At 36.5% G+C, this 55,801-nt stretch overlaps 6 protein-coding genes and 1 long non-coding RNA gene across 11 annotated transcripts in view; 3 read left to right on the forward strand and 4 right to left on the reverse strand.

The window, feature by feature from the left end:
* The window catches only part of LOC137743594 (probable LRR receptor-like serine/threonine-protein kinase At3g47570), a 3,288-nt gene extending 2,495 nt beyond the window's left edge, over positions 1-793 (reverse strand). The window contains exon 1 of the mRNA XM_068483518.1: positions 1-793. This exon is cut by the window's left edge and continues 1,981 nt beyond it. Within this exon, the coding sequence (XP_068339619.1) occupies positions 1-735 (735 nt within the window). The 5' untranslated portion in view covers positions 736-793.
* Positions 794-8,815: 8,022 nt separating this feature from the next.
* LOC137742475 (probable LRR receptor-like serine/threonine-protein kinase At3g47570) lies at positions 8,816-12,573 on the reverse strand. Of its 2 annotated transcripts, XM_068482356.1 has the most exons (3): positions 12,363-12,573; positions 9,502-12,173; positions 8,816-9,382 (listed from the first exon to the last, which is right to left on the reverse strand). In XM_068482356.1, exons 2-3 carry the CDS (start codon positions 12,050-12,052, stop codon positions 9,015-9,017), a joined length of 2,919 nt encoding a protein of 972 aa, XP_068338457.1. In that variant the 5' UTR covers positions 12,053-12,173; positions 12,363-12,573; the 3' UTR covers positions 8,816-9,014. The 2 variants fall into 2 exon arrangements, with proteins under 2 accessions (XP_068338457.1, XP_068338456.1); XM_068482355.1 differs by lacking the exon at positions 12,363-12,573 and having other exon boundaries at positions 9,502-12,319.
* Positions 12,574-16,969: 4,396 nt separating this feature from the next.
* Positions 16,970-19,463, forward strand: LOC137741807 (uncharacterized). Of its 2 annotated transcripts, XR_011069337.1 has the most exons (4): positions 16,970-17,359; positions 17,588-17,760; positions 18,111-18,222; positions 18,794-19,463. It is a non-coding gene; the product is annotated as an uncharacterized lncRNA (long non-coding RNA). The 2 variants fall into 2 exon arrangements; XR_011069336.1 differs by lacking the exon at positions 17,588-17,760.
* A 93-nt stretch (positions 19,464-19,556) lies between these two features.
* Positions 19,557-25,117, forward strand: LOC137741809 (uncharacterized). Its single transcript, XM_068481527.1, has 7 exons — positions 19,557-22,257; positions 22,586-22,688; positions 22,789-22,972; positions 23,269-23,351; positions 23,863-23,949; positions 24,070-24,101; positions 24,604-25,117. The coding sequence occupies exons 1-6, from the start codon at positions 22,021-22,023 to the stop codon at positions 24,087-24,089; spliced, it is 714 nt and encodes a 237-aa protein (XP_068337628.1). The 5' UTR covers positions 19,557-22,020; the 3' UTR covers positions 24,090-24,101; positions 24,604-25,117.
* A 2,004-nt stretch (positions 25,118-27,121) lies between these two features.
* On the reverse strand, positions 27,122-30,767 carry LOC137741808 (probable LRR receptor-like serine/threonine-protein kinase At3g47570). The gene is made up of 2 exons (XM_068481526.1): positions 27,949-30,767; positions 27,122-27,833 (listed from the first exon to the last, which is right to left on the reverse strand). The coding sequence occupies exons 1-2, from the start codon at positions 30,665-30,667 to the stop codon at positions 27,466-27,468; spliced, it is 3,087 nt and encodes a 1,028-aa protein (XP_068337627.1). The 5' UTR covers positions 30,668-30,767; the 3' UTR covers positions 27,122-27,465.
* A 4,193-nt stretch (positions 30,768-34,960) lies between these two features.
* Positions 34,961-41,125, forward strand: LOC137741389 (uncharacterized). 3 transcript variants are annotated; one of them, XM_068481108.1, is made up of 7 exons: positions 34,961-35,341; positions 35,484-35,673; positions 36,074-36,129; positions 36,556-38,631; positions 38,967-39,052; positions 39,383-39,617; positions 40,217-41,125. In XM_068481108.1, the coding sequence occupies exons 1-4, from the start codon at positions 35,093-35,095 to the stop codon at positions 36,625-36,627; spliced, it is 567 nt and encodes a 188-aa protein (XP_068337209.1). In that variant the 5' UTR covers positions 34,961-35,092; the 3' UTR covers positions 36,628-38,631; positions 38,967-39,052; positions 39,383-39,617; positions 40,217-41,125. The 3 variants fall into 3 exon arrangements, with proteins under 3 accessions (XP_068337209.1, XP_068337210.1, XP_068337208.1); XM_068481109.1 differs by having other exon boundaries at positions 36,556-36,623; positions 37,296-38,631; positions 38,967-39,617; XM_068481107.1 differs by having other exon boundaries at positions 38,967-39,617.
* Positions 41,126-52,070: 10,945 nt separating this feature from the next.
* LOC137742497 (probable LRR receptor-like serine/threonine-protein kinase At3g47570) lies at positions 52,071-55,462 on the reverse strand. The gene is made up of 2 exons (XM_068482377.1): positions 52,744-55,462; positions 52,071-52,632 (listed from the first exon to the last, which is right to left on the reverse strand). The coding sequence occupies exons 1-2, from the start codon at positions 55,460-55,462 to the stop codon at positions 52,265-52,267; spliced, it is 3,087 nt and encodes a 1,028-aa protein (XP_068338478.1). The 3' UTR covers positions 52,071-52,264.
* Positions 55,463-55,801: the final 339 nt, after the last annotated feature.

The following is a 55,801-nucleotide window of genomic DNA, read 5'->3' on the forward strand; positions in this document are numbered from 1 at the left end:
GTTATAAATGGAGGATGGGATGCTACCAGACAATTGATTTAACCCCAATCCCAAGAAGGTTAATTTTTTCAATTGGCCAAGAGAACTGGGGATGTTTCCCATCAAGTTATTACTATCAAGACTTAGTAGCTGGAGAGATGACAGGTTCCCCAAGGAAGGAGGGACCTGTCCCGTTACATTATTATATTGTAATGAAATTTTTTGCAGTTTCGACAGCAATCCAATTTCTGAAGGAATTTTACCCACCAACTTGTTGCGAGAGAAATTCACATGGATAAGGTTGAAGCAATATGATATATTGTGTGGAATACTGCCACTAAACGAGTTAGCGTCTAATCGCAATACCTGTAATCTACGCAAATTCCCAATTTGTGGAGGAATTTCATGACTGAAGCTGTTCTTTTGCAGCGACAGCTCCCTCAGAATTAGATTTCCAATGTTTGGGGATAGTGTTCCTATCAGATTTTGAGATTGCAGGTCCAGGGTAGTGATCCTTTGGCGATGTCGTCGACTGCACGTCACACCATGCCACATGCAAAAGTGCGTGGATTCGTTCCAGGAGCTCATCACGTTGTAATTATGGAGATCTTGCTTTATTTGAGCTTTGATGGCAAGCAGCGCCAGCCTATCCATCGCATTCCCTCCGAGTTCCGATTGCAGGGAGCTCCTACAGAAAACGAACACTGCACTGAAAAGCAAGTATATTAAGATCAATTTCACAACCAAAACCCCCATTTCTGATCTGGTTAACTATATAACTAGAGAGAAGCAGAAAGAAATAGAGAGATGGGTGTTGAGTTGTGAAAGTGGTGAGTTCCATTTGTTGCATGAGAAGACAATTTATAGAAGAATAGCTTTATAGGAGGAACTTACATCACAGTTTCTGGTTCTTGAGAATTCAAATATGAGAAGTAAATGATAACCACTTTGACTGCTTTTTTAGAAGACTTCACTACTGCTTTATCCCAGAAGCTGAGTGGAAACAATTTGGCAACCCTCAATAATATCCTTATCATGCGCTGTGATTCGGATTAAAATTTGGTGCTCCAACCGAGCACAAGTCGAAAAACAAATATGAGAAGGAACAAGTCCAAGTAAATGCCAACCACTTTGGCTTTTTTTTTTAGACGACTTGACTAGGTTACTTCCACTACTGGGAACTGTTGTTTGGCACTTTCGGTGAATGCCAAGGACCAAGACCATTAAAGCACCTTGAGTCTAGAAGCTGACTGGAAACATTTTGACAACCATACATAATAGCATTGTCATCCATAATTCATTTTGGCAATCATCCAAAATGGAAAAACAAATACATGGAACCCAATATTTTCTCACATCAGACGTCACGTTGGTGTCACCTAATATGAAAGTTACCCTAACAGGGCGACCCTAGCTATGAATGAAAATTTTGAAGTCCGTACGTTTTCTAAAGGGCCGGACTGTAAGATTGCTGATTTTCTCATAGTTCCCATAAAGTATCATTGCATGAAAGCTTGTTGTGGATGCAACTTTTTAAAAAATGGTAACCATTGCTAGTGAGATCAAGTTTTCTTAATTTTTAAACTTCATGGGGGCTCAAGTCTCTAGCAAGAGAATTCCATCACTGTAGACATATCCAGTTATTAACGCCTCACTTTCCAAATATTGTTAGCAAATTGAGAACAAAATAGTTGAATTATGCAAAAGTTTAAAAGAAAAAAAAAAGAGATCGTGGAGAGGATGTGAATATTTACCTAAAACCACATAACCAATCATTCCTGTTATTCCGGCAGAACTTGTTTGCTTTGTTGAAGCTTTTATACTGTTCAGTTGTGAGCGAAACCTTGCTAGTCAAAGTCAGAAACATGTCCAGTACTCGACTTGTTGTACAAAAGAACAGTACTTGGCCTTGTACGTGTCCAGTACTCAAATTAGCCTCAGATAACCCATTAGTAGCTCTTAGACCAACTCCAATGGTGGGCTAAAAGCCAAATTACCCCCCAAAATTTCCCCCCAAACGCACTCCAACCCAAGGGGAAATTTTGAGCTAAATGCTAAATGCTAAACCAATGCCAAATTCCCCCCAAAATTTAGCCCAAAAATCGGGGTAGACTCTACCCAATATTTATCGGAATTTAAATTTTTTTAGATTAAAATGTTCATAAAATTAATTTACGATAGTCTACATATTTATTTTTTTTACACTTTAATTTAAAAAAAAAAAAAGCCTAAATTCATTCTTTAATAATCCCGAGCTAAAATTTTATGGTAGAACAGTTGGAGTAGAAAAGTTGTTTTTGGGCTAAAAGCTAAATTTTTCGGGCTAAAAAATTTGACTTTTAGCCCAACCATTGGAGATGGTCTTAGCAGAGTAGCATATGAAACTTGCAAATAAAAGTTTGTTATTGTACATGACGAAATTTCTTTCCTTTCCTTTCTTGACGAACAAAGAAAGAAATATGACAAAACACTAAAGGGGATTATTTAATGTCAAGTTGCGAAATGATCCTCCCTTATTGGACTTGCACTTGCATTTGGAGATTGGCACTACCTCCGTAAAATTGTCTATTTCTGTGCCACCCTTTAAAGGCCAACTTCACCAAAAACCAAAGTAATTCATACTTGTTTTTTCATCTAATTGTTATCCAATAAATAAATAAACTATGTTTTTCAGTTAATTACTGAAATTTTGACAATGTTAATTAAGTGGTTGAATCCCTTCACAAGGTAACATAGTTTGTTTACATTGCCTGTTTTGTGAGGGAATTCCCAATCAATGGAAATACTAATTTCTAGCCCGTAAGATTCAGTTGTAGTGATCATTTTAGTTCTCACCTTACTTGAAAATATCATGGTCTGTACTATTTGTTCATTAGTAAGACTCGACACCGAAAGATATAAGTTTTCTATGAGGTGAGCTTTTGATAATTCTTTGTTTGTGCCAAAATTATAGGTTGTGGATCTCTATGTTTGGTTGAGTTTCTAATTGGAGGAAGCATTCCCAAATCGCGAGCTTGCATCTACACAGAAGTCCATCTGCCGCACAGTTGGTAGTGGGAAATGAAAATTGTACTGTTATTTTGTTGCAGCTATGACCTCCGAAAGACGACATTCATGTATGAGCAAGAGGGGGTTACTGACGAATTATTTGATCTGGGTAACTTCCGGAAGGTAACTTCTGGAGTTGTTAATTTTTGTGAAATATTTGATCTGGGTTTTGTTGTTTTCTAATTTCGCTCTGCATCCTTTATGTGTCCATCAGTTGGCACTCCATGGTATAACTATAAATTAACTATACATCTTTGTTGCCAACTGTTTTGTTTTTTGAACTACAGAAAATTTACTAGGTTTAATTGTTTTTAATTTTGTAGTTTAATTGTTTTCCCCTATTAGACCAACTCCAATGATGGATTAAAAACCAAATTACCCCCTAAAATTCCTCCCTAAACCCACTCCAACCCAAGGGGGAAATTTTGGGCTAAATGCTAAATGCTAAACCAATGCCAAATTCCCTCCAAAATTTAGCCAAAAATCGGAGTGGACTCCACCCAATATTTATTAGAATTTAAATTTTTTTAGATTAAAATGTTCATAAAATTAATTTATGATGGTCTACATATTTTGTGATATCCCGTCCCCAAAATTATTATTTTATTTTATTCTTGACGTATTTCGAAGATTTGATTGGAACTAGTTCTTTATTTCTCCAAATTTGAGAAAAATGAAGTGAGGGGTACTTTAGCCATTTCTATTTTTCTTGACCTTTTCGGTCAACTCTTGAATTGGTTAGGTAGAGTTCAATTCCATGAGTGCGTAGGCGTAAACGGATCTTATTTTCGAGTCAAAACAAAGAAGTTAGAGCCGTTTGAAGTTGGTGGCATTTTGGTAATTATACCAAAATGCTATAATTGGAGTGAAACCTCTAGAAAAAGAGGGTGGTTTCTGAAAAATAGGAGGAAAAGCTGCTGTTAACCCGTTTTAGGGGAGAATTGGACCCATAAACCCACAAAACTTGACCCCCTTGTATCTTCTTCATCCGAGCTCCGTTTTGAGTGATCTTGGTGTCCATGGAAAGCTCTTGACGAACCCTACATCTCTGTGATGTTAGATTTCCCAATTTCTTTTCCATCTTTGCAGTTCGAGGTCGCAAAGTCCACGAGTTTTCCGGCGGTTTCATTTTTCCAATAATTCCGGCAACCCTTTCTTTCAAGTGAGGTATGAAACTTCATCTACTCTTCATAATCTTCAAGTTGGTATGCTTAGTTTGTGCTTTCGTATTCATTTTAGAGTTGGGTGTTTAGAACCCTAGAAATCCAGTTTTCTCCGGTGAATTTGGATAGTTTCCGGTTAGAATTTATTGTCGGCCTAGTTGTGAAAAGTGTTTCCCTTGTTGAGCTATAGCTACCACATAAATTTGAGCTCATCTAGTTAATGTTGAAAATTCGGAGTTTCTAAATCCTCCATCTTGACTACCACCGCGTGTGGCGGCGCGTGGGATCGTTCACAAGTGTTGTCTAGGTTTCAAATACCTTCTAGTGACCCTGTGAACCTATGTCTAGCTCGGTTTCCAAAGATTCAATTGTTTGGTGTGGTGATCAATTTGGACTACCACTTCTTTGTGTGATTGACGACAATCCGACCGTTGGATCATAAGGAAATTTTAGAATGTTATTCTAGATGCATAATGTGGACTTTGGGAAGTTATGGATCAAAAATCCGATGTGTGGATTTTCAAGATCGAATTACGTAGAGTGGTGGACCCTATCGTTGACCGAGACTTGAATGGTGGTCAACATGTCTCGATACATTCTAAATAATAAAATTAGTACTATGGGAGACTTAAGTGAAGTCTAGTGGGCCTACATTGGTTAGAGAGTGACTTGAACATATGTGATATGTTTATTACCTTGATTTCTTATATTGGTATCATCTGTGAATTTGACTTGGTTTTATAATGTGATTCTATTGAAATGTGATTATATATATATATATATATATATATATATATATAGTCATAGACCTATGTTTATTAAACATGATTTGGCTTGTGTACTGATGATAATCGTGATATGTGATTTGACATGCATATTTGAAAGGTGGTTGATTTGCATAGATGGTATGATATGATGACATATGAGTGATTTTAATATATGTGAATATGAAATGGTTTTATAATTATGTTTCCTATAAATTGTTAATTTTTATATTTAGCCATTGTGGTAGTTTATGAAGTGGGATTTGACGTACATATTGGAAATATGGTTTGTTTTGTATGATTGGCTTGATTTGATGAAAGGTGAGGGCTAGTAGTGGACTAGGACCCTGCTTGGTTAATCTGCATTGGGGGGTCACTAGTGGTTCTGCTTGGTTAATCCACATTGGGGGACCATACTATATGCATGGATCGTGCTCGGTTAATCCGCGTTGGGATATCCGGATTTAACCGAAAGCATCCCTTTCTTTTCAAAAGGCCACACTAGCATATCCCTTAAAGTCGGTTCTCCGATGTGAGTCTCCAAGATTGCATCAAACTCCTCCTCCACCATAAATGGTTTCAAAAAATCAATATCCCATTCCCCGTTCACCAGGCAAATTAACGAGCTAACCATTAGGTTCTTTGAAACCTGCACCGTGCCCAAGGGGGAGGGTTTGCCCAAGGGAATAGTCGGGAGCCATCTGTCAATCCAGACCCTCACATTATTACCATTCATAATCTGCCAGTGTGCACCCCCACTTAGAATATCTCTTCCAACTAGAAGGCATGACCAAGCCCAAGAAACTCTCCCACCCCTCTTTGCACCGAAGAAATAGCAATTAGGAAAGTACCAGGCCTTAAGCACCAACGCCCACAAGGAATTCGGCTCCATTATCAGATGCCAACACTGCTTTGCCAGAAGGGCATCGTTGAACATCTCAAAGCTCCTTAATCCTTAGCCTCCCTCCTTCTTTGACCGACCCAATTTCTCTCGTGATACCCAATGAATTTGGTGCTCCCCATCCTTCTGTCCCCACAAGAATTTCGAAATCATGGCATCCAATTCATTGCATAGCGACGTGGGAAACTTAAAAAGGTTCATTGGGTATGCGGGAATTGCTTGCACCACTGCCTTTATGAGGACCTCATGCCCCGCTTATGAAAGAGTTGATTTCTTCCAACCCTGAAGCTTTCCCAATAACATTCCTTTAACATAGGCAAGCCCACATTTCTTCGATCGGCCCCAAATAGCAGGTACTCCCAAGTATAAGCCCGGATCCCTGGCTCCTACCATACCGAGAATATCTGCCAACTATTGAGATAATGTCTCAGGCACATTGGCACTGAAGAAGACACTTGACTTCGACTTATTGACTTGTTGCCTCGAAGCCAAACAATAGTCATCAATCACCTTAATTAAGTGCCGGCAATTCTCCTTCTCTGCCTTTAGGAAGACAAGTGTATCATCTACAAAAAGTATGTGGGATATAGTTGGGCCCGAGGGGCTCATTTGTACTCCCTTGATCCAGTTCCACTCACATTCCTTCTGAATAAGAAGTGATAGAACTTCACTAACCAAAAGGAAAAGATAAGGGGATAAAGGGTCTCCCTACCTAAGCCCACGTGAAGGAGCAAATTTGGGTCTGGGTTGTCCATTTAGGAGGATAGCAAAATTCACCGAAGATATGCAACCAAAGATCAAGCTTCTCCACCTACTATCGAACCCCATTTTCTCCGTCACAGCCAATACGAAATCCCACTCAACCCTATCATCAACCTTGTGCATATCCAATTTGAGAAGTCATTAGGGGGCATATTTTGGAATTTGCTGATTAACTCATTATCCATGGAAAAATTGTCCTCCTGTGTGAACTAAAAATTAAGTATTCAATTCAGTTCCCATTCTCAATCTTTACTGCGTGCATGTCACCTGCCAATCTGGCTGGTTTGCACAGATAAGTGTGGAACCTTCCTATATTATTCTCCCATTTCCTAATTGGTGGGAGCTTTAGTATTACACTCAATTCTTTCTATATTGACGAACAAAAATTAAAAAAGTGCGTGAAAAATAAAAATGAATGTAAAAAGCATTAATTTATAATTTAAATTTTCTCTTTTGTTTTTCCGAAATTTTTTTTTAGGGTTGTTCGATTTTTCTTCTTCCACACCTAAAACTCATTTTGCTTTGGCACATTCTCACCATGCACATGATCCCAGTTTGATGAGAAAATACTCATATAAACACAAAAGGAAGTAAATATACCACCAAATAGAAAATACTCATATAAACACGGTTTGATTCTTTCTTTGAAAGCTGTCATTTTTTTATTTTTTCAGATCCCAGTTTGATGAGAAAGTTTTGCGTATACGACTCTACTAGGAACGCTGCTGCTTGACGTTTACTAGGGCAGCAACAGACTCCTTGTTAAAAACTTGATCTCATATCAGGAGGAGTCAAACCTACGACCTTTGGGAACACAAGCACAAGTTCGCCATAGCCACTAGGCTACCCAATGGTGGGTGATTATCATCTTTGAATCATCTAATGTAACAGAGACTTAAGAGTCACTTAGTGCTACAATATAATGATATTTCTCTTCGTTGAGATGTCTGAGGTTCAATTATCACCAAAGACAAGTTTGTATCAAATTATTGCTAGTCCATTGTGAGGCTAAGCCTACCTCCTCCCCTTAGCGTAGATGACATTGTTTGTTAAAAAAAAAAATTGGTGTGGTAACTGGTAAGCAAGTATACCTCATTTGTGAGGTAATGTGAGATCACAAATGAAGACGTAGGGATAATTGGGCCAAAGGGCAATTTGGGGAAAATAGAACCTTTGAATCCTTAATTGGGTTCACAAGAAAAGTAAAGGGGGTTTGTTTAGATCTGGACTCGATGGATGAGCTACTTTGAGTCATTATGAAGTTGAGGCGTGATCAGCGGCTGTGATTCGAGGACATTCTTTAAGGGGACCAGACAAAAGATTTCATGGGGTTATGCAAATACAATCCAAGCCCCACTAGCTGCATATTGCATTGCATATGAATGCGCCCAATCCTTAAGTTTTTCAAAATCCCGACTTTACTTACATTTTGTGTCATTTTCGTACCTAACTTTAATTTTTCTCTTACTTTCATACTTCTGTTAATTTTTCTATCAAAAGTTAAATTAAGTGACGATGTAGTGTTGCTCCACAAAATTTGCCACATTAATTAAGAAATTAATTAAATAATAAATTAAGGATTTTTGTTGTGGTTTGAACAAAATTAAAACTAATGAAAAAAAAGCTCTCTCCCTTTAATTGTCAACCCTATCTAACCTCATATGATCTACCGAAACCCTTATCCCCATTCATAGCATCGACGATTCCTTCTCGGAGTCCATGACAGCTTTTCTACCCGGGTTCGTGCCCGAGAAGACCAAATCTAAGAAACGACATGACCCCAAAACCCATATTTTGGAAAGCCTGTTTCAAGATTCTAGTGCAAGCCAAGGCCAGAAGCAAGTTGACCCAAAGAGGCAATTGGGTCTCGTCACTCGGGTCGTCTTTGCTGACGGAGAGTTTGCGATCGTCATCCTCCTCTAAGAACTATTTGTTTGGGTTAATATTTGAACATTGAGCTACAAGTGTGAAGAAAGCCCAAAGATGCCAACTAAGGGAGGACTCGCCTGAAGCCCAGCACCAGGTCCAAAGACAAGTTTACGTCTCCCCATTAAATGCATAGGCCATGTCTAATAGGAAACTCAACTCACCATCTTTACATCTTCCAAGATGATTTTGTTGAATGTTGAAGGTCTTGAGGTTATGAATCTTTTAAAAATTTGGAATCTATCAATGTGAATATTCAACAATTTCGTGGCACGAACTAGATTTTAATCGATGAGAATATTACACAAAAATACCAAGTACAAGAAGTAGTAATACAATCTTCACACAATGAACCTCATTGGTGATTATTTACATTGCAAACTTCCACATCTACTGTGGTAACATAAAAGCTAGACTTCATAGACAGTACACGAAATTATCTCTATCACAAAAGCACATAAAAAAGAGTTTCTATCCAAGAAAAGTATTCCTAATGGAATGAAGTTCAGATGCAGCATCATTGATATTCTTTAGTCGATCTGTTGCGGATTCAGCAGAACAAGCAATTCCAATTCTAAATATTGAACTCAAGCACACCTCAACTTTATGAATTCTCGCACTGCATTGATTGGGATTCTCGTTCGTGTCTCCTTGAAGAAGTGGTGCGTCTGCAATCTCAGTAACTCGCTCGGGGAGAGCCATCTTGACAAAATTATGAAGGTTCAAGCTATCACCAAACATGTTGTCAGTGGGTCTCTTCCCTGTAAACATCTCCAACAAGAGAATGCCAAAGCTGTAGACATCACCATTCGTTGACACCTCACCCCCCATGCCGTACTCTACAATTCGAACATCACATTTGTGTATAAATAGTTCAGTTTGAATTTTGTAAATTAAATACTCCAAAATAAAAAAGGAAATGTAATGAAGTATATATCTAACATATATACATATATACCTGGAGCTGCATAACCAACTGTTCCTCTTATTCCAACGGAACTTGTCTGACTTTGAATTGTTGAAACATTACTCGTTACTTGTGAGAGAAACCTTGCTAATCCAAAGTCAGAAACATGGCCAGTCAATTCGTTGTCCAAGAGAACGTTGCTTGGCTTGAGATCACAATGAACTATTGGCGTTTCACAATGATTATGAAGATAATCCAGTGCACAAGAAAAACCAATGGCAATTTCTAGCCTCTGAAGAAGACTTAAATTCTTGGGTACATGATCTCTTAACTCTTCAGATCCAGTAGGTGGATGCAGCCACTCCTCTAAGCTCCCGTTGTCCATGAACTCATAAACTAGAGCCTTGAAATCATTACCATGAAAATCAACACTTGAACACACAGTTATAATCTTGACGAGATTTCGATGCCTCATATTTCTCAAAGCTTCACATTCGGCTATGAAACTCCTCGAAGCTCCAAGGCGTAACAAGTTAAACACCTTCACGGCAACAAGTTGAGCTTTATCAGCATCATCAAGAACTCCCTTGTACACAGACCCAAAACTACCAGCACCAATTAAATTAGCCTCAGAGAACCCGTCAGTAGCGTTGAGTAGAGTAGCATATGACACTTGCAAAATAGTGTTCCCCAAAGTGCTCAATGAAATTTCTTTCCTTTTCTTCCTTGACAAACAAAGAAAGAAATAGGAGAACACCATGGCTATTCCTAGAAGAGTAAGTCCAAATACTAAAGGGAGTATTTGTTTCAAGCTACGAGACAATCTTCGTTTCTTGGTCTCTTTAGACTTGCACTTGGGAAGCTTTAAATTAGCAACAGGGCTGCACAGATTAGTGTTGCCAACAACTGAGATAGCACTCGCATTTTTGAAAACACCTCCAGTTGGTACCACTCCCCAAAATTGATTGAATGATAAGTTCAGATTGTTCAGGATTCTAAAGCCTTCTAAAAATTTTGGAATTTCACCTGATAAATTATTGCGAGAAAGGTCTAGATCTTGAATCCCTCTCACTGAACTCATAGACAAAGGAATGGACCCGTTGAAGAAGTTTCCTTGCAAATGCAGGACTTCTAAACTCTCACAACCACCAAGGCTACTGGGGAGTTCTCCAGATAACATGTTATCAGAAATGTCCAGTTCACTTAGACTGAAAAAATTCCCAACCTCCGAGGGAAGGGAACCTGTGAAGAGGTTATTAGACAAGTCCAAATAAATCGATAAGGAGGGGAGTCTAAAAACTTGTTTGGGTATTGTGCCATTAAGAAGGTTATAAGAAAGATACAACGATTGCAACCCATGGCATTCCCCCAGACCTGAAGGAATGCTGCCCTCAAGATAATTTCCATCCAACCCAAGAAGGAATAACTTGGTTAAATTTCTTAAGGAAAACGGGATATTTCCTGATAATTTGTTATCGGAAATATATAATATTCCAAGGTTTGAAAGCTTACCCATGTCAGAGGGGATGTTACCTGTGAAGCTATTATTCTCCAAATACAAAATTTTCAAGCTCACCAGATTCCCTATCCCAGATGGGATGCTTCCATGTATTTGGTTACTGCCAACCCAAAACCAGTCAAGTTTGGCAGAGAGATTGGATATTGACATGGGCAATGTCCCTCCAAAATTGTTGTTGCTAATAACCAACCATAGTAACTGGGTGGCATTGGTCAAGTTCGAGAGAAAACTTAAGTCACCATCTTTACCGCTTCCAATATTATTATATTGAACGTTGAACCACCGGAGGTTGTGAAGCTTTTGGAGATTCGGTACCTGTCCGATTAGGTTGTTAATCCCAACTTCAAAATCCCAAACACTTGTGATATTGGATATTGAGGGAGGTATGCACCCAGTAAGTTGGTTTTCGTGGACGTTGAAGACTTTGAGATTGGGAAGACTTTTGCCAATATCTGATGGAATACTCCCTTGAATTTGGTTTATTGGCATGTAAAATGTAACAAGAGAAGAGAGGTTATAGATGGAGGAAGGGATGCTACCAGACAACTGATTTTCCCCCAATTGCAAGGCGGTTAATTTTTTCAATTGGCCAAGAGAACTGGGGATGTTTCCCATCAAGTTATTACCACGAAGACTCAATTCCTGGAGAGACGAAAGGTTCCCCAAGGAAGGAGGGATCCGTCCCGTTACATTATTATCTTCTAATGAAAAATTTTGCAGCTTCGAGAGCAATCCTATTTCTAAAGGAATGTTACCCACCAACTTGTTGTGAGAGAAATTCACATGAATAAGGTTGAAGCAATATGATATATTGTGTGGAATATTGCCACTAAACGAGTTAGCGTCTAATTGTAATACCTGCAATCTACGCAAATTCCCAATTTGTGAAGGAATTTCATGACTGAAGCTGTTGTTTTGCAGCCACAGCTCCCTTAGAAAACTTAGATTTCCTATATTTGGGGATAGTTTCCCTACCAGATTTTGAGATTGCAGGTCCAGGATAGTGACCCTTTGGCGATGCCGTCGACTGCACGTCACGCCATGCCACATGCAAAAGTGCGTGGATTCGTTCCAGGAGCTCATCACGTTGTAATTATGGAGATCTCGCTTTATTTGAGCTTTGATGGCAAGCAACGCTAGCCTATCCGTCGCATTCCCTCCGAGTCCCGATTGCAAGGAGCTCCAACAGCAAACGAACACTGCACTGAAAAGCAAGTATATAAAGATCAATTTCAAAACCAAAACCCCCATTCCTGATCTGGTTAACTATATAAGTAGAGAGAGAGAAGCAGAAAGAAATAGAGAGATGGGTGTTGAATTGTGAATTTGGTGAGTTCCATTTGTTGCTTGACAAGGAAATTTATAGGAGGATAGGATCATAGGAGGAACTTACACCACAGTTTCTGGTTCTTGAAATTCAAATATGAAAAGGAATAAGTCCAAGTAAATGATAACAACTTTGGCTTGTTTTTTTAGACGACTTCACTACGTTACTTCCACTACTGGGACCTATTGTGGCACTTTCAGTACGCCAAGGACCAAGACCATTAAAGTACCTTGACTCCAGAAGCTGACTGGAAACATTTGGCAACCATCCAAAATGAAAAAAACAAATACATGGAAATAACGCAATTTTTGTGAAATATTTGATCTGGGGAAATAACGCAATTTTTGTGAAATATTTGATCTGGGGTTTTTTTTTTTTTGGGGGGGGGGGGGGGGGGGGGGGTTGATACTTAGTTTTTGAAATAATGCAATACAATATGATTGAAGAAAGAAGATTCTTATATGATCCACTTTTGCTCCTTCTTTTTTTTTTTTTTTTGAATATTTTGTTGTCTTCTAATTTCGCTTTGCATCCTGTTTATGTCCATCAGTTGGCACTCCATGGTATAAATTAACTCTAAATCTTTGTTGCCAACTGTTTTATGTGTTTTTTGAATTACATAAAATTTGCTAGGTTTAATTGTTTTTAATTTTACGGTTGAATTGTTTTCCCCTATTATGATCGAATGGTAAATTAGTTGAATTCCACATAGAATGAATAATTAAATGCATTTTCTTAAATATCTTGCAGTGGCACACTCTGGGGATTTGTTGTTTTCATGCTGTTTAATGTGAAATGTATGCATAGAACTTGAGAGGATTTATCTGTAGTCACCTTCAATAATATTAGTAGCTTGCGTATTTCATTACTCGGATACTCTTCTATGTGACTATTTTCTGTGAACTATGACAGGGTCTAATCTTTATTTTTGGATTGCAATCATTCCAATTGTGGTAAGTACAGATTATACTCATCTCTTTTTCAGTTTCGGTTTGTCACATGTTCATAAAAACTAACTAAACTAATTGCAGCTGCAACATAATTATAATTAACGAATCCACCATAATCAAAAGTCTAAGCAAAGGATTATTCAACTATTTTGCTTAAGAATTTTCAGTTCACTGTCCAAATAAATGAATATTAAACTGGCTTTAATTTGAAAAATAAAAATAAAAATCCATTGCAAGAGTATAGTAAAGCAAAGAACCACAATCTTTTTTACTTACTTTTTCTGCTTTAGAGTAATGGGTCCCTTTCCTTCTCTAAATTCTAATTTTTAACTTCAGTTCAAAGGCCATTACATTGCAAATGCCTCTTATTTTTTTCATTGAAGTATACATCTTAAGTTGGAACAGGGGAAATCCATTCTGACTCCAACTCCTTTCAAAATCTTAATCACATTTTGCAAAAGTTCATTACTTTCTTCTCGAACGATTGGATTGCCGACCACTAAATCTTATCTCATTTTCGAGAAGGTACCTTTTTCTAGAAGTAATTTGAGTACTTCTTGAGAAAAGTTAATTGTTCCGATTAACATTGTCTAATTGGATTCGTATTGTTCCAACATTAGATTTCAAACATTTATGTGGAAAAAGAAACTTATCTTCTGGGGATATTGTTTTGGGTATGCAAGGTTTGCAATAATTTGGGTTTTATTTGTTGGAAGGTGAATCACCGAAGGCTGAAGCTGATTTTACTAGAACAAATTGAGAATTAAGAAAGTTTTGAAGGAACAAGAAGAAGAAGACTGACGCATAATAGAATCTGAATCAGGAGGAGGAAGAAAGCCAGTAGCTCAACGTAAAAGCTAAAATCAATCCCTCCTCAACAATGGCAACGAAGACAACGATGACCACCAGATTCACTTTTTAAATTTAATTTAAATTTTTGCTTTTTTTGGATTTAAGAAAATGAAACAAATTCTCATTTTAAAAAGGTGAACATTTGTTGATTGGATTTTGCTAAAAGGGTTTTACTTTGATTTTTTTTTTTTTTTGGTAGCATAAGCCTTTACACTTTAGAGCAAACACTTCAACTCGAAACCTTATTAGATAAAACCCAATTTAATTGGAAATGGGAGAGTATGAATTAATTAGAGCATGACAAGTAGAAAGATATGAGGCTTTTTTTTTTTTTTTTCTCAATTGAGCTCTTGAAGAGTTTTTGTATAGAAGTTTAGTTGTGAGGATGTGTTTTCTAATTCTCCATTTTTTGTGGGGTCTTGGGTGGTTGCAGTATGATGAATCAGAAAATGTTGATGAACCCATGGAGGACCTGAGCTGAAAACGAAAGCCGGTGTAGCTTCAACCAACAATCAAAAATCAAAGAAGAAGAAACAAAAGAAAAGCAACGAGTCTTCTTCATCTTCTTCAGATGCTTCGAACGTTGAAAAGCCCTTTTGAGATTTTGTGGTGGAGGATATATTGCAATGCAGGGCATGCAGGGCTGGTTTGGTATTGCTGTACTTTGAAAAAAAAACTGTTTCTGCTATGCTGTGAGAATAAGCAGCTGTGAAATAAAGCAGCAGAGCGTTTGATAAACTTTTTTGTAAAAGTGATTTTGAAAAAAAAAAAAAAAGTAGTATTATAGTGTTTGGTAAACTTTTATGTAAAACAGATGTGAAAAAAAGTCGGTTTTTCAAAGATGGGTTTTGCAGCTTCTTGTTTTTGGCTTTTTTTCATCCAAAACTGTGAAAAAAAACTGAAGCTGAATGTTTACCAAACACAAAAACAGCTCCCAGTTTTTTTCAAAATCACCTCAGTACCAAACCAGGCCTTAATTGCGCCGCACCACCAGTAACTAAGCAATTTATCTTACTCTAGATTTAAAAATTGAAAAAGAAAAGGGTATGTGTATTAAGGGCTTTGTTGGGGCCGTATTTATGATTTTAGGGTGTGTTTGTTTGCCCTCTCTAGCTTTCACTAGACAAGACTAGATTAAGTTTTTGTGTAAGCCTGTGTTTGGTTTCAGCAGGGACTAACTTTAATGGGACAAAATGGGACTCGCATGGACTAACGGGTTCGCTAAAGGGTCTTAGCGAGACCCCCCAGTTTTGAGCGAACTGCTAAGACTAATGAGCTTCGCTTCGTCTTTCACCGCTTCGCCCGTTCCGTCTTCTTCTTCCTCACTTGCTCAACCATTTTCAAAACCAGATAGTGCAGTCTGAAACCCAGAATTTGACCCAAAATTCGAAACAGCCCAGAATTTGAAACCTATTTTCAAAAATCCAACCAAGAATTCGAAACGAAAAACAATAACAAATTTACAGAATCGTTGTGCATCTATCGTTCCACCAGCTGCACATTAGTTGTTCTAGTACCACCAAAATCCAAATTGCGCCATGGGATCTCTTGATTTTTTTATTTGTTCGTTTTGCTTAGCTGTGAGAAGGGGAGTTTTTGTCAAGGATGAGTGGGATGAGCACCGATACCTCTGCACTAAAAGGGAGAAAGAGGAAGTGAAGATGTGAGAGAAAGTGAAGAGGGAGAGATGTGTCGTCTGCAAAGTTGTGAGAAAGAGGAAAGGGGGAAGTGGTTGTGAGACAGAAAGGGGAAGCTCCTTCCAAAAAAGAGTAGGGGAAGCTGCAGAATATTAAAAAAAAAAAAAAAATTCTAATGCTGAAGATAATTTTATAATTTAAAAATGAATTAAAAATAATAAAAAAATCAAGAGTTTTAAAATTTGTTATTTTAGTCTGACACTACACCAAACGTTTCGCTAAGTTAGTCTAGTTTAGTCTAGTCTAAGCCAGTCTAGTTTAATCTCTGAAGCTAGTCCGGTGCAACAAACGCACCCTTAGGGTTTTAAATTTGGCATTATGGGTTTTGTTTGGATGTTCATAAAGTATGAGAGCAGCATGTATACTGAATTTGGTGTTCTGGGTTTGTTGTGTTTGTTAGTGAAATCAGAGTTTCCATAACTTTTGAAGTGTTTAAAGCTTTTGACTGCGGAACGCTTAATATTTGAACTATTAGTAATTATTCTTAGGACATAAATTGAATAATGAAAACAAGTGAATTGAAGTGTTTCTAATTTGTACTAGTTGAAGCTTTGAAAATTAGTGTTTGATTCACTTAGAAATCCGTCCTTTTAGGTTGTAAAAGTCTCATTTTTTGTTTGGTGGAGTGTTTTCTTTTCTTTTCTGTTTTTGTTGTTGATTTTATTATAAATATAGCGGAGATATGTGGAATGAGAGCTTCCAAGTAACGAATCATCAATATCATCAAGACTCTAGAGGTTGGAAAAATCAATAACCCAAAGTATAATCAAACAAAGAAACACTGTACAAAACCCATTTGAAATTCAAGTGTCCAGTGTCCAAATTTCAAAGAGAAAAAAGCTTGTAAACAATAGGTATCATCTTCAACGGTTTCAAGACCCGCAGCAGAGTGCGAACATTTTTGCTAGTTATTTATTCCAAAGTTGAGGACTGTAGCTTAGCTACAGTCGAATCTTTGTTACTCGATTTTGCTTTATTTACACCACTGCCATCAAATCTGAGACTGGGTTGGAGGGTAAATGTTAAAAGTTTGGAGGGTAATTTTGTCTCTTAACAGATTTACGGTTTTGCCAGTCTATTCATGTTTGTTTTGAAATGGGCCCCAGATTTTGTATTATTTACAAAAAGCATGGGCTGCAGAGACAAAAGAGAGGGAGATAGGCGGGTGACGGCAGGGAGGGGAAGGAAGAGGGAGGAGGGAGGTTGCCATAAAAGGGGGTTAGGGTTGATTTTTTTATCCTCAAATCAAGGGTTGGTGTCGGGATTGAGGGATGGGTCGAAATTGCCACTAGAAGCCTAAATTAATGGGTAGCTGTCGGTGATTGAGAGATTGAGAGGGAGAAAATTGAGGGAGGTTGTCACAGACCCGATTGAGTGAGGGATTTTTTGAGGATTCCACTGACTTATTGACTAGCAACACAAGACAAGACATGCTTCTGGTAAACCGCCTCCTTCGTTTTCCTCCTCTCGCCTCCGTCTACCTCCTCTCCCCTTCGTCGTCTCCCTCCTCCTCTCTCTCTCTGGAATCGATCGATCTTCGAAGAGGATAAAAAGATCTGAAATGGTGTGCTTCTTCTACTGTGGTTCTGTGTTTTTAATTTTTCTGGGTTTGGCTTCTTCTGTTATTCCACTGTCTATTTATTTACGAAAATAATGATTTTTGTACATTTTGTTTTTATTTTACTTTTTGTTATATTTCATTGGAATATCAAATAAAGTTGGTATTTTAAAATCTCACTGCAATTTTTTTTTTGTTGTATTGTTGGTGGGTACCTTTAATTATGCCCTGAAGGAGGAAGGCAAAGAGAGGACAGACCTGGGTTTGGGGCATAAAAGGGATCTTCAGATTTCTGTAAAAGTACTTTGTGCCTTTTTGCTATTGGTGATGAGTGTTCGTGAATATTTATGCTTTAATATAGCTATTACAGGAGCAAGTTGTTTAGTTAAAATCCTAAGAAGATTAGGGTAAAACATTCCGGCTGTCTCATTATTCATAGTCTGAATTTATAGTGATATACGTCATGGTTCAAGAAAAACTTTGATGCACTGCACGATAGGAGTATCTGGGTTAAAGAATTTTTTCTGATCTAAGCATTTAGCTCCTGGATTGCATTAAATCAGTATTTAAAGAATTTTTTTTTGTATGAGAATGCATTGATAGAAATTTTTTTGCCCAAAAATTAACTCAGGGAGCTTCCTGTGAGTTAGTCTTAGCTTTTGATTTAAATTTTTTCAGAATTATTATCATTTTTTTTATCTCTCCTGCTGTTTTGGATTTTTTATTTATGATTTTTATGCGATGTTCATCTGTGTAGGCACTCAAATTAGTGTTTTGGAGTGCATCTTGATCAGAGCACCACAAAAAAGAAAACGGAAACCAAAATCGGAGCCATCAAAATAAACAAATGCTGGTATGTCCTAAAAAAGGTTGGTTTGTGTACTTTCGAAGAATAAATGGAAGAAGAGAATATTGATCATGGTGTAGAATGTGATGGTAATGTGGTTAAAAAGATAAAATGTTGCATGAAAAGACCTCTGAACTCATTGACGAAAATATGCAGCACCGGGCTGAGTTGATAAGGAGAAACAAGGAGAATAGTGAAACAACTGAGCGGCTTTTGTCCCAAGTGCATAAGCTAATGGATGAGAACAAAATTTTGAGGATTAATATGGGAATCCGTAAGGATACTACTGATCATACAATTGCAATCTATAAGGATGCTACTGATCATACAATTACAAGGCAAAACAAGCCTCAGTTTTCAAGGTCTATGTCCATGGGGCCATCTTTCCCTGGAAGGCTCACTGGATGCACTGGAACTTGATCTTAATTAGCTACTTTTCAACTTTATTAGGGAGCGTTATAAGTTTTCAAATGTATCTGTTTATATGCTTTCATAATACATACGAAGATTCCGAGTAAATTATAACATATTTCAATTTTTAATTTTATGATCATAGAAATGGAACTGAATGCTTCGTTATTTTGATCTTGCAGCTGAAGCCAAGTCTGGATAAAGAGAAAGATCTCACGGCAGAAATCATGAACTTGATGAAGGTGAGGTTAACAAAGTGTGCTTTAGCACCAAGATTGGAATCTGGGTGTTCTGAGTTTTGTTTTGTTGTGATTTTTCTATAATCTAGATGCTGAAATACTTGGAGTTGGAATTAATAAGAATCGATTGAACATGGATTTTTTATTAGATTGGTATGGCTGACATAGTTAAGAAGTAGTTTAAGGTGCAGTGATTAGGGAATTTCTGTAACTGAACATATTTGTTTTCATGAGGTAGATAGAATCCTCTGTAATTTAATTAATTAGATTGAAATTTGGGGTCTGGATTCTTAAACTATGGTGGTTAAAGTGGTTTTTTGGTGAATTTTTCAAGTGCGGAAAAAGGGGTGGATGTGGGATTTATATTGTTATTCTCAGTTGGCATATAAATATGTGAGTGTGCAAGAAATGGATACCATACAAGAAATGCAAGAATTGAAATTAGAAGGGATGAGGGCAGTTTGCAGAGGGTAGGTTCGGGGATGGTAAAAGTTGCGTAGGTGGCGAGATTAATGGTGGTGGTTTTGTGGTGGCATAGTTCTCCGTGAAAAATGGCGACGGTGGTTGCCTTGCTATTTCTGTGCAGCGAGCACAGTATCGAGAGAGAGAGGTGAGGGAAATATGAAGATTGGTAGAGAGGGAGTGAGACATGAGGGTGGTGGCAAGGTGGTGGCAAGGTGGTGCCTTGAGGGAGTGGCGAGTGAGGTTGTGATGGTTTCTTGAACAGGAGATTGATGGTGCACTAGAGAACTTGACTCCTCTCTCAGTCTGGTCCCTGGAGAAGAAAACCAAACAGAGCCATGCATTAGCAAAGTTTGAAATGAGGGTTTTTTTTAATCTTGGCATGCTATTGTCTTTATTTGATCATTCTTTGAATAAAATTCTGATGGACAAGTGAAATAAACTGAATGAAAACTTGGAGAAGAAGTTCTGATTTTTAATATCTTCAGTCGGGGATTATTGTGATGCCTTTTGACAATTGAAATGTGAATGCATTATGTTGCTTAGAACACAAGTCAATATTTTTTAAACTGGAGCAAAAGTCCATTATCTAGACTCAGTTTTGCTAAAATTGTTTTATAAATTTCATTATAGTTAACAAAAAAATAAACTTATGAAATCTCAATTATGATTATTCATGTGTGCCCCTACTGAGAAATGTGTTAGGTATGATGGATGCTATAGATAGAAAAATGTTGGCTTAAGGTTGGATTCCAGGTAAATATGTGCTATCCCGGATGATGGAATTGCATAGCATCATAAGTTTCTATATTTTCCTGAACAGATTTACTGAAAATGTTTTTCGAGGATATTCAACAAGAACTTTGATCTTTAAACTTTCTCATTGTTGCAGTCTCTAATGGTTTAGTTAATCCTATTAGCCTATTGTTAGGTTAATTAAAAGAGTGTTTTAGCCTTCTGTTAGTGTTTTGTCTTATATACTTTCTCATTGTTAGATCAGTTGTGATTCTGTGTAGTTCATGTTTCCAGGTGTAAAATTGTTCATACAATCTCACTTTTGCATCTAATTAGTGAGCCAAAAAGAAAATTTTTAACATTTGAAATCCTAATTATCTCTATTTCAGCCAATGCATATTTTCTCCACCTAAAAATCTTTGATGCATGTCTTTTTTTTTAAGTATTGAAACATACATTGTTCGAAATTTGTTGAGCACTTGAAACTTTACAAGTTAAGAAGAGGAATTTTATGATATATGATAACTGTTTTCTATGTTTGTTGTTGATTAAGCATGTGGGATACAACTCGGTCTTAGACACTTAATAAAGATTTATTGTTTGAAATTGATGGGGCACAGGTTATTCTCGTGATATTGGCTGCAAATGCTGCAGTAAGAGTGATTACAAAAACCAACGTTGAAAAAGCTCGAGGTAACTTTTACATTTATATCATTTCAGAATTCGCATAAATACCAGAAAACATATTGAAAGACTACCATTTCAAGCGGATCTTTTCTTTCATGCGGAACCAAGCTTCCTTTTTCTTAACTCATTCTACTAAAACTTCAAATTATGTTCAATTTGTTGATTGGCTGTTAGCACTTAAGTTGATCTATTTATTTCCAATGTACCCTTTTTTTGTGCATGAATGCTTTTCTGTTGCATGTTTAGAAGATGAATGCATGAATTCTTAGGTAATCTTCTTTTTGTTATGTGATGTAGGACAGAGTAGGAGAGCTGAAATTAGATTGTATAGCGGAAGTGAAAAGACATAAAACTTAAATTTAAACAAAGTTTGGGAACCATCCTTTCCATTTATGCTTCTGTTTTATAGGACTGGGGGATAAAAACAGTATAGTTCGTCGTTGCATGTTTCATTAATTCAAACTTTCAAATATACGCTCTCTTCATTATGCACAATATGTTGATGCGAAGTGAACTAAATCTAAATAATTTGTGTCTTTATGTCGAAAATATTCATAGTATGTCCTGTATTACGGTTTCAAAACCGACAGCAGCGCGTGGGCAATTTTTCTAGTTCAAACTAAACAAAGAACCAAGTTAAAAACCATTCAATCTGATAGTGAAACGCCATTCCATCAAATAAGAAAGCAAACAAACATAGAAAATGGGACTAGCTACAACTAGAAGAATCAAATTTCTCATTGTCATAGACAGCCATAATAAATAATTTCATCCAACTTTACCATAGATTGGAGGGCTCCCAGTGACTATATTCTTGAGCCGTCTTCAATTCGAAACACACACAAGCGTCATTGTTCTCCTTTTTGAATGAAAACTCTCAGATCACGTATCGTATATTAGTCCCTTTTTGTGGCTTTAGAAACCTTATAATTATTTTGATCGAATGCAACTTAATAGAAGGAAGTGGGGTGTTAAAATGACAGAAATAACCCTATAAACAAGTCATGTGCCTCGCACATGACTTACCTTGGCTGAAAAACTTAACGAAGTTAAGATGAGATGACAAATTAATGATTTCGAAAAGTTAGTATAGCAAATTGTTTAAAATTTTAGTTTATATGACAAAATGAAAAATATGTACAAATTTATTCGACATTTCAAAAATTTTTCCTTTTCTTAAATATTTACATCTACTAAAACTCAGTGGATGGGTACTGTTCATTAACAGTGCCCATCCGGTTTTGCCCCTTATTCTCTTCATGTGTTTTAGGCTTTAGTGGGTTTGTATGATGAATTGGCCACTTTGCCGCTCTCTCATTTTTGTTCCCGTGCGTGCGTTTTGTGTGGGAAGATGCTTCCAGCATCTTTCATTTTTCACCTTCCTCTTTCTTTTCTTCTCTCTGTCTTTCCGTTTCTCTCTATTTCTCCGTTTGTCTTTCGGTTTTGATTCCGATCGGATCGTGTGGAAGGGTGTTTGGCATGTTTTTCTCGCTGTTTTCCACAAACGAATCGCTCTGTTTCAGGTGTGTTTGTTTATGCGTTGCTTTATTTTCTGTTTGGTTAGGAAGAAATTTTTTTAATTGATTGTTGTAAAGTTCGGCTCTTCACCTTTTTTTCTCAGCGTTTTTTTCTATTTCTTCGTGTTTTACATCTGGTTCTTTCGTTTGATTTCGTTTTTTGGTTGCAGGAAACATTCATTTGATTTCGTTTATAAGAAAGATTTGCATGCCGTAGGGAAACAATTGGCTGAAATTTATTACACCAATCATTGCTCATATAAAGTTTAAGAACTTAATTACTTTTCAGATACATATATAAGTTTAAGAACTTAATTACTTTTCATTTCTATAGGTCCTTTATAGATTTTTGGATTACTTAAGCAAATTTGACTGGGAGAACTATTGTATAAGTTTAAACGGACCAGTATGCAAATCATCCTTGCCTGATATAGTGGGTAAGAGATATTATTGTGTGCTTTTGATGTTGGATGGCTTTTTTGTGTTTTCTTGCCTCTCTCTCTCCCTCTCTCTCTCTCTCTCTCACTTAAACTGCAGCTGAGGCACCTGAAAACGAGAGAGATGATCTACTGCTGAGTGAAGAATTTATTAGAAATTGTGTGGAAATGTTCTCTGTTCCAGCAAAGGGGAATGAGACAAACTTGCGAGCTTTTTCCCTGAAGCATCTTAATTTAATAGCCACTAAAGCAGGACAACAACCTTGGGCGAAGTGTCAGCAGAAGTATGCATTCTCTCTCTCGCTCTCATGCTGTTGTGGAGTTTTATCATGGTATGATTGATGGGTTTTCCACAGGTAACTTCTATCGAATATGCAGTGCTTTTAAATATGGAGCTCGCAAGCTTGGTTAGATTCTTTCATTCAGAAGAAAATTGTGGGTGATGTTGATCTTTGCAGTTTGCACTCAGTGTCCATAGCACAAGCAAAAAGTGACAGTTGGAAACATAATTATTCAGTCATATAACCATTATCCAAGCCTCCTTAATGCTATTCTCAATGCTATTGTCTTCTTATTGCAGAGAAAATTGCTGCGGTGCTAAGCTAGCATACAACATCTTTATTGTCGTAGATGAACGCCAAACCAATTCTCTTAGCTATGCAGGTATATAAATAATACTCTTGACAACACTAATATAAATCATTGTACATTTATGATTTGATTAAATTGTATTTTTTTCCATAAGAAAGATTTGCATGCTGTAGGGAAACAATCGGCTGAAATTTATTAAACCAATCATTGCTCAAATTCGAAGTTGGCAACAAAATAATTTTTCATTACATGCACAATAAATAGTGCTAAAGTGCAAGAAAAAATAGGGTTCAATTCCTATTAATTCTCAATTCTTTTTATCCAAGCCGCTATTAATCTTAGTTTTTCATTTGTTTGGGCTTTATAGTACCCATACCAAGAAGATTAGGCTCACTCATACTAATATGCTTTCTCTTTTGTGTTTGCTGAAGCCTATTTAAATGTTTTGCTCAATTTTATGTCTATTCCCAACTTAATCCATCCTATACTTATATTTTTATGCAATCTCACAACTTATTTCAAAATTAGTTTTCCTGAATTTTTTTTTTATAATCTTCATTACTTCTTTGTTTTGCAATTTTAGGAAATGAAACAAAAATAGCTAATTCAGCACCAAAGTTGCACCTTCAACAAATACGTTTTAAAGAAATGAAGGTACAAACATTGAAAGGTATGTAAAATTAATTAACGCTTTATTAACTTTATTTTACTCATGTTTTACATTTAATTACAATTTTTACTACTATATATCCAAACTATCTTCTTTTCACATGATCTAAATACATGACAGATTATTTGCTTGCACACTGAAAGGTTAGATCGAACATCCAAGAGTATAATACTAGACGTTTCCACTAGAGATATACCCGCTCCACATATTTTAATCTAATATATTTTTTCACAGATTTAGAAAATACGGAGAGTATATCTTTAGTGAAAGCATGCCTATTTATACTTTCGAATATTTGTCTTCAACGTATCAATGAACAAACAGATACTTGGCCATGCATTCAGAATATATTAGAAGAAGAAAGTGTGTAAATTGGTAACAACTAATTCATCCGAAGAGAAGACGGAAATGATGATTTTTTCTCCGATAATGAAAATTGAGATTACCAATCTTGATAAATCTGATCCGTCTTAAAATTATATTGTTAGCAAATTCGCTGCTATTTCACGATAATATGATTTGCATAACTTTTCTCACTCTTATATAACGCTATCACTAAATACATTTTATTCGATGAGACACCAATTTCCATCTTTGTTGTATTCAATTACAACAAACTTAGCTTTTCTGGTATTAATCAAACTAAGACGATCAAAATACATTATCCAAATTCTGAACCCCAGGTATGTCTCCAATTTCACTTGCTCTTTATTTCTCAATACATTTGTTTGTGTTACTCAATGTTACGTTGCTCCAAAGTTTTATATGTATAAATTATGCTCAATCTATTTTAATAATTTTTTAGTTGTTATTATCTATGTACCTTCACATCCTGCAGCAATGCGATGGCATCACTTCCTAGAGAAACCAATTTTGCACAACCACTAACAAATTGTTTGCACCTTTACGCAATCTCCATTAGAAAAGCCACAAGTTTCTCAACCAAGCAAATTGGCATCATAATATCCAAGGGGTGCAAATTAGCCTTCTCTTTTTTTTTTTCCTTCTAAGATACACCAAGAAGCAGGTGCAGCTAGCACCATCACTCTGTCTGTCCGAACATCAAATGCCTCTTTCTTTTTTCTTCTGCAAAACGGCCAAAGTACCCAGATTCTTCTTTTCTATAAAAAGCTTGCTAAAGACCAACCACCACACCAAATTAACCACCTCTTATATTATTGGGATGATTTTTATTCACCGTCCTCAAGTGGTGGTAATGCATTTTTTTTTTTTTTTGGGTGAACAAGTGGTGTTAAATTTTGAGATTTGAGATTTGTATTTAATCACCTTATTTATTACCGTTGGGTGAGTTTAAATTTTGAGATTTGTATTTATCTAAAATATTAAACTCATATAATGGTGATAAATGAAGTAATGAACATCACCATCACTTGAGTGTGGAGAACAAGAATATTCCTATGATATTGTACGCAACAGGGGAAAATTTCCTAATTGCAAAAGCAAAATAGAGAGGTAATAATTAAAGAGTTTTTACGCTCTTAATTAATGGTAATTAATTTGCTTGGTAACGAGAATTATTTGGTAGTCAGTCACCTTTATCATGCATGCAAATTGGAGGAGACAATTCATGGACCAAATTACACCACCGTATCCTTTGGAACTTCACTTATAGCCCCATGTTCACTTGGAAGACATGAAAATTATGAACAAAATTGTTTTTTCTCCTAACCATACCAACTGGGTCATGACAAATTTATAACTCAATCAAGTTTATTTGCTTTGATAATTAATATTTTGGGTAACAATTTTTGATGAGATTCATTAAATACTAACAATTAGTGGACGATATTAATTGGAGTGCGTAAAAGATAGGGCAATAAGTTAAAAGGTGAGTGACACAACTATAAGTCACATTATCGTGACATATCTTTGTACTAAAAACAAATTTGTTTGTATCCTATTGATTGTCGGAAAAAAAAAAATCTCTATCAATTGTAATAAATATAAATTCAAATCCATTAATGAATGCCTGAGAATATTCATTTTTCTAGGTTTAAAAGAAAATTTTTCATGTCACTTAGTACTACGTTTTAATTGTATTCTCTGCACTTGTAAGTGAGAGGTATTGGATTTGATTTTCGTCAAAGACGAATTTGAACCATATTATTGTTAGCCCATTATGAAGATAAGCCTATCATCTTTCTCTTAGTGTAGATAATATCATTTGTTCGAAAAAAAAAAAAAAAAAAAAAAAAAAAAAACTCTTTCATTGTCAAGATTAGTAGAACGACTGCTAAAACCATTAGATTAGAATTCAGAATCCCAGTATGCACATGAGAGAATATTGATAGCAACAATACTAGAAAACCTTGATTTGTCATAGCCCATGGGCTTTAAAGTTGGTTTTAAAATTCTACGAAAAATGACCATTTGCAAACCCTATCAACCATACCAACCAACTTGAACCCAATTCCCTTCACTTAGGTGGAGGAGTTCATATAAGTAACAATATGAGATTAGTCTACTTTCAACAAACATGTCCAGTCAACTAGGTGTTTAGAAGAACATTGCTTGGCTTTAGATCACAATGAACTATCGGTGTTTCGTTATGGTTATGAAAATAATCCAGTGCATAATAGCAACACCAATAACAATATCTAGCCATTGAAGAAGATTTTAAATTGTTGGATGTATTGATCTCTTACCTCTTCAATTACAGGAGGGGGATGCAACCACTCCTCTAAGCTCCTTTGGTGCATCAACTCATAAACTAGAGCCTTGAAATTATCATCGAGAAAACATGCAGATATGACCTTGACGAGATTTTGATGCCTAATATTTCTCAAAGCCTCATATTCGGCTATGAAACTCTTTGATGCTTTGTGACGTAACATGTTAAAAACCTTCATAGCTACAAGTACAAGTCGAGCTCTATTGTCAGTATAAAGAACCCCTTTGTCTACAAACTCGAAACTGCCAACACCAGTCAAATTAGCTGAAGAAAACCGATCAGTGGCTTTTGAGAAAGTAGCATATGACACTTGCAAGTAGAGCAAGTCCGAATACTAAAGGGATACTTAATATCAAGCTATGAGCTAATCTTATTTTCTTGGAGCTCCTTACACTTGCAATTGGGCAGCTTGAGATTAGGAATTCCCTTGCAGAATCTAGTGTTGTCAACAATTGAAATAGCACTTTGATTTTCGTAAACACCTTACACTGATGGTGGTCAAGTCTGATAGGAAACTCAACTCACCACCTTTACAGCTTCCAAGATGATTTTATTGAATGTTGAGGATCTTGAGGTTATGAATCTTTCAAAAATTTGGAATCTGTCAATGTGAACAATTTCATGGCACAAACTAGACTTTAATTGATGTGAATATTACACAAAAATACCAAGTACAAGAAGTAGTAATACACTCTTCACACAATGAACCTCATTGGTGATTATTTACATTGCAAACTTCCACATCTACTGTAGTAACAAAAAAACTAGACTTCATAGGCAGTGCGCGAAATTTCTCTATCACAAAAGCACATAAAAAAGAGTTTTTATCCAAGAAAAGTATTCCTAATGGAATGAAGTTCAGATGCAACATCATTGATATTCTTCAGTCGATCTGTTGCGGATTCAGTAGAACAAGCAATTCCAATTCTAAATATTGAACTCAAGCACACCTCAACTTTATGAATTCTCGCACTACATTGATTTGGATTCTCGTTCGTGCCTCCTTGAAGAAGTGGTGCGTCTGCAATCTCGGTAACTCGCCCGGGGAGAGCCATCTTGACAAAATTATGAAGGTTCAAGCTATCACCAAACATGTTGTTAGTGGGTCTCTTCCTTGTAAACATCTCCAACAAGAGAATGCCAAAGCTGTAGACATCACCATTCGTTGACACCTCACTCCCCATGCCATACTCTACAATTCAAACATCACATTTGTGTATAAATAGTTCAGTTTTAATTTTGTAAATTAAATACTCCAAAATAAAAAAGGAAATATAATGAAGTATAATGAAGTATATATAACATACCTGGAGCTGCATAACCAACCGTTCCTTTTATTCCCACGGAACTTGTCTGACTCTGAATTGCTGAAACATTACTCGTTAATTGTGAGAGAAACCTTGCTAATCCAAAGTCAGAAACATGGCCAGTCAATTCATTGTCCAAGAGAACATTGCTTGGTTTGAGATCACAATGAACTATTGGCGTTTCACAATGATTATGAAGATAATCCAGTGCATAAGCAACACCAGTGGCAATTTCTAGCCTCTGAAGAAGACTTAAATTCTTGGGTACATGATCTCTTAACTCTTCAGTTCCGGTAGGTGGATGCAGCCACTCCTCTAAGCTCCCGTTGTCCATGAACTCATAAACTAGAGCCTTGAAATCATTACCATGAAAATCAACACTTGAACATACGGTTATAATCTTGACAAGATTTCGGTGCCTAATATTTCTCAAAGCTTCACATTCGGCTATGAAACTCCTTGAAGCTCCATGGCGTAACAAGTTAAACACCTTCACGGCAACAAGTTGCACTTTATCATCCACATCAAGAAATCCTTTGTACACAGACCCAAAACTACCAGCACCAATTAAATTAGCCTCTGAGAACGCGTCAGTAGCTTTGAGTAGAGTAGCATATGACACTTGCAAAATAGTGTTCCCCAAAGTGCTCAATGAAATTTCTTTCCTTTTCTTCCCTGACGAACAAAGAAAGAAATAGGAGAACACCATGGCTATTCCTAGAAGAGTAAGTCCAAACACTAAAGGGAGTATTAGTTTCAAGTGACGAGACAATCTTTGTTTCTTGGTCTCTTTAGACTTGCACTTGGGAAGCTTTAAATTAGCAACAGGGCTGCACAGATTAGTGTTGCCAACAACTGAAATAGCACTCGCATTTTTGAAAACACCTCCAGTTGGTACCACTCCCCAAAATTGATTGAACGATAAGTTCAGATTATTCAGGATTCTAAAGCCTTCTAAAAAATGTGGAATTTCACCAGAAAAATTATTGCGAGAAAGGTCTAGATCTTGAATCCCTCTCACTGAACTCATAGACAAAGGAATGGACCCATTGAAGAAGTTCCCTTGCAAATGCAGGACTTCTAAACTCTCACAACCACCAAGGCTACTCGGGAGTTCTCCAGATAACATGTTATCAGAAAGATCCAGTTGACTTAGACTATGGAAATTCCCAACCTCCGGGGGAAGGGAACCTGTGAAGTGGTTATGAGACAAGGCCAAAGAAATCGATAAGGAGGAGAGTCTAAAAACTTGTTTGGGTATTGTGCCATTAAGAAGGTTATAAGAAAGATACAACGATTGCAACCCATGGCATTCCCCTAGGCTTGAAGGAATGTTGCCCTCAAGATGATTTATATCCAACCCAAGATGGAATAACTTGGTTAAATTTCTTAGGGAAGACGGAATATTTCCTGATAATTTGTTATTAGAAATATCTAATATTCCAAGGTTTGAAAGCTTACCGATGTCAGAGGGGATGTTACCTGTGAATCTATTATTCCCCCAAGGCAACGATTCCAAGCCCACCAGATTCCCTATCCCAGATGGGATGCTTCCATATATTTGGTTACTGTCAACCCAAAACATTTCAAGTTTGGTTGAGAGATTGGATATTGACATGGGCAATGTCCCTCCAAAATTGTTGTCGTCAATAAGCAGCCATTGTAACTGGGTGGCATTGGTCAAGTCCGAGAGAAAACTTAAGTCACCATCTTTACGGCTTCCAATATTATTATATTGAATGTTGAAACGCAGGAGGTTGTGAAGCTTTTGGAGATTCGGTACCTGTCCGATTAGGTTGTTACCCCCAACGTCAAAGAGCCAAACACTTGTGAAATTGAATATTGAGGGAGGTATGGACCCAGTAAGTTGGTTGGAGGCGAAGTTGAAGATTTCGAGATTAGGAAATCTTTTGCCAATATCGGATGGAATACTCCCTTGAATTTGGTTACCTTCTATGGAAAATGTAACAAGAGTAGAGAGGTTATAAATGGAGGAAGGGATGCTACCAGACAACTGATTTCCGCCCAATCCCAAGGAGGTTAATTTTTTCAATTGGCCAAGAGAACTGGGGATGTTTCCCATCAAGTTATTACTAATAAGACCTAGTGTCTGGAGAGACGAAAGGTTCCCTAAGGAAGGAGGGACCTGTCCCGTTACATTATTAAATTCTAATGTAAAATTTTGCAACTTCGACATCAATCCAATTTCTGAAGGAATTTTACCCACCAACTTGTTGTACGTGAAATTCACAAAGATAAGGTTGAAGCAATATGATATATTGAGTGGAATACTGCCATTAAACGAGTTACCGCCTAATTGCAATACCTGCAATCTACGCAAATTCCCAATTTGTGGAGGAATCTCATGACTGAAACTGTTGTTTCGCAGCCACAGCTCCCTTAGAAAACTTAAATTTCCTATGTTTGGGGATAGTTTTCCTACCAGATTTTGAGATCGCAGATCCAGGGTAGTGACCCTTTGGCGATGTCGTCGACTGCAGGTCACACCATGCCACATGCAAAAGTGCGTGGATTCGTTCCAGGAGCTCATCACGTTGTAATTATGGAGATCTTGCTTTATTTGAGCTTTGACGGCAAGCAGCGCCAGCCTATCCGTTGCATTCCCTCCGAGTCCCGATTGCAAGGAGCTCCAACAGCAAACGAACACTGCACTGAGAAGCAAGTATATTAAGATCAATTTCAAAACCAAAACCCCCATTCCTGATCTGGTTAACTATATAACTAGAGAGAGAAGCAGAAAGAAATAGAGAGATGGGTACTGAGTTGCGAATTTGGTGAGTTCCATTTGTTGCATGACAAGGAAATTTATAGAAGGATAGGATCATACGGGGAACTTACACCACAGTTTCTGGTTCTTGAAAATTCAAATATGAGAAGGAATAAGTCCAAGTAAATGATAACCACTTTGACAGCTTTTTTAGAAGACTTCCACTACCGGGAACTATTATTGGGCACTTCCAGTACTTCCACTACTGGGAACTATTAAAGCACCTTTATCCCAAAAGCTGAGTGGAAACAATTTGGCAACCATCCATAATATCCTTATCATGCGCTGTTGCTTGACAAGGAAATTTATAGAAGGATAGGATCATAGGAGGAACTTACACCACAGTTTCTAGTTCTTGAAATTCAAATATGAGAAGGAATAACTCCAAGTAAATGATAACCACTTTGGCTTTTTTTTTTAGACGACTTCACTAGGTTACTTCCGCTACCGGGAACTATTGTTTGGCACTTTCGGTGAACGCCAAGGACCAAGACCATTAAAGCACCTTGAGTCCAGAAGCTGACTGGAAACATTTTGGCAACCATACATAATAGCATTATCATCCATAATTCATTTTGGCAATCATCCAAAATGGAAAAACAAACACATGGAACCGAATATTTTCTGAAAGTTACCCTAGCAGGGCGACCCTAGCTATGAAAGGAAATTTTGAAGTCTGTACGTTTTCTGAGGGGCCGGACTGTGAGATTGCTGATTTTCTCATAGTTCCCCTGAAGTATCATTGCAAGAAAGCTTGTTGTGGATGCAACCCTTTTAAAAATGGTAACAATTACTAGTGAGATCAAATTTTCTTAATTTTTAAACTCCATGGGGGCTCAAGTCTCTAGCAAGAGAATTCCAAAACTGTAGTCGTATCCAGTTATTAACGCCTCACTTCCCAAATATTATTAGCAAATTGAGAACAAAATAGTTGAATTATGCAAAAGTTTAAAAGAAAAAAAAAAGATATTGTGGAGAGGATGTGAATATTTACCTAAAACCACATAACCAATTGTTCCTGTTATTCCGGCAGAACTTCTCTAATTTGTTGAAGCTTTTATATTGTTCAGTTGTGAGAGAAACCTTGCTAATCAAAGTCAAAAACATGTCCAGTACTCGACTTGTTGTACAAAAGAACAGTACTTGGCTTCATATCACAATAAACTATCGGTGTTTCACAGTGATTATGAAGATAATCGACTAATCAAGAGCACAAGTTGTTAGGATTTTGGCTCATCAAATATGTCCTAGTTGGTTTAGGATTGTTTTAGGAAACCTAGAGTTATACCGATTCTTGTCCTAGAGGGATTAGGAAATAATTTCAGTTTCCTTATTCAATTTAGGTTTGGATTTCTAGAAGTATATTTGGTTTGGATAAGTTTAATTTCCTAATCCACTTAGAAATAGGAATTCAATCAGCCTTGAGACATGTAAGCCTACCCTATGCCTATAAATAGGGTTTGGCAAGGCTGATTTTTATAGAGAGAAAGAAAACAGCCAGATAGCCAAGAGTTTTGAGATTAGTTCTAGGGTTTGCAAAAGTTCTGTAATCTTTATTATTAATCAAAGGAGCGGTGATTTCTTTACCTAGAGAAATCATAACTGGAAGTAGGCAAAAGTTTTGCCGAACCAGTATAATTCTTGTGTGTGTTTCTAAGTTTTCTAATATTTGCTAGTTTAGTCTATTGTCCTGGTTACATTAAAGAACAAGGTCTAGTGTGCGGGTTTTTTCAACAATTGGTATCAAGAGCTAGGATCAAGGTGTTCTACGATGTCAAAAGGGAAGATGAATGCGTATCAAGGACCTACATTAAAGCCCTTTGACGGCAAGGATGACTTCACGGACTGGCAAAGGATGATGAAGAACGTATTGATATAGCAAGATTTGGATGATGCACTTGATGGTAAGAAGCAAGAAAGCATGACAGAAGCAGCATGGAATAAGGTTCTCAATAAGGCCAAGAGTTCCATCGAGACTCATCTCACAAGATCAGTTCGGTCACACATCACTGAAAAGATGTCTGCCCAGGAAGCATGGGAAAAGTTGGAGAATGTTTGTATGGGAAAAACCATGTCCAATAAACTTTTTCTAAAGGATGAACTATTCGGGCTTCGACTAGAAGAATGAAGTGATATTGAAGATCATGTATGCAGGTTCCAGAATTGCATAACTAATCTTCAAAAGGTCGAACAAACTTACAAAGATGATGATATGGCTATCATCTTGTTGAGGTCTCTATCTTCGTCTTTCAAGCACTTTCAAACAACTCTAATGTTTGGAAAAGAGTCCCTGAAGCTTGAAGATGTAATTCAAGCTCTTCAATCATATGCTAAACTAGATGATATAACTGAAAGCTCTCAAGGCCTTTATACCAAAGGCAAGGAGTTGGGGCGGGAAAAGACAAAGGAATAGAAAACAGGCAACAGAGGTAGGTCAAAATCCAAGAAGAAAAAAGAAAAGAAGGAAGGTTGCTTCGAATGTGGTTCAGCCGATCATTGGAAAAGGAACTGCAAGATTTGGAAAGAGAAGAAAGCCAAGATGGAAGGAAACTCAGGTTCAGCTAGTGCAGTCACCGAGCATGAGAGTGACGAGGAGCTTCTTTCAATAACATCAGGCTCCAAGGCTTTCACAAATTGAATTTTGGATACCGGATGCACTTTTCATATGTGTGCAGTAAGAGAATGGTTCGATACTTACAAAAAAGTCAGCAGCGGGGAAGTTTTAATGGGGGACGATTCTGCATGTCCTGTAAAAAGAATCGGCACTGTTCGAATCAGAATGTTTGATGGGATGATACGAGCTTTGGGGAACGTTAGGTATGTCCCTAGACTAAGAAAAAATTTGTTTTCCTTGGGTACTTTAGATGAGGCTGGTTATGGGTACAAGTCTAAAAAAGGAAGACTCAGGGTAACCAAAAGATCGCTAGTGTGAAATCCCATTCCCAGATTACACTGTTATAATCTACGTATTTGTATTATTGAGATTTTATATTATTTCATAACCTTGCATATTGTTTCACATAAGCCCCTTCACTTTTCTCAGCTGCCAATGACCATGCTTTATAAAGTTGAGCCGGTGTTACGTGCAAATTGTAATGTTTATGAACACTTCGTTGAAATTTTGACACTTCCCATTCAAGATTGTCAAGCAAATCCTCAGCATACCTATGTGATAACCAAGATGAGGTGCATAGTCTGAGCTTTTCCTCTCTCGGACATGTATGGACATCATTGAGTGTCTTCACTATAAGTACAGAGCTCCCATCTATTTTGCTTGCATAAATCACCCATGGACATCCCTCCTTTGTACACTTATCCTGAACTTTATAATGCTCTCTTATTGAGAATCTTATTTTGTCTTCCATTCACACAACCATAATATGTCACTGCTTGTCTGAACTCCTTTCTATTGGCAAATATCATTCCAATTCTAAATTGTGGGTTCTTCATATCCAAATCACTTCTAAAAGGAATGAGTTTGGGCATTTTCTTCTTACTTTTCCGCTTCACTGGTTGTTCACCTTCAGATGCTGAGCTAGAACCACTTCTAAAGCCATCAGAATATTCGTAGTCTATTTCAACATCTCCAAATGCTAAATCAAGGAAGGGTTCATTATTACGTGATGCTTTCCTATTTCCATGCATTTTCCACTAGTATTTTTCCCTTTAGTTTTCTCTACATTGTCGTCAAATAAGTTGTCATCGACATTAGTTTGTTCATAGTTTGAGTCTCGATAATCTGAATCTTCCGAATTGCCATCCCCATCTTTCTCTTCATTTTCCATTTTATGTATACCTACCTCAACAAGATTGTCTTGTTCCCGATCTCCTTCATAAGCTTGCTCCAAAAATCCCTCAAATATGCCAAAAGGATCAGACATGTGAGGAATGTCAAAAGAGTGTGTTGAAGCTTGAATTTCAATGTTTGGGGCTAACATGTGAAGAATGTCAAAAGAGTTTGCTGAAGCTTGAGTTTTAATGTTTGGGGCTGAATTGATCAGTTGGACATCATCAACAAGGACAAGGATTGTCTTCCCTCCACTTCCGATGCTCTTCTCATGCTGTTCTGTTTTGTGTGGTCACGGTTAAACCACGTTAACATTTTATATTATTTTTTTTAAAAAATAATAAGACAAAAATAAATAATAATATAAAATATTAATGTAGCTTAACCTTCACGCATAAACCGCGGCACGGAGGGCACCGGAAGTGGAGGGTTCCTTCTCGTTCACTCTCTTTCAGACTCTGCATCTCTCTCAACCCTCACCGTCTTCACCTTCTCCGTAAAGCCCAGAGGCCGAGAGGCCTGAGTCCACATCACAACTCGCCACTCCGGCGGCCTCAATATCAGCAAGGATGAAGGGACCGTCGGCGCCGCGGCCTGAGTTCGAGCCGAGTTCGGTCTGCTTGGCGAAGATGGTTCAGAATTTCATCGATGAAAGCAACGAGAAGCAGCCTCCGCCGAAATGTGGACGGAGCCGCTGCAATTGCTTTCACGGCAACAGCAATGACAGCTCCGACGACGAGCTCGATATATTCGGTGGAGATTTCGGTGATTCAATCTCCTCCGGTTCGTTCGGTGGCGACGCCTCCGATATTCTTAAGGTACAAAATTATAAATAATCGTTGCTTTGATTACAATTTTTTATTAGTAAATTGTTTTTGCATTTTCTCGCGGTTTCTTGGCAACCAAACACAGAATATGATTATGGATGATTGATTGTTTGCTTAATTATTGTTTAATCAGAGTCTGATTCCATGCGTGACCGTCTCGGAGAGAAACCTCCGGGCCGATACGGCAAGGATCGTCGAAGCAAACAAGAATCTCAAACAAAAAGACGATTTGAGGAAGATGGTCACCGACGGACTGGAATCCCTGGGCTATGATTCCTTCACCTGCAAATCCAAATGGGAGAAATCGTCATCTTTCCCTTTCGGTAATTAATAATCCCATCCCACACGTTCTCAGCATCCAAACAGATTCAAGAAAAAAAATTCAAAGTAAAAACAAAATTAAATTTGGTTGTGGCTTTTGGATTTACGTGTTGGTGATGTCATCCGTTTTGGCCTGTGAGTATCTTCTTGTCTTAACTCTCACTCTGCAGTCGAATTAGAGTAATGGCATTGTTAGTGGTTTATCGGGCACATTCGGTGTTTGTAGAGTATGGGAAAACGTTGTTTCATCGAGTTGTTTTGATATTGAAAAAGTAAACACAAACCTACGAGATTAACTGCATGAAAGTACATTATTTGACTAACCATTGTAGTTTTTTTAGCCTATTGAGGTTGAGATTCTTTATGGGAAATTACTTGTCACATTGACATATTTTGCCTCAGAAAAGAAGACAAAGGATAAGCAGAAAAGTAAACATCACAAAGGCGATCGCCTCTCAGTAAGCTTTCTTATCTCCAATCATGAATAAATATTTGGTGTTTGAAGTACTCTCATCTGTGAACTATATATAATATGGGTTTTATATGTACCTATAAATCCTTACTGAAATAAAAAGACAAAAGGTCAAACTTCTTGCAACAATTCTTTACAAAATAAAATAAAATATCAACCTGTCATTGCATTTAATGTTATAAGTGCTTGAAATATGTTAGCAGAAGTCCTCCATACTTTGAGTAATTCACCTCCTCTGAGTTACTGAAGAAGTGAGGCAATCACATAATGTTAGGCTAAAGTTTGCAGAGATTCTCTAAAGTCAGCAAAAAATTGATTTCTATTATTTAGACCTCTTTGTTATTATTGGTAATCTGTTTTAGCTTCAGATGAAAGAGCATCAAAAGTTTATATTGTTTAATGGAATATACAGAAAATATGGGAACTGAGAGAGCGGCAACGGATAGTTTCCATGGATACCTACCAGAACTTGAATCAATGGTAACATATAAATTGTATGGATTTCGCGCCTATTTTAATCTTCGTTAACGAATTTAGCGTTTAAGTTGAATAATTCGTACTCTTTTTATATTGGAAATTAGGCTCTGATTTCTCAGTCCTATGCTTCTTGACCATCTATGATTTAATTATGATAGGCATGAAACTAAAATGGGGTTCAAGCGTGCATTATTTATGATGATGATGTACAATCACAGTGAGCCCACAACGGATTTAATTAAAATAGATATCTCTCATGCTTTATTATGGTGCTTTACTAATCATGTTTAATTGCCTTTGGACCTGAGCAAGTTACCTATAAAGAAAAGAAAAACAAAGAACAAAGGCAGGAACCAGAGGCACCAAAAGAATTCACTTTTCTCTCTCTCTCTCTCTCTCTTGCCATCTTCTCTGTATTTTGGCTACTTCTCTCTCCCGCACTCCCTTTTTAACTCTTGGTTATGTGGTTTTGGGAAATGATTGATGGGTTTGCAGTTCATTTTACGATTTCTAGAGTATTTGCAGTTTATTTTGGGGGTTCAAACTAGAATTGAGGAAGCACGTATAGTATTTGCAGTTTAGTTTTTTTTATTTATTTTTATATATTTTTTATTTTAGAGGTTTTTCACTGTTTAGTTTGTGGGTTTTGTCTAATTTTTGTGGTCTGCTTTATAGATTGTTCTCTTTGGAAGCTTCTTTCCAGCCTTGACCTTCTTTTTGCCTGGTGCCTTCTCATTGAGTATTGGAGGAGCATTAAAACACAGGTGTGTGTGTGTGTGTGTTTTGTCGACGTAAGAAATGAACAACATAAAAACATCCGTCTTTGTATTTTTTTTGTGGTTTTTCTAACCCATCAATTTCTTTTGAGTCAACCAAATAGTCCTAAATTGCAACTTATGTTCTGAGGGATTATTGTCTAAAATTAACTATGCATGTATATTTTATTTTGTGTGCGTGCACACCTCCGCGTGGTGTTAATATCTGTGGGTCATCTATGTATATGTAGACATATCTATGTGTGTATGTGTGGAATGCAACATATCGCATTTAGGTTCTACTGTGCATAGTTTTATTGTCTGTTATTATCTGCGCTATCACTATGCCATTTCTATGCAGGCTCTGAAAGTTATTCATGAGCTTTATAAGCACTTTCCATAATTTAAGCCGTTTGTTTTGGGTTCTTTTTCATTAGGTCATTACCTACTGATTAATGTAGAAACGAGGACCATGACACTGATTTGCGTTCTTTTTCTAATTTTCTGATTTTGGGGTTTTGAATGGAGTACTGATGTACTGATTTTCTCGGATTTTTTGTCCTTGCAGGATTTTTGGTCTTTGAAATGGGTACGTGTTGTTTTTAATGTTTCAGTTCTAGCATGTTCCGTTCTTTGTTGCTTCATTATTCTCATTTTTCAGTGTTGAGTGATGGAAATTTGTTAAAGTAGTTGTAGTTTTTTGAGAAAGTTGGCATTTTTAGTTATAGTTTCTGTGTTAATTCCAAATGTAAGACTGGAAAATAATTGAAATGATGGTATTTTTAAAACTCCTCATAATTTTTTTTCTAGGATTTAAAAGCATCTTTTCCGGATTGGTTACAAGGTTTATGTTCTCTTCAATTGGTTCACCTAATTTTTATTAGTTTTAAGTTTTGTCCTTTAAGTTTTGTCTTTTAAGTTATGTATTACATCCTGTAATTGAGAGATTTCTGTTGGCCCTTCGGATTTTGGCATGGGAAAGTTCACTTATTTGTCTAATTAGATTGCATATGCCTTCGATTCTTTATTTAATTCTTCTGTATGCGTTCGGGTGTGATGATCTAAATTTCATATGTTTGGAATTATTCACTTAACACCTATTTGTTACATTCAAGTCTCCACCCCACATTTCGCAAGTTCAAATTCCATGGAAGTCGGTTCTGCAGATTGCGTCTGCAATTAGATCAGAGATCAACCGCTCTTTTGTTATCCTGCGGAAGATTGCTTTTGGGAAGGATCTGAAGCAGTTCCTCTATGTATGTTTACTCTCTATATGTTTATTGCATGTAGCTCTGTCTCTTCTAATTAATGGTGTTGATATTACACTGTAATTCATGATGATGATTTAATTGTTTCTTGATTGTAATTGTTTGTAAATAATGTGGCATATATGAATTGCAATCTGTGTTTGTATGAAAGGGATGGCGTATCATGTTGCTGACTTAATTGTTTATGTTTTTCATATTTGCGAATGGTGTTATGATCGATTAGGTGATTGCTGACCTGTGACTTTGTTTGGAGCTCAAATTTTGTGAGCATTAAATTGCATTGTATTGCACTTGGTTTGATGTTTTTTTGGTTGACAATGCAGGGATAAGAGAAACAAAGAGAATGACACTTATAACTGCCCCTCCCCATTGGCCGTCTTCAAATTTGGATCACAAGAAGGGAGCATAGGTGTTGTCCTTCTTCATTTATATATAGTTAGTGTAAATAATTGGACAAAAGAGCCAAACAAACCCTTTTCTCTGAAATGGAGGCGATGATGTGGTCAACGGCCACCAGCCCCAACTCAAGAGTTTTGCCTTCATATAATTGGATTATAGTATAATTTTATTTTGGTTCATTTCTTTTTTCTTTATATAAGTGCAGTATGAAAGGGATGGCATATCATGTTGCTGACTTAATTGTTTATGTTTGTCATATTTGTGAATGGTGTTATGATCGATTAGGTGATTGCAAAACTAGAACTTGAAAAACTAACATATGCATATAATTTTTGTGAAGGAACTGTGATCCAGTGGCTGGATAGAAGAAAAGGACAACGCATGCTCTCTCTCTCTCTCTCTCTCTCTCTCTCTCTCTCTCTCACAGTGGCTCTGTGTTCCTCTCCCCCCAAACCTAATGGCTTCAGCTTTGATCTGATCAAACGTACCTCCAAAACCCTTCCTTAATCACCAGCTTCAGCAACTCAATTCGGAGCCTGCTCGGATCGGGACCTCTTGGAGATTTGGAGCTCCAGGTGAGATAATTTTCCCCAAATTGTATTCAATTTATGTTGCTCCGTTTCATTTTCATTTTAATTTGGAATTGGTTGATATTTTAGGAGAGTGTCGTATGTATAACCAGAACAATTTTTGTGTTGGATTGGGGACAAATTGTCCAGCATTATTAGCTATTTGGTCCCTGTGTATTTGTAATCTGAATAATATGAATTAGGGTTTTTCTGTTAAGTGTCCGATTAGTGAAGAAAGATAAGCCTCTTTGCCTTTTTTTTTCCTTCTGGTTTTCAAATTTGGGATTTTACTGGGATTTATCATCTCGGTATCCTTTAAATTTGTTGGGTTTTTGAGAAAATTAGTGGGTTTTGTTGATTAAGTGGTTTACTTGGTTATAGTTCTAAATTGGTTCGAATTAGGGTTTTCGAAGTTTGTTGCTTGCTTGCTTGGTTGTTTGGAAAATGGAGACACTGACCTTTATTTTATTGCATTTATGGAATACAAGGAAAATTTCTGGGTTATGTTCATCAAGGGTCATTTGAATTTTTTCTTCTCAAAAAAAAGGGTCATTTGAATTTTATACTTCCCATTTTTTTTTCTTTTTTTGTTTTCCTTTTTTTAGGCAAGCAGAATGATGTAAATCCATGGCGATTTACAGTGGCTTTGAAGGGGTGGACTTGCTCTTATAAAGTTCTGGAAGCCAAACTGCTTTGGAGCCAGCAGCCCTCAGCAGCCAGAGCAGCGGTGTCTCTCTTCCTCATCGCAAAATGGGTGTTTTCAGGGTGAGCCGCGATGCTCTTAATTTCAAGTAATGGGTTTGTGTTACTGTGCAGATCTGGCTAACTTCGCATTTAGTTTCTTGGAATTTTTTTTTTTCTTTATAGCAATTATATATTTTTAATGCTTCTATGTTTGTCGTTCCGTGCTGGAAATTGGAAAGCTCTGGAAATAATATAGTTCTTGAGCTAATGTGAAGATTTTGTGTTGAATATTTTGATTCCTTCTTTCTATTTGCACTTAGAAATACAGAGGATTGTGGTTAATTACCGTGCCATGAAGCTTCTTTTTTTTCTTTTTATGCCCAAGATTGAATTTGTTCTCTCCGCTGTTGGAAAGTAGAACTCTCTCTATCTCTAAAAATATGATCCAGTGTGAAGTTTGGTTGTCTCTCTCTCCAGAAACTTATATTCCATATTGCATCCATCAACTCTGATCATTCCTTGATCCAGTGTAATTTTTACCATGTGTTTAACCTTAGACTTCTTTTCATGCTTGTCCTCCCTCTAAGTCCAGCTCAAGATATAGATAAAACAATTCCAACTCTTAAAAAGGTGTAATTTGTTAATCCTCCTTCCTTGGAGTTAATTTTTAGTGATGTGTTTTTAATAGAATTACAGATTTGAGTAGTGAGTTTTTTCAATGGTGTTATTTTTTTTTTAACAATTTATAATACTATTTGTAAAATTTAGTCAGAATATTTTTGAACAACTATAATATTGTTTGATTTCAATTTGTAATTACTTTTTTTTTTTTTTTTAAACGGTGTTCGTCTCTTGCCCGTAAAAGAACTGGGAATGTGATTTTCTCTGTTATTCTGTATTAGTTTTACATTCTAGGTTGACTCAACTAATATGGTTTCTTCTGAGTTAAACAGTTTGTGTCTTCTGGCCTGCAAAAGAGAACTAAGAATGTGTTTTTCCCTGTTATTCTGTATTAATTTTACATTCTAGGTTATTTAACTAATATCGTTTCTTATGAATTAAATTTGGTTTATTATATTAACACTCATAAATTGATGAATAAATTTCTCATACTTAATATATCCCATGTACTTTCCTATAAAACCCTCACACCTCATATTCTTAATATACACCTTACATTTTTTTTTTATATACACCCCATATTTTCTATACACCCCACATTTCTCAAATCTTGTAAGGCTTTTAATTTGGACAAATAATGCCGACTAAAATTTTCACAAAACATACCGTCTGAGATTTAAAGCATATGTGGGTTGTTTTCAATTCCGCCATTAAAACCAATGTCATTTGTTTTTAATATTTGGTGGTAATTTTTGGTGTTTAATTCTTCATGTGATCCCTAAAAGATGAATACGAACATAGAAGTTTGAATAACGTATCAAAAGCAAGATTAAGTAATTATCAATGTCGTCAAAATCACTAAAACAATCAATAATACGAAGTCTTACCTCATGTGAAGCTTTCGAAACATCAATTTCGTGTTTCAGTCGTCAAAAATATTTTTTTTCAATCAACATGTTTTTAGTTTCATTGGTTAAGGTTTTATTCAACAATGGAGTGTTGGAGGGGTTTTGTTAGTTGAAAAAGATAAATAATATGTTAAAAGTGATTTGGGGTGTATATAGAATTTTTTTAATTTTATTTTTAACTTCATAAAGTCAAAATTATCATTGCATAGTATGATAAATAAGTTATTTAATATTAAATTTTAATTCCGGGTGTATTCAATATTTTGTGAAATGTTAATATAAAAAGCCTTAAAAATTTAAACTGTTAACTTAAATTTGTACATTGTTTTTTTTTTCATATTTTTTTTCTCTCCTATTGTTTTGGGTGGTTTTTTTTAAAGAAAAACTAACGAAAAATTCAAAAAAACTTCCCTTTTAATGAAAAGTCTTTTTTAAAGGTATACTGAATAGTACCAGAAAAAGATATAAATGTAGTTTTTCGTTAAAAATAAATAGTATCAGAAGTGTTTTGTTAAACCTTTCTTTTTTTGAATGATCTTTATGCGATATTTTGTGCGTGGGTAATTAAATTATTGTTTTGTGTTTTTATTTTGATCCCAGTTGCTAAAAACTTAATCTTTTGTTTTTGTAAATGTATATGTAAAATATCACTGTTTGGAGTGACTTGAATTAATTTTAAATTTTATTAAATTCATTGATTATCAGATGACATGGTTTAGGATATGATGTATATGATTTGAGTGATTTTATTAATAATAATTTTTCATGATCACAGTAAGGACTTGTGATACACCTTGATCCGGAATGTTCACCTGAACTCCAAATCGGATATGCTGGCCAACACCTGAAAAGTGACGAAACTATAAAATGTAGTAGTGTATTGGAAAATATGAATAAATTTAAACCTAAAAGTGTATAAATACAAGAGTGCATTGGTGAGCTGGAATGAACACATATCACATGTGATGTCAGAGCATAAGTAAAGTGTAGTAGAGTAGATTGAGAATTATACCATCGGAAGTAGTCTCCGATATCTGTGTTTGCCAGAAATCCTTGTCGACACGAACACTGTCTCTAAAACCTGGAATGGCGAAAAACAAGGATTAGTGGGCCTAAAAATAAAGTTTTATGAAAACCTTTTCGAAAACATAATTACCCCTCGCCGTAAAACAAGTATAGTTTCCAAAACATCCATACTACGTATAGCATAAAAATGCTTACCATAGTCAGCTATATTTCAAGGATGCCATACGTCACAACTTTCATAACCAAATACAAGGCGTCTGTAATCACGTATTTTTGCATAGATACACATATAATATCAAGTGTTCATCGACACATGCTGACATACGAGTTCATGCAGAGATATTTTGACATGAACATGACTAAGTATAACAATAATATACGCTCTAGTACTACAATCACATGAAGACTGTTTCTATGCGCAACACTTACGAGTTGGAGTTGCTTGTTGCAACGTGTACGACATGATTGACACCTACAATGGATTCAAAGTAAGTGTACGGCGCGATGTGAATATACAAGTAAAAGATTGGCCTTGGTTCGGGCGAGTACTAACATCGATGCAGTAAACAATGAGCAGATAACATAAATTTAATCATGCCACATCCATTCAACAATTCTAATCAATATCATACTATTCATGACCATAAATATAATTAAGGCATCCCCTGATAATAAGCTTACATGTGCATCAGGTAGGATTATTTCATCATTTCCCAATAATAAGGCATTTCTTATAAACGTAAGTTTAATCATGGCAATCATGTAGAAAAATTATTAATAATTGTATATATGAAAACTAACCAATATATATAAATCAAAGAAAAGACTCACTCACAAATCATGTTGTCGGGTCAAACCCGTCTCGTAGCGTTGAGAGTCCTTGCAATGCGTTTCGCCTAGAAACGAAACCATTTATGTAAATACATAACGTACTAACGTAAAAATGCATTTTTGTACAAAGTACGGCTATTAAAGGAACTATTTTAAAACTATCGAATTTCAAAAAATGAATAGCGGATTCGGAATCAAAGTATTGAAATACGCGATGGAGGGTTCTCATCATGTTTTACAAAAAGTCAACGGTTAACCCTAAAAGTCAACCGAGACGTCTCAATGGTCAACCATGTTAAAACTTTGGAATTTCATTAAATGGATGTCAAAAACGGACTCGTGACATCTAAATTAGCCTAGGAGGGTTTCCGGGAATTTTCCGGAAAATCAACACAAAGAATATTCTAGAATATTCCAGGCCCATTTTGGAATTGGGCTAGGCTGGAACATCAGCCCAAATGTTTGGGCTGGTTGGGCTACAAATTTGGGCCAAAGAATTGGACCGGGTTTTGGACCAAGTTTGGCCACACCAAAAACTTAACTAAACCTAACCTTTCAATATGTCAAATCGAAGCTCGGGATAAGGAATCGGAATATACCTTTGATTTCCTCGTCCATGGTAGGAGTTGGCCGGAAAATCTGGGAAGTTTCTCCCCGAGGTATCTCTGACTCCAAACATCACTAAAATCCTTAAGGGACACTATAAACATAGGGTCAACATGATCCATTGAAGATCTGGGTGGATTTTAAAATTTACCTTCATCGGAAAATATAAAATCGCATCGGGAAAATGGAGGTCGAGGTCCGTATGAGATTTCACGGCCATGGGATGAGATGGCTTCGGGTTCCAGACGACGGTGCAGGTCTGGGTTGAGTGGTGCGACCGGAGACGACGAGGCAAAGTGGTGTCGTCGGCAATGCCTTACCGAGCGGGGAAAGAGAGATATAGTTTGAGATGAGAAAGTGAGGGGTTTCGATCCCTTTGTTTCTAAGTTTTGGGACGAATGACAGGGTAGTAGGTATTTAGGTGGCGGTTCAGTGAAGCTCGCCGGATGAATGGTGGTGATGGCGGCCGGTCTCTGTGTTTATAGAGAAACAGTGAAGAGAGAGGGTGAAGAGAGTTCAAAGACACATGAGTCGGGAAAAGAGAGCTGAGAGGGTTAGAGGGAAAAGATGAGGAGGTGACAGTGTATGAGTGGAAGAGTGAGGTGAGAGAGATTTGAAATGAAAGAGAGAGAAGGAGAGATTTCGGGAGAGTGGGAGGCACGGGGACAAGGGGAATAGGTGACCCACGTGGGTGGATCCCAAGCACAAAGATATCCCATAAGAAAATAATAAAATAATAAAGTTGAATATCCGGAATAGCAAATTTACTAAAATACCCTTTTACTTTGTTGTTCCGTAAAATCTTCATCATAGTTCCAAATTCGATTCCGTTTGCGTCCACATATCCATAGCAATGAGTTCTACAAGGATATTATAAAAGAATGTTTCATACATCTCCCAATATGCTGATCAACGAAAGTCAACATTCTCACCTCTAGAGACATTTCGTCAATTCACAATTTGGATCACTCTGGTCGTCTCAAATCATTGCAGTGTCCTTAGAGCGCACGAGGTCGGTCTCCCCCTCGGTTATTTTAGTTTGTTTGATTTGGATTTTGAGCGTTAGGGTGTAAATTTAAAGTATGGATTAGGGGTTTACATTTTTAAGGTCTTTAACTATGGATAAAAAAGGGTTGATCACGTTAGAGGGGAATTTCAAGTTCAATTACTATTATGACAAAATGATTAATAAGCTTGCTTACCTTGGAGTGAGTAGAATCCATTTATGTTAAATTTATTGATTATCAAATGGTGTACTTTGTGACATGCTGTGATATGATTTGAGCTATTTTATTAATTTTAATTTTTCATTATCATAGTGGGAACTTGGATCAGTCTGGTTGTGTCTAATCGTTGTACTGTTCTCCGAAAACACAATGTTGGTCTTCCTCTTTGTTGCAAGAAATTGGGGGATGAATTTGGTTTCAGGGAAATGTTATCCTTTTTTATTCTTATACTGCACAGGAAAAAAAAAAACAAACAATGCATTGGGTGCAAGTATGTGTTTTTTTATTATTTATTTATGTAGTGTGAAAGTTAATTGTGTCTTTATTGTTGCAGTCGGATTGTACTTACTCTTGGTCGGGAGACTGATTTACTCTTTAAAAATTGGTTACATTATCTTATAAGTTATAGCTGCCCTTTTTTTATGGTTCTGGAAAAACAAAGTGACATGTGGATTTTTGTTTTTCTATATCATGCTTATGTTGAAATGTTATACCTGCCAAAACCATATGTTGTTGGATTGGTAAACGTTTTTTATTCTGTTTTTAGGACTTCATTAATCATTTAGAAGCGGAGCCGACGATGCGAGAGCAGAAGGGGAGCAAGCATGTGAGGTAATTTTTTATGTTGAATTAAGTGGTTCTGAATTCAGTCAAACATTTGTGCGCAAGTTTGGTTTCTATATCTATCACGATTCATGTTTGCAGTGATATTATTGTAACATCAATCCTAAAATGTATTGTGTCAAGAACCAATAAAAGGAATGTAATGTGTAAGTGCGTTTGATTATTCAAATGCAAAATTTAATTAAATTTTTAGAATGAGAGTTGCAATTAAAATTAACAAACTACTGAGCAGAAGTTAATTAATTCAGTTTTGATAAATGATTGAAGGTTTCTCTATGATTCTATCGCTGTTTTGATAATTATAAGTTTAGATAACAAAAGAAATAGAACGATTTTTTTTGCATAGGAACTTTTTATTTTTTGCATAGATGGGTTAGGTTGGACATCTAGAAGAATTTGTTTGCATAGGAACTTTTTTTTTTTTCTTTTCCCTGTAATATGTTTTGTTAAAAGTGATGATAAAGATTTATCAATATTGTTTGGTCGGAGTTAGGTGGAAATTGTACGGGAGTAAATTGTGTTCGTCTGTGCAGCATTTAATAAAATTGGGAAATAAAATTGGGGAAATAATGTTAATTGTTTGTAGATGCTTAGACCATCTCCAACCCTTGGCCTAAAACCTAAAATTTTTAACTCAGAAAATTTAGGTTTTAACCCAGAAACAATTTTTCTACTCTAACCCTTCTAGTCTAAAATTTTAGCCCCAAATTATTGAAGAATGAATTTAGATTTTTTTTTTCCTGATAGTAACTTTTTTAAAAGAAAAAAATTATGTAGACTATCCTAATTTAATTTTATGAACATTTTTACCTAAAAATATTTAGATTCTAACAAATACTGAAAAATCACTAACCGACACCATGTAACTCGTTAAACACTATGAAAAATATGAAACACATAAAAGATTTTTTTTTTAATTACTTTAGCCGTTAGATTTAAATTTGGACCATTAAATTTTTGTTTTTACCGTTGAATTTCATCAAATTAGATCTTAACCGTTGGATTTAATTAATTTATAAATATAAAACTAAATTATATATATATATATATATATGGTGAGCCATCTCCAATAATCTTAGGCCAAATCTGGCTTTAATTTAGGTTATAGGTTTTAGGTCCAATTTTAAGCTTGGGTTATATTGGATTTGGGGGGAAAATAGAAGGGAAAAAATAGGTTACAGCCCAAGGTTAGAGATGGTCTTAAGAGATTGTTTGGGGTTGCTTAAATTTTATATATAAGTTGCATAGAGTCGACATGATATGCACAACGATGGTCAGATTGCCACCCTTAGTTGGTGGTATTATCTTTACAACACAGTCAAATTGAGGATTTAGAAAATCTAATAATAAAATTGAAATATATGTTCCATGCTTTTTGTTTTCATTGTCGGTTAAAGGTTGGAGCTTTGGATTGAGATTTACCTTTATTAACCTATAATTTTGTGCTCAGGACACCATCTTGGGAGTCTTAACATGATTGTTCTTCTATTTAATAGATTCGGAATGTGTTTAGGATCTTATTTAATTGGTGTACCTTTGCTCATTTAACTCAAATTTAATATAATTTGGTCCTCCAATTTCTCTGAATTGCTAACAGATTTACTTTCTTTTGACATTTGAGGAACTCTGGTTGTGGGAAGAAAAAAGCCGGTTCCTTGCTATTTTTAAGTATACGATTACGTGCCATGATTGCATGTTCAAAGTCTAATTAATTATAAAAAAAATTTATTTATCTTTGCAAAGCTTTCGTGCTTGGATTTTAAATGTGTGATTGGTTTGTGAAAAATAAACGAGAAGACTAATCATGAGGACATTCTTATTCAACTTAAATGTATTTTATTCATCCGATTATGCCTGAAACAACTGGTTCCCACAGCAACGCGTGTCACATCCCGGCCCGGGGGGGGGGGACCACTTCCTGGGCGCGCTCCATCACCATAGCACGATATTGTCCACTTTGGTCCCCGACCACGCCCTCACGGTTTTGTTTATGGGAACTCATATGAGAACTTCCTAGTGGGTCACCCATCATATAAGTGCTTTAGCGTGCTACTCGTTTAACTTCGGAGTTCCTGTGGAATCTGAAGCCAGTGAGCTCCTAAAATGCCTCGTGCTAGGTATGGATATGAATATACATATAAGGATCACTTCTCTGGGCGACGTGGGATGTTACAACGCGCGGGTGTATATTATAGTCCATTGAAAAGTTGAGGAGCAATTGATTGTAGCTTTAGCTGCCACTCAATTTCACGCTATTTACAATAATGTCAGCCATATGGGGCTGGGTTGGGAGGGTAATTCTCAAAAGTTGAGAGGGTAATTTTGTTCGTATGGTTTGCGTTGGACGCGTGCGCTCTCTTCTCATCTCTCACTCTTCAGTCTCTTCCTATTTCTGTCCTTCACTACTGGAAAACCCACAATCTTTCATCTTCCTTTGCTTTTCCTCTCTCTCCACTCCCCCTATCTCTCGACACGAACCACACAAACCAAGTAGTGACGGTCGAAAGCCTCAAACATGGCGGAGGCGAAATGGAGGTACGGTGACGGTCGACAACCACCTCCAGTATCGATGAATTTGGCTGTCGGAAAGCATCCTAGCTCCGATTATGGTATGTTTAATTTCTCCATTTTCCCTTTATTTGAGTCTCCTCTCTCCTTTTGCGTTTGTTTAGGGTTTATAATTTAGGGTTCTTAGGGATTTTAGGGTTTTCTCGCTTTTTTTTTTTTCTTCTCCCGAAATTGCAGTGTATTTGTCAGATCGGAGCTTTTGTTATTTTGAAAAAATTGGACTAATGTTGATTTTAGCTTTTGTCTATCTGGTAATTACTCTGAACCCCCACAAGATTTGAAATTTTTGGTAATTGTTCTCATTGTTTTTGACAATTTGTTGTTAGAATTTGTATAAATTGCTGCCATTGTGTTGTGAAGTGTAATGATTATTTCAAAGAACACCGATTCTATCAATTGCAATTCTGCAGATGGCTAATGATATAATGGCCTACGAAAGGAAGGGAAAAAAAAAGCCTAGAAAACACCATCAGATGATGTTTTAATCAATTGAGAAAAGTGTAATTACTCACATTTTAACAAATTAAGGTTTCTTATTTCACTTCTCTGCAGGAAGCTATTAATTCTGCATCATCGGTGACTCAAACCTTAAGCGGAGAAGTGGCTGACGGTCAACGTAAGCTCATAGCTCTTGTAGCTGCACAAGGAAACTCAAGTGCAATAAATCCTCTGGTCACACAACTCACTAATGAGAACGTTTGTTCGATCTTAGATATGTGGAATATGTGGATATGTAATTCCAAATGTTCAATTTTATCAAAGGAGTGTTGGTTGGTTCAATTTTAATCATGAAAAGCAATTTATTTTAGTTGAGCAAACATTATGCATGGACTTGGAACTTCTTCCTTCGAATTGTAGTTGGAAGGGTGTATGATAAATTTAGTGGGATTTGAGCATAAGCCGGTTGCAAGATTAATTTATACAATTCTACTGCATTTTTTTTTTTCGAATTTAAATTTTGGAATTTTGGTTTTGATTATGTAGTTCGTGGATTCCGTGCTGCTGTGGTATATTTAAATGTTGCCGTCCTCCACTGTTTGAGCCTGGGCCTCCTCCACCACCATAGTGGTATATTTTCTTTGGAGCCTACTTTGCATTATTTTGTGTAATTGGTTGACTTAAATCCTTATTTGATCTAACTATTCCAATTTGGCTAATTTGTTTTTTAATTTTTATTATCTTAGAGTTGAATTTGGTATTTTGGGTATGCTATCTTTGGATGCTTAGAAAGATAGTAATTTACTTTTGTCTTTGATGGGGTTTAGTAATTTTCAGTATTCTTCAATTATCTTTGGATGTTGTGATGGGGTTTAGTAATTTTCAGTATTCTTCAATTATTTTGAATTTGCAAAATCAAATAACTCATGGAAATAAATTAATATTTCATTAATCTGTATGTAAGAGGACTCTACAATATGTCATCAAGTTTAGACGGACAACAATGAATGGCAAACTTAGGATTAATGCCTCTATTAATTTGATGTTTTCTCATGGTGGAGAAATATATACAGCTGTCTTATTTATTGGACAACATCATTCATCCTCTATATTTAATATTAATTGCTTTTCTTAATCTATTTTTCCGTCAATCTTTTCTGCTACATAATCTCATTTGGTTTTCAATTTTGTGAAATGTTTTGGAAGCGGGAGTGTGTGAAATGTGTTGATGCTGATGATAGTGCCGAATTTGGTGACACTCCTCAACTAGCAGAGCAGGTAACAGAGCTTCTTCCAACTCAAATTTATTGATTCAAGCTGCCTAAGATTTGCATAACATTCCCAAGTTGTAGTCGATGTGCCTGAGTGGTTGTGTGCTTGACTAATGAATGTAACCACTCAGATTCGGATTGTTTTTGGGGGGTAAGAAATAACATTGCTAATTTCGGATTTATGGGTTTGAATTTTTGTCAAGTATGTGATTATGTTTTGTGTGTATTGATTGACTGATGAAAAAAATGTAGCCATAAAATATAGATTTTGACAATTTTGATTATGAGATTGCCTCTTTATATAATGTACAATTTTTGTAGTTGCCTTCAATGTTATTGTCATTGGCTCTGGTGCTCAAAAGATCTATAGAATGTCGTTTTGCCAATAGTGTGGGTATTGGGTTGAATATCATAAAAGTGAACATCTACAACTATAGATCTGTTGATGTTTGGTAGATAGTGCAATTTGGGAATTTGGTACCAAAATATTGATGGATAACATGTATATCATTTTGTTTACGTGAATGTTGAATGTTGAATGCCTTATCATTTTGGTTTTTAACATGCCATTGTTTATCTATATCCAAAATAAGTCCGAATCTTTTCAAATTAATGTTTAAACCAAATGCCATTGTTGATGCTTAAAAATATTCTTCGTTTTGTCTTTTTGAACCTGAACGGATAATCAAGTTGGAATAGATTCAATTTTTTGAACCAAATGCAAATTCCAATCTTGCATTGTTAAGCCCTGAAATTAGAACGAAAAAAGTTGCATGAAATTGAAGTTCTCTCTGATCGAGAACTCATTTTTCTTCTACTTGAAGTTTTCTCTGATTGATTTCTGAATAATTTAGAAATGGGTATGTTAAACTGTGGTTTATGATTTCAAAAATCGCGGTGGAGCGCATACATTTTTTATAGTATGAAACCTATTTTGCACAACCATTAACAAATTGTTTGTACCTTTACGCAATATCCATTAGAAAAGCCACAAGTTTCTCAACCAAGCAAATTGGCATCATAATATCCAATGGGTGCAAATTAGCCATTTCTCATAAACTAGAGCCTTGAAATCATCATCGAGAAAACGTGCAGATATGACCTTGACGAGATTTTGATGCTTGATATTTCTCAAAGCCTCGTATTCGGCTATGAAACTCTTTGATGCTCCGTGACGTAACGTGTTCAACACCTTCATAGCTACAAGTACAAGCTGACCTTTATTGTCAGCATAAGGAACCCTTTTGTATACTAACTAGAAACTGCCAACACCAGCCAAATTAGCTGAAGAAAACTGATCAGTGGCTTTTGAGAAAGTAGCATATGACACTTGCAAGTAGAGCAAGTCCGAATACTAAAGGGATACTTAAGATCAAGCTATGAGCTAATCTTCTTTTCTTGGAGCTCTTTAGATTGCAATTGGGCAGCTTGAGATTAGGAATTCCCTTGCAGAATCTAGTGTTGTCAACAATTGAAATAGCACTTTGATTTTCGAAAACACCTTACACTGATCGTGGTCAAGTCTGATAGGAAACTCAACTCACCATCTTTACAGCTTCCAAGATGATTTTATTGAATGTTGAGGGTCTTGAGGTTATGAATCTTTCAAAAATTTGGAATCTGTCGATGTGAATGTTCAACAATTTCGTGGCATGAATTAGACTTTAATCGTTGTGAATATTACACAAAAATACCAAGTACAAGTAGTAGTAATACACTCTTCACACAATGAACCTCATTGATGATTATTTACATTGCAAACTTCCACAACTACTGTGGTAACATAAAAGCTAGACTTCACAGGCAGTACACGAAATTTCTCTATCACAAAAGCACATAAAAATGAGTTTCTATCCAAGAAAAGTATTCCTAATGGAATGAAGTTCAGATGCAGCATCATTGATATTCTTTAGTCGATTTGTCGAGGATTCAGCAGAACAAGCAATTCCAATTCTAAATATTGAACTCAAGCACACCTCCACTTTACGAATTCTTGCACTACATTGATAGGGATTCTCGTTCGTGCCTCCCTGAAGAAGTGGTGCATCCGCAATCTTAGTAACTTGCCCAGGGAAAGCCATCTTGACAAAATTATGAAGGTTCAAGCTATCACCAAACATGTTGTCAGTGGGTCTCTTTCCTGTAAACATCTCCAACAAGAGAATGCCAAAGCTATAGACATCACCATTCCTTGACACCTCACTCCCCATGCCATACTCTACAATTCAAACATCACATGTGTATAAATAATTCAGTTCGAATTTTGTAAATTCAATACTACAAAATAAGAAAGGAAATATAAGGAAGTATATAACTAACATATATGTACCTGGAGCTGCATAACCAACTGTTCCTCTTATTCCAGCAGAACCTGTCAGACTGTGGATTGCTGAAACATTACTTGTTACTTGTGAGAGAAACCTTGCTAATCCAAAGTCAGAAACATGGCCAATCAATTCGTTGTCCAAGAGAACGTTGCTTGGCTTGAGATCACAATGAACTATTGGTGTTTCACAATGATTATGAAGATAATCTAGTGCACAAGCAACACCAATGGCAATTTCTAGCCTCTGAAGAAGATTTAAATTCTTGGGTACATGATCTCTTAACTCTTCAGTTCCAGTAGGTGGATGCAGCCACTCCTCTAAGCTCCCGTTGTCCATGAACTCATAAACTAGAGCCTTGAAATCATTACCATGAAAATCAACACTTGAACACACGGTTATAATCTTGACAAGATTTCGATGCCTAATATTTCTCAAAGCTTCACATTCGGCTATGAAACTCTTCGAAGCTCCAAGGCGTAACAAGTCAAACACCTTCACAGCAACAAGTTGAGCTTTATCATCATCATCAAGAACTCCCTTGTACACAGACCCAAAACTACCAACACCAATTAAATTAGCCTCTGAGAACCCGTGAGTAGCTTTCAGTAGAGTAGCATATGACACTTGCAAAATAGTGTTCCCCAAAGTGCTCGATGAAATTTCTTTCCTTTTCTTCCTTGACAAACAAAAAATGAAATAGGAGAACACCATGGCTATTCCTAGAAGAGTAAGTCCAAATACTAAAGGGAGTATTAGTTTCAAACTACGAGACAATCGTCGTTTCTTGGTCTTTTTAGACTTGCACTTGGGAAGCTTTAAATCAGCAACAGGGCTGCAGAGATTAGTGTTGCCAACAACTGAAATAGCACTTGCATTTTTGAAAACACCTCCAGTTGGTACCACTCCCCAAAATTGATTGAATGATAAGTTCAGATTATTTAGGATTCTAAAGCCTTCTAAAAAATGCGGAATTTCACCTGAAAAATTATTGTGAGAAAGGTCTAGATCTTGAATCCCTCTCACTGAACTCATAGACAAAGGAAGGGACCCATTGAAGAAGTTTCCTTGCAAATGCAGGACTTCTAAACTCTCACAACCACCAAGGCTACTGGGGAGTTCTCCAGATAACATGTTATCAGAAACGTCCAATTCACTCAGACTTTGTAAATTCCCAACCTCCGAGGGAAGGGAACCTGTGAAGAGGTTATTAGACAAGTCCAAAACAATTGATAAGGAGGAGAGTCTAAAAACTTGTTTGGGTATTGTGCCATTAAGGAGATTATAAGAAAGATATAACAATTGCAACCCATGGCATTCCCCCAGACCTGAAGGTATGCTGCCCTCAAGATAATTTTCATGCAACGCAAGATGGTCTAACTTGGTTAAATTTCTTAAGGTAGATGGAATATTTCCAGATAATTTGTTCACGAAAATTTTTAATACTCCAAGGTTTGAAAGCTTACCCATGTCATAGGGGATGTTACCTGTGAAGCTATTATTCCCCAAATCCAACCATTCCAAGCTCACCAGGTTCCCTATCCCAGATGGGATGCTTCCATATATTTGGTTATGTCCAACCCAAAACATTTCAAGTTTGGTTGAGAGATTGCATATTGACACGGGCAACGTCCCTCCAAAATTGTTGTTGTCAATAATCAGCCTTCGTAACTGCGTGGCATTAGTCAGGTCCGAGAGAAAACTTAAGTCACCATCTTTACCGCTTCCAATATTATTACGTTGAATGAACAAATTCTGGAGGTTGTGAAGCTTTTGGAGATTCGGTACTTGTCCGATTAGGTTGTTACTCCCAACTTCAAAATCCCAAACACTTGTGATATTGGATATTGAGGGAGGTATGCACCCAGTAAGTTGGTTTCCGTAGACGTTGAAGACTTTAAGATTGGGAAGACTTTTGCCAATATCTGATGGAATACTCCCTTGAATTTGGTTAAATGACATGTAAACTGTAACAAGAGAAGAGAGGTTACAAATGGAGGAAGGAATGCTACCAGACAACTGATTTGCGCCCAATCCCAAGAAGGTTAATTTTTTCAGTTGACCAAGAGAACTGGGGATGTTTCCCATCAAGTTATTAACAGAAAGACCTAGTCCCTGGAGAGACGAAAGGTTCCCTAAGGAAGGAGGGACCTGTCCCGTTACATTGTTATATTCTAATGCAAATTTTTGCAGTTTTGAGAGCAATCCAATTTCTGGAGGAATTTTACCCACCAACTTGTTGCAAGAGAAATTCACAACAATAAGGTTGAAGCAATATGATATATTGTGTGGAATACTGCCACTAAACAAGTTAGCGCCTAATTGCAATACCTGCAATCTACGCAAATTCCCAATTTGTGGAGGAATTTCATGACTGAAGCTGTTGTTTCGCAGCCACAGCTCCCTTAGAAAACTTAGATTTCCAATGTTTGGGGATAGTTTCCCTACCAGATTTTGAGATTGCAGGTCCAGGGTAGTGACCCTTTGGCGATGTCGTCGACTGCACGTCACACCATGCCACATGCAAAAGTGCGTGGATTCGTTCCAGGAGCTCATCACGTTGTAATTATAGAGATCTTGCTTTACTTGAGCTTTGATGGCAAGCAGCGCCAACCTATCCGTCGCATTCCCTCCGAGTCCTAATTGCGGGGAGCTCCAACAGCAAACGAACACTGCATTGAAAAGTAAGTATATTAAGATCGATTTCACAACCAAAACCCCCATTTCTGATCTGGTTAACTATATAACTAGAGAGAGAGGCAGAAAGAAATAGAGAGATGGGTGTTAAGTTGCGAATTTGGTAAGTTCCATTTGTTACATGACAAGGAAATTTATAGAAGGATAAGATCACAGGAGGAACTTACACCACATTTTCTGTTTCTTGAAAATTCAAATATGAGAAGGATAAGTCCAAGTAAATGATAAAAAGTAACAACTTTGGCTTGTTTGGCACTTTCGGTACGCCAAGGACCAAGACCATTAAAAGCACGTTGACTTCAGAAGCTGACTGGAAACATTGAAAAAACAAAATGAAAAAACAAACACATGGAACCCCATATTTTG

This window comes from Pyrus communis, chromosome 8 (genome assembly GCF_963583255.1).
Source record: "Pyrus communis chromosome 8, drPyrComm1.1, whole genome shotgun sequence".
In the NCBI taxonomy this organism is placed as follows: Eukaryota; Viridiplantae; Streptophyta; class Magnoliopsida; order Rosales; family Rosaceae; genus Pyrus; species Pyrus communis.

Bases quoted from the DNA above. Each gene is read 5' to 3' on its own strand.
- LOC137741389 (XM_068481107.1), top strand. From the start codon at position 35,093: ATGAAGGGACCGTCGGCGCCGCGGCCTGAGTTCGAGCCGAGTTCGGTC. The intron at 35,674-36,073 runs GTAATTAATAAT...ATTTTGCCTCAG, and splicing joins ATCGTCATCTTTCCCTTTCG to AAAAGAAGACAAAGGATAAG. The intron at 36,130-36,555 runs GTAAGCTTTCTT...TGGAATATACAG, and splicing joins ACAAAGGCGATCGCCTCTCA to AAAATATGGGAACTGAGAGA.
- LOC137741809 (XM_068481527.1), top strand. From the start codon at position 22,021: ATGATGAATTGGCCACTTTGCCGCTCTCTCATTTTTGTTCCCGTGCGT. The intron at 22,973-23,268 runs GTATGCATTCTC...TTCTTATTGCAG, and splicing joins TGGGCGAAGTGTCAGCAGAA to AGAAAATTGCTGCGGTGCTA. The intron at 23,352-23,862 runs GTATATAAATAA...TTGCAATTTTAG, and splicing joins CAATTCTCTTAGCTATGCAG to GAAATGAAACAAAAATAGCT.
- LOC137742475 (XM_068482355.1), bottom strand. From the start codon at position 12,220: ATGGGGGTTTTGGTTTTGAAATTGATCTTTATATACTTGCTTTTCAGT. The intron at 9,383-9,501 runs GTATATATGTAT...TTCGAATTGTAG, and splicing joins AGTTGGTTATGCAGCTCCAG to AGTACGGCATGGGGGGTGAG.
- LOC137741808 (XM_068481526.1), bottom strand. From the start codon at position 30,667: ATGGGGGTTTTGGTTTTGAAATTGATCTTAATATACTTGCTTCTCAGT. The intron at 27,834-27,948 runs GTATGTTATATA...TTTGAATTGTAG, and splicing joins GGTTGGTTATGCAGCTCCAG to AGTATGGCATGGGGAGTGAG.
- LOC137742497 (XM_068482377.1), bottom strand. From the start codon at position 55,462: ATGGGGGTTTTGGTTGTGAAATCGATCTTAATATACTTACTTTTCAAT. The intron at 52,633-52,743 runs GTACATATATGT...TTTGAATTGTAG, and splicing joins AGTTGGTTATGCAGCTCCAG to AGTATGGCATGGGGAGTGAG.